This window comes from Mercurialis annua, linkage group LG1-X (assembly GCF_937616625.2).
Source record: "Mercurialis annua linkage group LG1-X, ddMerAnnu1.2, whole genome shotgun sequence".
Taxonomy (NCBI): Eukaryota; Viridiplantae; Streptophyta; class Magnoliopsida; order Malpighiales; family Euphorbiaceae; genus Mercurialis; species Mercurialis annua.
The window spans coordinates 59,666,644-59,738,732 of NC_065570.1; the positions used below are offsets into that span (position 1 = coordinate 59,666,644).

At 35.7% G+C, this 72,089-nt stretch overlaps 4 protein-coding genes across 31 annotated transcripts; 3 read left to right on the forward strand and 1 right to left on the reverse strand.

Annotated features, from left to right (window-relative positions):
- Window positions 1–6,527: 6,527 nt before the first annotated feature.
- On the forward strand, window positions 6,528–9,753 carry LOC126671497 (cyclin-D3-1-like). Its single transcript, XM_050365297.2, has 6 exons — window positions 6,528–7,276; window positions 7,897–7,983; window positions 8,069–8,167; window positions 8,261–8,462; window positions 8,561–8,685; window positions 9,067–9,753. Exons 1-6 carry the CDS (start codon window positions 6,950–6,952, stop codon window positions 9,295–9,297), a joined length of 1,071 nt encoding a protein of 356 aa, XP_050221254.1. The 5' UTR covers window positions 6,528–6,949; the 3' UTR covers window positions 9,298–9,753.
- Window positions 9,754–18,266: 8,513 nt separating this feature from the next.
- LOC126666144 (ribonuclease 1-like) lies at window positions 18,267–24,674 on the forward strand. Of its 28 annotated transcripts, none has more exons than XM_050359122.2 (12): window positions 18,267–18,463; window positions 18,731–18,908; window positions 19,753–19,948; window positions 20,024–21,227; window positions 21,316–21,494; window positions 22,498–22,584; window positions 22,664–22,753; window positions 22,846–22,911; window positions 23,141–23,388; window positions 23,479–23,553; window positions 23,846–23,951; window positions 24,363–24,674. In XM_050359122.2, exons 1-4 carry the CDS (start codon window positions 18,294–18,296, stop codon window positions 20,317–20,319), a joined length of 840 nt encoding a protein of 279 aa, XP_050215079.1. In that variant the 5' UTR covers window positions 18,267–18,293; the 3' UTR covers window positions 20,320–21,227; window positions 21,316–21,494; window positions 22,498–22,584; window positions 22,664–22,753; window positions 22,846–22,911; window positions 23,141–23,388; window positions 23,479–23,553; window positions 23,846–23,951; window positions 24,363–24,674. The 28 variants fall into 28 exon arrangements, with proteins under 28 accessions (XP_050215079.1, XP_050215081.1, XP_050215090.1 ...); XM_050359124.2 differs by having other exon boundaries at window positions 23,151–23,388; XM_050359133.2 differs by having other exon boundaries at window positions 23,333–23,388.
- Window positions 24,675–25,738: 1,064 nt separating this feature from the next.
- Window positions 25,739–26,896, reverse strand: LOC126674091 (F-box/kelch-repeat protein At3g06240-like). The gene has a single exon (XM_050368469.1). It carries the CDS (start codon window positions 26,894–26,896, stop codon window positions 25,739–25,741), a length of 1,158 nt encoding a protein of 385 aa, XP_050224426.1.
- Window positions 26,897–50,583: 23,687 nt separating this feature from the next.
- On the forward strand, window positions 50,584–53,523 carry LOC126674101 (uncharacterized). The gene is made up of 6 exons (XM_050368480.1): window positions 50,584–50,747; window positions 50,863–50,965; window positions 51,299–51,535; window positions 51,626–52,300; window positions 52,445–53,010; window positions 53,427–53,523. Exons 1-6 carry the CDS (start codon window positions 50,584–50,586, stop codon window positions 53,521–53,523), a joined length of 1,842 nt encoding a protein of 613 aa, XP_050224437.1.
- Window positions 53,524–72,089: the final 18,566 nt, after the last annotated feature.

Consider the following 72,089-nt stretch of genomic DNA (forward strand, 5'->3'; position numbering starts at 1 on the left):
CATCTTCTGTGATACATCTGATCTCTTGAAGATTAATAACAACATCGATATTGACGCAAAACATACCTGTTCTTTATGAAATCCGTCGTAAGATGCTGCCTATAATTGTTTCAGAGATCCAAGTCGTTTGCACCGCAAAAAACAATTTCATCTCCAAAGATGAAAAAAACTACTCTTAATTTCGAATAGATTAGATCTAATCTCAATTAAAATACTATGGTAGAAAATAATTTCTAGATCTAGACCAAAATTGGCCAAAAAAGAAACTTTATTCAAAAACTAAAGATAAAAACTATGAAAAAAACTAAATTTGAGAGATTGGTGGGGTGATTTTTGGCCAAAAATGGCCAAAAACTACCCCCCCAAATGAACAAGAAGAAGAAAACTTAATAGGGTTTGAGAGGTTTTTCAAAAGAGAGACGGCTTAAAATGAACAAAAAAAAGAAAACGTGTTTAAACGGGTTAGACGTGTATAACCCATTTAGACACGAAATTAACCGTGTCATAAACGGGTTGACCCGTTTATGACCCAAATCCATTAACATCCAACCCAAACCCATTTAATTTCGTGTCGTATCATTTAATCGTGCCGTGTCTAAAATTGCCAGGTCTACTTTCGCGTATAAGGTATTAGAATGATTTAATCCTTTCTTTTGCGGCTCAATTGTATTTGAAGCCTTTCTTTTTATTTTAACTTTTTTTTTATATTTACTTTTTAATTTTCCACTGTGCATTTTAAATTGCATTATCCTTTATCAAGGAAAATACAGTAGACAATCATGACGGTGATCTAGAACTCTGACCAATCTAATATCACCTATTTTATTAACGTAATTATTCCCAATGTGACATAATTAAGAGTTCCTTTGTACATTTTCATACATGTCTTTTTTATGGTAAAATATTTTAAGCATGCTTTGTTTGGAATTTCTTTGTATTTGACCATGTTAAGAACTATATTCAATTTATTTTCTCCAATTGCATTAATTTTTTTTCTTGATTAGAAAATTTGGCAATCGATCATAATATACAAGAGAAAATTAGGAAAAACACTCTATTTTTTAAAATAATAGTAAATTATACCTCAACAAGGAAAAGATAGAGAAAATACCTCACCTTTTTAACACTTTTATTTTTTTACTCTAAAGCCTTTTTTTATTATAATAATACTTATTTTCTATTATTTTTTTACTCTAAGCATTTTATTTTTACTCTCGCATATATCTCCCTTTTTTTTCCAGATTTTCTTTTTTCTCTCTCTCTCTCTCTCTCTCTCTCTCTCTCTCTCTCTCTCTCTCTCTCTCTCTTTTTCTCTTTCTTCTTCTCCATTTTTTCTTCTTCTCCAGTTTCTTCTTCTTCTTCTTCATTTTTTTTTCTTCTTCATCACGCGGCCGCTGTTCCTTTCAACGATCCGCCGTTGCTCCGCCTTCGCCCGCCTTCATTTCGTCTTCACTCCGCCGTTCTTACACATTTTAACGATTTTTTTCTTAACTCGTGGTGATTATTACGATTTATTTTAACTCTCAGATCTAAAAAAATTATTTTTAAATTTTTTAGTTTAAGATCTGAAAATCTGCATTAAAAACGATTTTATGATGAAAAAAACGATTTTCGGCAAAAAAAACGATTTTTTGCAGAAACAGCGCCTGATTATCATATTGTTATCACTATGACGTTATCATATCAATATCATAACACTGCAGAAAAAAACGATTTTCTGTCAAGAAAAATGCTTGATTATCATTTCGGTATCATTAACGTTAGCATAACTGTATCATAGCGTTATCATATCAATACCATAATATTATACGGTTATGATAATAATATGATAAGGTTATGATATAGTTATGATAAAGTACGTCATGATAATGTTATGATAATATTTTTTGATATTGTTATGATAACGTATATTGTGATAATGTTATTATAATAGTATGATAAGTTTATGATAAAAGGTTACGATATAGTTATGACAAAGTACGTCATGATAATGTTATGATAATATTTTATGATACTGTTATGATAAAGTATATTTTGATAAGGTTATGATAATAGTATGATAAAATATGATATATAAAGTACGTCATGATAATATTTTATGATATTGTTATAATAAAGTATATTATGATAACATTGTGATAATATCATGCTAGCGTTATTATAATAGTATGATAAGGTTATCATAATATTATCATATGATAATCTGCTACATACGGTACTAATAATGACATGATAATAAGATGACAATACAATATGATACATTGATAATCACATGATAAGGTGAAACTGTGATAATCATATGATAATGTAATACTGTGATAATCATATGATAATGTGATACTGTGATTTTGTCTAATATTATCCAGCAGTATCATCACATTATCATATATTAATCTGCTACATATGATACTGATAATGACATGATAATAAGATGATAATGCAATATGATACATTGATAATCACATGATAAGTTGAAGCTGTGATAATCATATGATAAGGTGATAATATTATGATACTATTATAAAATTGTAATCTAACTATGCATAAATTGCATAATATAAGTTTATGCAAAAATTATCATAAGGTTGCTAAAATTATAATAATATTATGATATAGTTATGATAATGATAATTTGTATAGTAAAATTATGATTACGATAAGGTTATGATAGTGATAATATTATAACAATATTATGATACTGTCATGATAATATAACAGCAGTTTTTTGAAAATGTTACGATAAGGGTATGTTAAACATATAAAAAAATTAAGATATGATTATTAAATAAAAAATATTTTTTATATTAAATATATTCTGATATTTTATAAAAAATTATTTTTTATTATTAATATTCTTTAAGTAATTTAAACAACTAAAAAATAATATTATATTATTTTTATTGAAAATATTATGATAATACTTTCATAAAGATATAATATTATTTTGAAAAGTCAAAAAGAAAAAGAAAGGAAAAAAAAGATATCAGATGCATGTAAGAAAAAAAGAAAGAAAAAAATGTCAAATACATGTTTATGATTATGGTAGCTTTTTATGTGTCAGGTGTGTGTTCCTTAAGCACGTGGAGAGAGAGAGAGAGTGAGAGAGAGAGAGAGGGAGAGAGATGTCAGTATGTGTCAATACATATGGAGTAAAATCATAAATTTTTACTACACGGAGAGTAAGAACACTATATTCATAAAAACATGATGTATTTTTATTAAGTTTTCCATGTTGAGGTAAACTTTATTAATATTTCTTTATTTTAGGTAAATCTATAAATCTCCCAATATACAATTCAAATTTTACATAATAAAAACATCCCTTTACTATAACAAGTAACCATTAAAATTGCTCTAAATTGAGTATATAGTTTATTTTTCAAAATAATTATCCATATATAAATGTCTTTCCTCTCCAAAAATCGCGGCGCAATTAAAATATAATAATATTAATTACTTATAAATGTTCGTGTTATTAATTTTAGGCTTAAATACATGAAAAATGATGAACTTTTGGGTGTTTTGGGTATATAACACAAACTTTTAATGGAGTGGGTTTCCATATAGTCGCGATTGTCAAACTGAGATCAATAAAATTGAGATTAACTACTAACTAACACTAAACTTAAGTAATCTAAGATAACCACCATAACACAAATTCACAATTCAAGCAATATACTGAATTCTACCACTTTATTACCAAAGGCTTTCAAAATCAGACACAGTAATGATATAATTTCAAACTCCAACACACAACATTGAAAACCTAATTTCAAACAAAAAAGATTCAACAACAACAGAACATACCCTTATGTAATAGTATCTCATAAATCTTCTACCAGAATTTTCATCTGCACAAGAGCCATAGCATTTCAGCCCTCCGTGCTAGCACGACGAAGCATAAGAGAACGCTTCATTTGTGCCTCTTGAAAACGGAGGCAAGTCCGACGGCTCGCAATACCAAACAATCTTTTTCGTTCCTCAGTAAACGTCGACATTGCAATAAACTAAACGGGAAACTGAGAACTGAGAAGCCCTAATTTGAGTTGAGGAAGAAGAGGGTGACCTAGATCGAGTATTAATGGAGGTTCGAAGAGAGGAACAAAAATGAGGAACAAAACGCACCGTTTTAAATTAAATAAAAAAAAGCGACACCGTTTTGCTGACTAATGAAATAGTGCACAACGTATCTGGTATGAGTTGGGATAGCGTGGCACATTCCGGTGCCACACAAGTTGGTTGAAGCCGGAATCTTGAACAATGTCATTATTGCAAAAAATAGATAGTTCGTGTATTAATACGTTAAAATTAAAAATTCGTGTTATATTATATACTCAAAACACGCGAAAGTTCATGGTTTTTCATGCATTTAAACCTTAATTTTAATAGTTAGCGCATGTATTGGTTTATTGAAATAATTACATGATATATATAAATATTTACAGAAGATTTAAAAATTATAATACCTACAATAAATTAAAATAAGTAAATCATATAAAATTTAATGATGGATTGGAATTTCTTATCTTTCTCCTATTATAGCAAAAAAAGTTATATCATAGAAGATATCAATGTTCAATTAAAAAAATCATAGTACTATTGATACACTTGATTGATATAATATCTTTTTAAGTATAATATATGTATTATATTATTTTGAAAAAAATTATGATTGAAAATGTGTTATTATGTAAGTAATTTATGCAGGAAAGTCATGAATCAAGAATCAAATGGAAATGCGAAAGAGCAAAAAAAAATATTGTTACCCTTGTTTATAAATGAATAGTTTTGTTATTCTTAAAGGCTTCAAATGAGACAAAGTTATCCATATGAATTGTAGTAGATATCCTAACCTTTTTAAAACATTAAAAATTACATCATTTAAAGTTCGTTAGCTCGACTTATGAAGTTTTGAAGATTGAAAAGCTGCAAGTTGCATTAGCTTTCTTACAGATTTAACCCTTCTCCATTGATTGGATATTTCGAAATAGTTAGAGACCTCTGATGAATTTATGTTCTTCATAAGAAATAAATTAGACATCTCAAACTTTTCAATGGATCAAGAATCAAGTCATATGTAGGTACGTGCAAGGAGTTTTGACTTCCCGAGATCGATGGTTGTGTAAAGATCCCGCTGAACGGTAAGAATGAGGAATCCGGCAGGATTGCTTTATGTAAGAAGTTCATGCCGAGTACTAGAAGTCTTGCCGAGTTTCAGGAACCAGGAAAAAATGGGGAACTCGGCAAGATGGTCTAACAAAGGATTTTTGCGATTTTCCTAATTCCGAAAGGATTTTTATTTCGACCAATACTCCAATTGACATGATTATTAGGACATTTTCTATACATAAACACAACTCAAGGCTGTGTAAAAGAATAGTTAGATCTAGTTTTTTATTTTTTAGCTCACAAACAATTTTTTAGGTCACTTTCTTCATAGTCGCTAGATCTAGTTTTTGAGATCTAAACTTTCGAAATGTTGAACTCAAGGTTTTGTATTCAGAGTAATTTCAAATTTTTATCTAAGTAGTTTTATTTCATTCAATCGGTTTAAGTATGTTTATTATTAATTATTGTTTAGTTAATTTGAGCACGTGTAGCTAAATTAGTTAACTTAAAATATTATAAGTTATATGGATGCTAGATTTAAAATCTGAACACCAGATGCATGGCTCTCTTTGTTAATGCAATGTCATTTATTGAGTATAATGCTAGTAATCAATGGCCGTAATTAATTGGCAAGTAATTGGATGAATTTAGATTGTATTATGAGGAGTGAACTTAAACAATTTAATCTTAAGAGATAATTAGGACATAATAACAAAACATTTTCATTTGCGTTATGTGGTTTATGTGGATAACTTCATCTTAATGCTTTATTTATAATTGTGGGTTATTTTTATTGTCCTCTAAGTCGTGACAGTTAGGACGATTTAGGATACTCGAGTTATAATTGATACGCTAGTTCGAGCTGGAAAGCAGGATTAGCGATTTTCGATATATCCTGCATTGGATGTAACAATTAAAAGTGGTTGATATGATTTAGATTTATAAGACATCGATAATTCATATTCCATACGAATGTATTGTCCTAAGTTATTTATCATTTTTATTTAGTTTTGATAAATATCCCTCCAATTCAAGTTTGTTAGTTCAAATAATAATTAATTAACTATTTTAATATTAGATTCAATTCCGTGAAAATTCGACCTTATTTTCCATTTTATTTGTCGATATCGATTTTTAGCATCTTTGTCGCACAGTACTCTGTACATCAAAACTTCCTAAATATTGCAGGAAAACTAAACTTGTCAACACTTTCCATAAACATATACTAGTATCAAACAGAAATTAAAAAGAAACGTAAATGTGAAAGTTGGTCCAAACAGTCCAAAACGGTCACGTATAAGGCGAAAAAACATTATTGGCGAACCAAAGTTTCCACGTATACAACACTGTCAATGGTTGTTTTTTAAGACACCAATTCGTTGTACAGACAGTCTCACTCACTCTCTTAACAAAACCCTGCAATTGCCCTTCTTCTTTATTTTTAATTAATGTATTTTCTCTTGAAAAACTATATAATATAAAAATTTCATTTTTGATTCTGATATCTATGCAAATACAGTACCAAATAACCATAACAATACAATACAATACTGGCCCCTCTCTCTCAGTATTGCCTTTAGCCCTAAAAAGAGGCCACTCATATCCTCCTCTTCATAAACCCACCTCTGCACCCTGCAGTCTTTTCAAACATACATTGGTTTAATCAGTCACCATATTGGTTTTTTGTTTCTTTTGCAGTTTCCCACATAAAAAAAAGATCCATTCTTGGTTAAATTTTGTTCTTTGACACTGAAAATCTCTTCTTTTTCTTGTTTGATCATCTATATATGAACACACATTAAACCCAGTACAGAAAGAAAGAAAATTTTGTTTGTTATTAATGGCGCCAAGTTTTGACTGTGCTGTTGCAAGTCTATTATGTGCAGAGGATAATATTAGTATTTTTAGTGAAAATGATAAAGGCAATGATTGCTGTTATGGTGTTCTTGGTGAGTTTGAGGATGCTACATGGAATCAATTGAGTAATCAAGATAGAGGCTTTGATGATGGGTTTTTGATGGGGATTCCAACACAGAGTGAAGAATGTTTGAATCTGATGGTTGAGAAAGAGTGTGAGCATTTGCCTAATCTGGATTACTTAAAGAAGCTGAGAAGTGGGGACTTAGATTTGGAGGCTAGAAGTCAGGCTGTTGATTGGATTGGAAAGGTGGGTTTTGCTTTTGTTTTGTTTGTTAGATGTTTTTAATCGCATAATATGAATCTTTTGTTAGTTTCCAGTGAATATTTGGCTGTTAAAGATATGATCTTTATTTGTTTTTCAATTTATTAACTTTGTTGTTTTTATTAGGTTATCTGATTCTTTTGTTTCCTCTGCTTGAATGAATTGGCTGCTCTTCAGATTTTAGTTCCAAATTTCTGAAGATGGATTTCGATTAATTTGAAACTTCTAGGCAATTATTGTTAGTGTTTGTCTTCTTAATTGATGTAAATGATGATTAGGCCTTGTTTTTTGTTCATTCTTTACCATCCAAAATTGCTTAATCTGAAATGGGTTTGGTGGGTTCCCTTCTGTTCTCCCTTTTTTGGGGCAAGTGCTGATTTGTTAATTGCATTTTTTGTATGCTTTGTGCATAACTTATCTTTGTTCCTTTTTCTCTTTCTCTTAATTAGTCCCTTTTTAGCACATTTTCACTTAATTAGTCTCATGTGTATATTTTTGTCTTGCTTTGATTCCCACTTTTAATTAATCTCATGCCTAATAATCATTACTAATACGAGTTGTTTAGTTGGTGTTCAGTAATGCTAATGGCTTTCTTGGTTCAACAGGTTCATGCCCAATTTGGTTTTGGACCACTTTGTGCATATTTATCATTAAATTACTTGGATAGATTTCTTGCCGCGTATGAATTACCTGTAAGTTGTCAATGATACAAACACACCATTCATTTTGATCCAATTCTTGCATAGCTTAAATGATCCTTTTGATGGCATTTTGTAGATGGGTAAAGCTTGGATGATGCAGCTATTAGCAGTAGCATGTTTATCTATTGCGGCCAAAATGGAAGAGACTTATGTTCCATTCTCTCTAGATTTACAGGTGAAGATCCATCAGCATTGTATAGTTTTGCATCAATTACATCCTAAATTTTCATCATCGTAAAAATATTTAAGTTTCTTGATCTTTAAACAGGCGGCGGAATCAAAGTTTATATTTGAAGCAAGAACTATACAAAGAATGGAGCTTCTTGTATTAAGCACATTAAGTTGGAGAATGCAAGCAATTACACCTTTCTCATTCATAGACTATTTCCTTAAGAAGATCTATAATGATGAAACCCCCACAAAATCTTTAATCTTGCAATCAATCGAGCTCATATTAAGCACAAGTAAAGGTCTGTTAAGTTTTTTACTTGCTCATCATCACATTGTGGCATTATTTTAGTTACAATGACTTATCTTTGCAGTCGTGATGATTGTGTGATGAATGCAGGGATTGACTTGTTGGACTTCAGGCCTTCAGAGATCGCAGCAGCAGTGGCCATAGCAGTTGTTGGGGAAATCAAAACAGTGGATGCTGAGCAAGCAATTTCTATTCTAGCTCAACATGTACAAAAGGTAAATTTGTGACTTAGTGGTCCAAAATCTAAAGTCTTAAAACCAATAAAGGAACATATAGATAATGATTTTGCTTTAGGTTTTGTTGTACCATTTTGAGTTTGATTCATTACTTTTGCACAAGTAACCAATTGAGTAATGTTAGTTGCTTGGTAGCTTAATGATCATCTCAATTAGTATATACATTGCGCAGAAACTTATTGAGTCTCATATATCAGCATTTCGTTTTTATTTTTAAAAATATGTCTTAAACTCTAAAAAAAATAGTGTTTTGTCGTTTCAGCATTTCCGTTTTCGTGAGCACCTGAAGTTTCATAATTACAGCCAAAAATGAAAGATGTTGGTATTGATGATTTCTGATTACAAATTTTATTTTTTCAGGAAAAAGTGATGAAATGTATTGAAGTAATTCAAGATTTAGCATTGATTGGTGAGCATAATAAGGGTGTAAATGAGACAATCCTATCTTTTCCACAAAGTCCAATTGGTGTTCTTGATGCTGCATGCTTGAGCTATAGAAGTGATGAATCAACTGGTGGGTCATGTGTAAATTCTTCACAAAATATTCCTGATGCCAAAAGAAGGAAGTTAAATAGACCATGGGAAGTTTAGTAGCAGCATATAATGCAACATCAAATTTTACAACACAACCTTATTATAAGTTTTTCATGAAAACATATCAAGCTTTATGAAAGTACTGCCAATGAAAATACATGGGAACTGAAGGCAGAAAAAGAAAGGGCATGAAAAGAGTGAAAATGCAGGATTGGATTAAGTTTAAGACAAATTAACAAGTTGCAGGACTCATAATGGTGGTGGCGGCGGCGGTGGGGGAAGGGGGAGTTTCATTACTTGCCATGAAAATAATAGTCAAAGCTGTTAAATTAATATTTGAGTTCTTTACAGCTACAGAACCGGTAATAGAGTTGAGGAAAAAATATTTGTTACAATTTTAATTTTTGGTGTGCCATATACTCTGTTTCTAGGGGTTTGAACATTTTTTAGTTGAAAGAAATATATAAAAAATATACAAGAGAAATGACTAAAAATTTAAAATATTTTATTCAATTGAACGTGCCTTTTTTGTTTGTTTGCACATATTTGCTTTATGGAGAATATAACAAAATATATCTAAATTATTTAATTGTTTATGATTGAAGTCATCAGTTAGTCAGGATTTGTTAGTTTGACCAAATTATCTAGATTAGACTCTGGAATCCACAGTTCTGGTTGTTAATTTCTTGTTATAATTTGGGCTTTTTACCCAATATACTAAAAATTGGCCCAAGTTTACTTTTATACAGTCTAAAGCCAAAGTTTACATTTCATAACATCCAAAATTAAAATTGTAACCTAATTTCTTTGAATTCTTACTTTTCTACTGTTTCTTCTTTTTCTCTTGAATTTTGGCGGCTCCTTCTTCTTCTCCATGAGTCCAGCAGAGTTTCTCCACGTTCTTATTCCTTCGCTTCCGCCGTTCCGCTTCCGCCATTCCGCCTCCGCCGTTCTGTTTTTGCTGTTCCATCTCCGTCGTTCCACCTTTGTCTCGCCGCGCCATCTTTCTTTTCTCTTTTTGATTTTAGATCTGAAATTTTTTGCTCTTGATTTTTTCATTTTCAGATCTGTAATTTGTTTATCTTTTACTGTTTATTCACCATTAAACATGTATAAAGAGTATTTCCAAAGAATTTAATACTTATTTCATGTTATGTAGAATAATTTTGTGATTTTATGTAATAAAATTCTGTTAACTCTACATTTTTTTGTGTTTTGTTATTTCTGCGTTTTTTTATTCTGCAGAACAATTTGTAGATGATGATTGATAGCTGAATTACTGTAATGTTACAGTGTTGTTGATTTTATGTTGACTTTATGTTGATATTATGTTGATATCGACTAATTTTTTTTATTTTAACATTGACAAACAAGATAATATTGTCTATGAAATAAATGTCTCCTGTAAGTTTGCGGAATAGATGTTTATTTGAAAAGCAGCAGGATGTAATGTGGAGTGCACATATTTGTTTAAATGATTGATCTCTTTGTGTTTTTTTCTCGATAAACGTTCTGAAATTTCCTACATAAACATATGCTATTGGTATTCAGCCATTTTTTTATAACTTTCATTTTCTAGAGTGTTATTTTATTAGAATGTACTAAATTCATTTCGGCATTTTTGAAATTTGGTTGATTTTTTTGCTCCTTATATTGTGTTCTACGTACAAACTTTATTACAAAATCAATGTTGAATTTTATTGATGTACAATTATTTAAACTATATTAATCAAAATCAACACAAAATCAACTCGATGTCAACCTAAAATCAACCTAAAATTAACATGCACATATCCCTAAAAAGATCAACACAAAATCAACATAAAATCAACATGTGAATACTATTTGTCATTAAAATTAATCAAATATCAACTCAAAATCAACACAAAATCAATATAAAATCAACATGTTTACATTATTTATTGTTGACATTTTTGTCAGCTTTAATATCAACACAATATCAACATAATATCAACAACATTTAATAAACTGGATAGTATTAATTTTGTAAATTTTTTTAACACTAATTTTTATTTTTAATATTTATTTACCTTTATTTTTGCTAATAATTAATTAAAATTTATTATTTATCATATATTTTATTTTTTATATATATCAATATAAAATCAACATTAAATTAATCAAAGATTAATAAATTATTTTTCCAATCTAAAATACCAACACAAAATCAACATAGTATCAACATATTTGTAATATTATAATGATTCAAAATCATTATTTATATTTTTTACCTATACCAAAATCAACACCATGTCAACACTATATCAACATAAGATCAACATTGTAACATTACAATAATTTAACATCATTATTATCTTCTTCACCGATGCTAAAATCAACAAAATATCAACCGAAAATCAACAACATATCAACATTGTAACATTACAATAATGCAACATCATTATATGTCTTCTTCCCCGATACTAACATATCATTATCTAGTCTCAATTTAATTTAATTTAATTTTTTAGTTTATTTCACAGACAATGTTATCTTAGTTGTCAATATAAAAATAAAAAAAATCAGTTGATATAAACATAAAGTCAACATAAAATCAACAGCACTGTAACATTATAATAATTCAGCAATCAATCATCATCAACAAATCGTTCTGCAGAATAAAAAAACGCAGAAACACAAGAAAAATGCAGAAATAACAGAATTTTATTCCATAAAATCACAAAATTATTCTGCATTACATGAAATGAGTATTAGATTCTTTAAAGATAATCTTTATACATGTTTAATGGTGAAAACAACAGTAAAAATAAACAAATTACAAATCTAAAAATGAAAAAAAAAATTAAAAACTTCAGATCTGAAATCAAAATGATAAAAGAAAGATGGTGGAACGACGGAGGCAAAACGACGGAGGTAAAACGGCAAAAATGGAACGGCGGAGGCGGATTGGTGCGAAGAACAAATCTGAAATTTGTGTGAAAGGTGAATTGAAAGAGAAAGGAGAGAGAAATTTGAGGAGAGAGAAAATAATTGTAATTATGAAAATTTGTGTTATTAGGGTTCTATTTATATGGATGGTATAAAAGTAATAATTTCTCCCTTGCATGGTAGTTTTAAAATGTCAAATATGTGTTGGTATAAAAGTAAATCACAGATGAATGTTGGTTATTTGAGTAAGAAGCCCTTATAATTTTTGTTCGGCCTACTCAGAATATTTTAACTGAACCGCTGTTAGGATTTCTGTTCGGTACAATTTGGTTTTATGGTCCGGTTTGGTTTTTGTAGTTTCTCTCCACCCGCACAAGCCAAACATAACAATGGCCATCTTCTTCTTTGATGTGACACTGAAGTTAACTTTGCTGTGTTGCATTATTAAAATCTGAGCTGCTAAACTGCAAATATATAATATGAAGCACAATTTTCTATGAAAATTGTAGTTTAATTTCAAAAGTTACTATAGTTAGACCATAATGACAATGATGATAATACTAATGTTTTGAAATCCCATCTCAATTCTATGTAGCAACAGATGAAAGAGAACAAAATCCACCGACTTGACGAAATGCATCTCCTTCCAGCCTCAAACTTGATTCACTGCTCCATTGAAAGTGATAATTTGTACGGAATTATATACTCCATCTATTAGAATGTCGCCGATTGCTTCCGTACTAGGGTTCCATAGAAGTAATTCACCACGTTCATCAGCAGTCCTAACCGTCGTAATAAAAACCTCCCCATCTTTTGGTTTATTTATAATTAATTGGGTCCATTTTTTCCTTATTTGCTAACATTGTTGGAAAATGATAAAGACCATACAAATTCTTTTATCAAAATGATCAATTTTCTTATTGAGTTTGATTTATTGCTATGAACTACTATATTATTTTATGCTTGATGATACAATCAACGGTACAGTGCTCGGTCACCGACTTGATCAACTGTTATAAACAAATTTTTAAAATATATAGTAGATGGATCACGCCAATAATAAAATATAAGTTATGCGATACATATTGATTTTCCAATTGAATATAAAATATTTAAAATTTGAATCGATGATTAAATGAAGATAAATAGATAATCCATATAAACATGTGGGAATGCATTATACTAAAAGCATTTCATTGGTTAGTAGTTAGTACAATTGCTACACAAATATATAGACGGCAAAAGTACATGATTAGAATCTTCTCAAATTATTGAATATTGATATGTTCAAACAATCTTTTTTTTTTCTCATAGGCTAAATCATGAGAAAGAAATGTGGATATATACAATGAAAAAAAACTACTCAACAATAATGAGTAAGTTAGTCTAAAATAAAATGATGAGTACTGCAGAAGCAGTCATCGACAAGGGCTTTTTTAGCCTCTAAATGGGCCACCCAGTTACAATTCCGACATACAAATTAAAACCTAATTTCTGAAAATCTAGAAACTAGATTAAGAATATCCGCTAAAATTACACCTGCATCTCTATCTTCACTAGAGGAGAAATTAATTGCATTAATAAGTACTTGACAATCTCCTTCAAAAATTAATTTTTGAAATTCTGTGTGTAATAATTCCTCTATGGATGTACGTAATCCCAGTGCTTCAACCACAAAAGGTACAACTACACCGAGAAAACATCGGCCTCCAGCAAAAATAAATACACCTGTAAAATCACGGACCACAAAACCAGTAGCCCCTATTTAAGAGCCCGAGTTTATAGCACCATCAAAGTTAACTTTATAATAACCCCTTGGTGGAGGTGCCCATGAAAGATTGTTAACATGTGCAGTTGAACAAACTGTCGGTGTATCCTTGAAAATCATTCGTTGTTGTGCTGCCACCTTATATTCTTGGAATAATTCATTAGTTTTCGCTATGGTTGCTGAAGTTGTCCATTGTTTTTGTTGAAAAACCAACTCATTACGTAATTTCCATATACACCATAATATGAAAAATACATAGACATGTATCTTCTGTATTCCTCCCTAACTGAAGCATACCATTCACCAAAACATTCCACCACTCTATCATAGAATTGTGAGGCAATAATTCAGATCGGAGGTTAAATTTTGATTCGAACCAAATCTGAAAATCAACCAAAAATTACAATTAAAAATTAATGAAATAATTATCATGTAAAAGGATAGTAAACATATAGATTTAGAGTATTATAGAACTGGTAGGTAGCTACAATTGAAAGTACGGTACATGGTATATTGGGTAGAAGGCTTACTTAATTATAAAATATAAAATTGAAGAAAGTGCACAATAGTAGTTAGTGTAAGATCAAATTTAGTCAAGATTTAGAGTGTCATTCAGAAAAACAGCATCAGTTTAGGAAATATTTAGAGTACGAAAGAAAGAGATTATATTTATTACAGTATAAAATAAATTGTATTGATTGATTAATATAATTTATACATTTCTAGTTTGAATCGTTTATTTTATAATAGAATAATTGATTGCACATGATTTAACTTGAGAAATTATTTTATTTTTTTTAATTTTTATTTGGTCCTCCATTTTATTTGCCCCACTCTAATTTTTTTTCCCGGAAAGATGAAATTCTTCATTGATGAATCGACTATTACAGTCTTGTATCACACAGAATTTTTTTATACAGTATTTTGAAAAAATCCATTAATGAAGTCTAATTTTACTTTTAATTACATCAAAATCTTTTAAAATTTTATTGAAAATATAGCAATATAAGTGAGAACTACCAATTAAACTAGAATATCTTTTAAAAAAATTATGAATTAAAATGAAATGGAAAGAGGACACGAACAATCCAATTCACAATTTGGTAAAGTTTGGTCACTTTACCCCTCATACTAGCCATCCAACTTAGAGGACACGAACAATCCAATTGCATGAACACAACTAATTAAAGAGGAATTTTCACGAAGCTTTTAAAGAGGATATTGCTTTTCTTGGGAAGCACAAAATTTAAAGAAAATGGTAAATCATTAAATACTTTACTCAAAAACGAATGGGAATGCATAAATGTGTAATGGAATTGAATCAATTTTTTGATGACCAAGTCCTCAGACAAATAATCGACCATCGTCCGCTAATTAGTGAATTGGGTTTGCTCAAAATCGTAGTGAGATTCTTTAATTGTCTGGATTGGGGTTACTGGTTTTTAAAATAAGAAAACTTATAATAATAGTGTATCAACTTTTCCAAATCTGTTTTTTTAATTTCTCAACTTTTACTTCTTTTAAGCTAATGTTTTGACTTTTCAATGTCTTTAACCCTTTTTAATCATTTTTGAGTGAGTCCACAAAATTATATGTGCTTTAAGTATGGTGTAGTACTTAATTAGGGTAGGATTTTTGCAATTCACCTATTAATGACTGCACTCCATTTTTAATTGTGAATGATCTTGATATTCTTCATTAACATTCTCTATTTTAAATCTTCCAATATTCCACAAACACCCCCAATTAATGCCAATTATTTATTTATTTTTAATACATTTTGTATTCTTTACAATACATTTTGTATTTTTTATAATATGTTATTGAACATTCTTTTTGTTGTAGTGGGAGTTTAGTCCAACAACCACCACAATTACTTTCCTGTCATTTGTGAAAGAGAAAAAAAAACTACTGCATGTTAATAAGTTGAACAACTCATAGCTCATCTGTGTTGTTTCATTGTTTGGTTAATTTTATTTATGTTTGTACTATGTTAGATCCATATTTATAAATGAAAGCTAGACCTACTAGCCATTTTTTCATTTTTCCAACATTAATACATAGACCTTCAATGAGCCCTGAAGAAGCAATATGTATCATCACCATAATAACTTTATGGACATTAATTATGTAAAAAAATTAAACTAAAGTGAATTGAACTAGTTATTTTTTAGTTTGATTGTTTTTGTAGTTTTATTCGCTACTAGTTTTTTTTTATGATCAAATCAAATCAAAATACAAATTGTAATATTAAACTAAATGGAACCAAAATTATAGATTCAGTTAGGTTTAATATTTACATTCTCCTAAAACGAGGAGTAGAGAAAAGTGGAGTATGTTTTGCAAAATTTCGTTTCTTTAAATACGTGTATTGTTTGGATTCTGATAGTTTCAGTTAATATCTAATTTCTGCCCCTTTCATCCTATAGCAATTGATGTTGATAAAAAGTGGACCCTATCCTATGCTTGTCTATCTCATTTTTTTTATTGAATTAATGCTATTTCATTCTATTAATTAAATATGCAGTTTTTCTTTTTTATTTCATATCACAAAAAAGATCATATGTCAAGAAAAATATATTCTTATAGCAATTTAGAGTTTTCTCCAAATCAAACCTTTTCATTATTTAGTGGCTTGTCATAATATAACATGTTTAATCTATAATAACATGATGGACTGATTCTATCTAAATTCTTTTTCGTATTATTGATTGAACAAATTTAAAGGTCAAAATGATGAGTATAAGACAATACAAAGTCAAAATTAGGAACAAAGTAACAATTCACCCCTCAATTTGGAACAAAATATCAAATGAGTCATTCTCGTTGCTTTTGGTACAAATAAATCCAAAACTTGTGTTTTCGTATCAAAAAACCCCTCCCCCACTCTCACCCAAGCAAGTGAACTACACTCTCCGTAAAAAAAATAAAAACATTTTAAAAAATCCTTAATATTTTATTTATCTCTTAATTGATCCTTGATAATTTTAACACACAGTTTTGTATAAATTTTGTACGATGGGCCCATATGTACATATTAAATATTTAAAATATAAACTACATAAAATTTAAATTATATAATATTAAAATAATAAAATATTTTAATGTAAGTGTGCTCGAGTGAATTTTTCATGTCATGAAAGTATAAAATTATTTCATCATTATTACGTATTAAATTCATTTTACTTCGTATATTACTCTTTGTAAATCTTACTTTTAAAATATATAATTTTGAATACAAATTTATCCATGTTTCGAGTCAGATGTTTGAAAATCGGATAAATTATTAGAGTCAATAATTTTTTTATAATATCTCACCATGATTCACTACAAAAACATAATGCATATATTTAATTATAAAGTATTAAATAACTATTGATAAATAATTGATATGTATATATCTTATTAAATTTTTCACTTCAATTGTTTTAAATTTTAATTTGTGTGTAATGATTTTTACAAAAAAATCTCTAAATAAGAAATTTGACACAAGTTGAATAGAAATTCATGGAACTTTTATATTAAATAAGAAGATTTTAATGAATATGTATGTATACAAACATAGGTATTATGTTAATAAAAAAAGGTGAGGTCCATTTACACTAGCGGATCCAGAAGTTCGATATGGTGGAGTTCATAAATATTAAAAATTTAGACTATAAAAAATATAAATTTTATCTAAACCATCTTAAATTCATAATTAATTATATAATTGTCTATTTTGAAAAAAAAATTGTAATTTTAATTTTTAAATATAATGCATTTGTACATATTTTTCATATTTTTGGCATTTTTTCCTCAATTTCTATTTGCCAATAATAAGTTTTTAAATTTTAGTTTTTTTAGAAATTAAGTTCTCTCATTATAAAAGGTATTAACCATATCGATTCAGATAGAAAATATTCTAATTTTGAAATTTAATGCCAAAAAATATATGACTATATTGTAATAAAATTAAAATTGAAATAAATAAAATATGTATCTCAGTCAACAAATGACGGTGAATTATATACACTTTATTTTTGGGACAAAAAATTTAATGCTTATAACATGTAAAATATAGAGATTTATTGTTGACAAATAAAAGTGTAGGAATTTAATTTTAAAAATGAACAAATAGAAGGACCCAAATATATGTTACATGCATTGACGTTGCAACTATTGAGTTAATTTGAATTTGTTTATTTTATTTTATTTTGTTTCACATATATACAATGTTATACATATGTAGGAATTTTTTTTCAAAGGAAGTCCTTTAAGGCATACATCCGCCACTGAGTGAGCACTAGTATAAATTGATCACTAATCCTTTTGTTTCAGAAACATTTTCATCTTATATCATTTCATATTCATAATCATAATCATAACCACAAATATGAACAGTGTCACCAACTTTCTGATCTTCTATATTTCATCTGCAATTATATCAACTACATATGCAGTTGCTGTTCTAGCACCCCTGCCGCAGTCGCAATTACCAGTACCACCACCGTTGCAGTTACAGTTTCCAGCACTATTACTGCAAAATGCTCCGCCTCCTCCATTGTCCGATTCAACTCAACTCTACATACATGCATGCACCGTTTATTTATTGATAATTCATGCACCAATTATTCTATCTATTATAAACCTTAATTCTTTTTAAAAGTTCATACAGAATCAGAAGTAAAACTGAATTAATTGAAATAATTAGCCGTATCCAAACTGCATTGATCAGATCAAAGAAATTTCGCTGGCTAATTAAGCTATATATTTATTTTGAAACACAAAAATGATTAAACTTTCATTATTAACTGTTTGTTTTCTTTGCAGCGACTACATGTATCTTGCGATGCAATGGCCACCGGCCACTTGCAACAGCAAACCCAACACTTGCTACAGGCCAATTATCGCTGATAAATTTACAATTCATGGACTTTGGCCGAATGTGAGAGGAGCTAAAACGCCCGGTCCCATAGGATGCGCAGGAGCTCCCTTTGATATTACCAAGGTATGCAAGCTTCATCTGTATGCCATTAATATTCTCTACTCATTTTTTGTGAAAAAGGATGTATTTTACTGTTCATTTGATCATAAGAGGCATTAGGTAATATTCTGCCTACTACGCTACTATGTGATCATTTAAGTTTAAAGAAAATATAGAATAGAACTTCTTCTTTTTTAAAATAGTTATCACTTGAAAAACTAAATTTAAAATAAATTTTATAAAAATTAAAATAGATAATTAATTAAAATTTTAAGACATATTAATAATTAAAAAATCAAACTAAAATTCTTTTAGTTTGTAAGTTTTGACTTTATTGTTTCTTTAATGGACTTTCTTTTATTTCATAAATATCTGGAAAAAGCTAATTTGAACTTCTTTAAAAATAGGATGTAAATTTTAAGAAAATTCAAAAAACAATTAACCAAAAATTATAAAAGGTGGGCTTTGTTTTTGGAGAACGATCCAAAAATCACAATCATATTATATAATTTGCTTTGACCTAGGCAGCATAGTGGTAACAAGGTTTTGCTGTGGACTTTGACCTGGGTTCGAACCTCAAATCCAACGATCTTTCGATATTTTACATCTTTTTTAGAAAAAAAATTGAAAAACAGCTATTGTTAGAGAACAAGGACTCAAACTCATGACCATTGCATAAGGAAATTTGCTTGATACCGCCGTGCTAATAGGGAATTTCTTTTAAATTATACTAAAAGTTTTATAAAGCTTTCAACTGAACCGATTTCTCACCCCATTTTAGTTCGGTTTTTCACATTGTAAAACCCCGATCGGATTGAAAATTACTCTATTATACTATACTTATTTTATAGTAATTTAAATTCCGCAGTTGAACAATGCTGCTTTCAAAAAAGAGCTATACAAATTGTGGCCGAGCGTGACTATAAAAGGTACTAATGAGTTTTTCTGGGAGCATGAGTGGAAGACACATGGAACTTGTTCTCCATTTGGTTTAGCAGATTATTTTGAGACAACTCTAAGAAGAGCTCAAGAAGTTGATCTGTTAAATATTTTGATATCAGCCGGTAAACATCACTTTTAACATTCAAATGCTATGTTTTTTACTATTACACTTTTTACAGTGTAATGTTTTTATACAGGTATCAAACCTGATGACAGTTTATATTTAATCGACGATATTAAAAAGGCGTTGAAAGCTCATAATATTGAAGCTGTCATTAGGTGCAAGAACATGAAAGGCAATGTTTTAGAGCTGCATGAGATAAGAATATGCGTAGACAAAAGCGGGAAGCACTTTGAAGCGTGCGACAAAAGTGAAGAAGGGTGTGGGAATAAAACGCCAAATAAAATAAAATTCGCATCTGCACAATCTGCAATTTCTACAACTCCTGCTCCGCCTCCACCTGTTTCCTCGAGAATAATAATAAGATATTAACCCTGTCAATAAAAAAAGAAAGACAAAATTACTTGGTTAAGTCCATGTCTCCATTGCTTACATTATTTTAATCCAATTTGTTTTAATGGAAAAACAACAGAGCAAGGAAATCTACAATTAGAATTACAGATTGCACCTTTTGTGCCCCAAGTTCTTGATGGTGGAAAAGAAACCTTGTACCACATGATTATTGATAAAGATAAAAAAGCAGAGCAAACCAATCGGATTAAAGTAGCTAACCACTCAACATGTAAATAATCAGCCAAGTACTCTATATCCAAAATTCTCTCCACCATCAACATAACAGTTACACTTCATTATCAAGAACCTGTTTAATTTATTGCTACCTGAACGAATGTCTGAAACACTATTAGTTTCTCTTGTGAACAAGTCTAACAGGGACATATAATTATGAGAGTCCATCAATTCAAATATTATTATACACTATTTGAATTGATGGACTCTCATCTCATATAATTCATTCAAAGTGACAATTTGTACGGAATCAAACAATCCAGCTATTGAACTGTCGGTGATTGCTTGGGCAACAAAATATTCCTGATGCCAAAAAGAAGGAAGTTAAATAGACCATGGGAAGTTTAGCATATAATGCAACGTCAATCCTACAACACAGAACCTTATTAGTATAATTTTTTCATGAAAAAAAAGGAAGCTTTTATGGAAGTACTGCCAATGGGATAACTGAAGGCAGAAAAAGAAAGGGCATGAAAATGCAGGATTGGATTAAGTTTAAGACAAATTAATAAGTTGGAGAACTCATAATGGCGGCGGGTTGCCATGAAAATAATAATCAAAGCTGTACACTACACCAACAAAGGATTTTAGCCAGAGACAACTGATTCTATCGATCTAATTGTTCTACAAAGCTATATTTTTGGTCATCCGAGGTAATTTCGATAAGTTATTTCTATTTTTTTTTTTATAAAATTATAGTTTTCAAATTTGTGTTTGAAGTTTTGTTCATTCGCCGGTAAGACAATTGCAATCACAATCAGATTCGAATTTACAACCACATTTGTCGCCTGTACTGCAATTAAAATTAGAAGCGCCGACAAAGATGCAGTTACAGTCACAGGCAATACCACCGCCGCCGCAGCAAATGCAAGTAGGGCCTCAGCATGTCGTGGTGCGCCGCCGCAGTCAATTCAGCTAACGTAAGGTTTTGATACATTGATTTTCTTTGCGGTTTTGATACATTGATTTTAATTTTGTAATCATTTGCAGTTCAGATTTTTAGGTTTTTTTCTCTGCTTATTTATTTTGTAACTCTCTATAGTTTAATTTTTGATCTCAAGCTGATATTATGAATGAATATTAAATTAGTTCAAGTTTAATCATCTGTTTGTTAATTGATCAGTTCTCTGGATTTTTTGTGATCATTTAATATGGTTTCTGATTTTAGTTAATCTTTTAAACAAGACCTTTAGCTCTCGCCATCATTGAAATCGGGAAGACGGTAAGCAACATCAATATGTGCCTGCTCTCCTCCGCTTAAAACCATGTTTTGCCGATTTGCCTTGGTTGCCTGACTATCCGTTTTCAGGTTGTTATGATCTTGCTCAACTTATCATTAGGTGTGGTGTTCTTTATTTCTCAAGACAAAAATGTTTAGGGTTGGGAGCTGGTTTAATAACTTCCATGTTTTTTTAGGGGAAATATAGATAAATTTGAGATGTGTAGCAAGTCAAGCTCGTGACTTTATGTATCAGTTATGTACTAGATCAAGTTTGGCAAGCCTCAGTCACACTCACACCTAGTCCTTTAGGGTTATCTCACATTCTGGCCAGTACATTAGTTTTAGGTTGCTTTAGATAAATGTTTTATATTAAGTTAATGTCATTAAAGCAACTGAAGGTTTTTGTATTTCTGCAATGAGCACAATTGTTGCTGCAGAGCTAAGATAATTACTAATAGTGTTGTTTGCTCAAAGAAACTGTTAATCTCACTAATCCTATTATTGTTATTAGTACTATTCTCACAAAATTATATTTAGGAAACATTATCATGACTACTATTTCCTAAAACACATGGGTGCTTTATGTGATTTAGGCTGTTCTTCCAATTCTTGAATTCAAATGTCAAATTTACATTTTTGGTGTACTACTATAATTTACTTTTAAATCTTAACCATGCTAGTATTTTCTGAATTTCCTGCAGGAGAGTTTGCCCTGTGCTAAACAAGGTCTTTACTGGATTCACTCATATTGTCGCTGTGAAAACTACGGAAACGTGTTCTGTTACGAGGTAATTCGTTGCATGCTGATATAAGTGGGTTTCCCTTAAATGTTATACAAGACTTTATTTGTTTGTTTTTATCTTATAGGCTATTAAAGAGTTAAATATCTAGACCAAGAACTGGAAGGAGCTACTAACTGATGAGCCATTCAGTAAGGAAGACTCGATAACAATTCAGGTATTGACTATTCTGAAACGCTCTCTATTTGGACATGTTGACTACACCAAAATGGACTTTTAGCAGCAAATATCTAAAGATGCTTTTCTGAGGACTCTTCTGAGGAGGTTGCTTATTCCTGATGTAAGGTCGATCTCTCTTTGACCTTGAAATTGTTTGTGAGTTCTCCTAAATTATAAAATTTAGTTGTTTTGTTTGTTTGAGGATATATTTAAGATGTTAATATGAGAACATAACCGAGCTAGGTTATCATTTATCAAAGATGTTTAGAACTTGCTACCTTAACACTTTTTTGAGTGCTAGTGCTCCCTTTAAACTTGCTACACCAAAGAAAAATGTAAAATAATTTCTTACCATAAACTTACTCATTATTGCTTCCTTGTCAAGTGTTGTGTAGGTTGAAGTTGCTTGATTGTTGGAAGCAGTTCTTACATGAGATTTCAAGTTTCTTCTACATCTTGTGTTTAGATTGATAATTGTTGATGTTCTAAATCTATATCCGACCTTTTACTCTTTTTTTTCTTATTCTTTTAAAAAAAAACGATTTCATTCTTATTCTCTCATACTGTCTTTTGCTAGGACGTGTCTACTTGAGAAGGTTTAGCTTCAGAAGGCGACCAGTATTATAGTTTAAGGTATTATGGTTCTTGTGGATTCATTATGATTATATTTATACTACATCTTTTAAATTGCATCTTTATCTCAATTTTTTTAAATTTGCGCAGCACAATAAATGTAAAGCAGGTATTAGAAACAAGACCTGATATCTGTTTGTTGGCCGAGTTTCTGCCAGAGGGAAGGTTAGTTGATGGTTGGCTGCAACATAACACAAAATACTATTATGCTTGTTATCAAATAATGTCAAAGCAAAGAGATAAAAACTAAAATTACATGGTTGACTTTAGTCTAATGGGGAGGGTGTTTTTTGGTCGGTTGGGACTTGAGTTTGAGTGCAAGTGCCAGTGCTCCCGTTGCTCAAGAAAAGAAAAACTGAAAGTAAATTTTAGTAATTATTTTCCATGGTTTTGATTTTTCTGGCTTTGCAGTTTTCTTGATGATAAGCATATATGATTATGATATTTGAACTTGCAGGTTTTCACTACTTCATTTCCTCTTGATAATGCTATTACTTCCGCATTACTCGTACAGATTGATAATGCTATTACTTTCACATTACAGCTATAAAAAATCATTTATGGTACGTATCTTTATCTCTATTTAATCTGTAGTTTTAGTGTTCAAATGTATATTTTGTTTGCTATTAAGGGGGTATAAGATAGCCATTTTGATGCTTAAAGTTCCTAACATGAAAAGAAGGCTGACATATGTTTGTTACTTATTTGTTACTGGTGTCACGGAGAAATTGATGTTTATTACTGTTTTTCCGGGTCTTGAACTGGTTTTATGAGCAAATATTACTGCTTTCAGCGACCGCCGTGCAAAATGATGTTTGATTCTGATGTTTGGTTTTTTCTTTAATGGTTTAATTTTAGCATTTGTCTCATATGATTTGATAAGTTAATGACTAGAGACCACAACTTCAACTGTAACAAACCTCTTAATTTTAGCATTTGTCTCTCATATGTTTGGTTGCTGATGCGAATCTCAGGTAAATACATGTGTTAAAGGTAATATGATGCAGAGCTTTTCGCTGTCACAGACACTCAAGTATTTCTATCTTTTGTTTCACCTTCATCAGTCATCCCATTAGAGGAGTGAGATTTCAACACATTCTCTTGAGATGATAGAGCAGTGGATCGAATCTCTCATGAGAAGAATCATTCTAGCTTAAAGACTTCTATTTTAGGTGATGGTGTGTGATGATGAATCTCTCTCATGAGATGATTATTTTGATCATTTTGTAAATGGTGAATGTAGTACTGTAACCTGTTTTGTTTTAATGAAGACAACTTTTTGTTTATATGCATGTTTTTATAGCTACCATTTTTAATAAATCGAATTTCATTTTGTTGTAATATGCAAATTAATACTTTTTAAGTTTATAGGGGCGATTATAACCGCCACTGCAAGCTGCCAATAGGTTTTTTTTCCCATAGACGGTTTTACCACCCCTAGAAACAACCTTTTTAGAGACAGTTTTAACCGCCTCTAGAGAATGCCTTTCTTAACACGGCACTTACAAAACCGTCTCTATAATATAAAGACGGCTAAAACAGCGACGCATGTGAGACGCTTTCAAAAACCAACTCTAACTTTTATAGGGGCAGTTAAAACCTGTTTGAGTTCTTTACAACTACAGAACCAGTAATAGAGTATAGGAAAAAGAATTTGTTGCAAGAATTTGTTGCAGTTTTTAATTTTTGGTGTGAAATATACTATTCACATTTATATAAGAGAAATGATTAAAAATTATAAATATTCTATTCCATTGAATACGCCTTTTCTGTTTGTTTGCACAGATATATTTGCTTTATGGACAATATAACAAAATATATCTGAATTATTTAATTGTTTATGATTGAAGTTATCAGTTAGTCTGAATTTGTTAGTTTGACCAAATTATCTAGATTAGATTCTGAGATCTACAGTTCTGGTTGTCTACTTAATACTTTGCTGTTACAATTTCTCTTTGGCCTACTCAGAATATGTTAGCCGAACCATTGTTAGGATTTCTGTTCAGTTCAGTTTGGTTTTATGGTCCGGTTTGGTTTTTGTACTTCCTCTCCACCCGCACAAGCCAAACATAACAATGACCATCTTCTTCTTCGAAGTGAAACTGAAGTTAACTCTGTCGTGCTGCATATTAAAATCTGAGCTGCTAAACTGTAGATATATAATATGAAGCACAATTTTCATAGAAAATTATAGTTTAATTTCAAAACTTACTAAAGTTAAACCATAGTGACAATGATGATAATACTAATGTTTTGAAATCCCATCTCAATTATATGTAACAACAGATGAAAATAAAGAAAAACTGAGAACAAAATCCACCAACTTGACGAAATGCATCTCCTTCCGGCCTCAAACTTGATTCACTGCTCCATTGAAAGTGACAATTTGAACGGAATCATATACTCCGTCTATTAGAATGTCGCTGATTGCTTCCGTACTAGGGTTCCATAGAAGTAATTCGCCACAGCCAGTAGCAATAAAAACCTCCCCATTTTTTAGCAGTCCTAATGGTCGCTCAACACAGGAAGAGAAGGATACAGTGAAGAGTTTAGACCATGACTGTACCACTCCATATTCAAACATTACCCACATATCCATGCCCTCTATAAAATGAGCAATATTAGGAGAAAGAAGCGCCGCAACATAATCATTAATAGTGAAAACAAAATGATATTTATAGTACACCATACTTAAAGCATCTGGTATGGGTGCTGTTTTGAATATCTCATCGCTCAAGTCGAAAGAAACAATTTGATTTCGAGAATTATTATCTAAATCTGTATCCCACCAATGAAATTCACCATTTGCTCCTGTAATATGACATTTCCCCGAACGATCCCATATGTCTACAACAGACACAACGTCATCATCCAGTTTAGTCCATGAATCATTGTTCATACTGTATATCTCAACAACTCTTTCGCGATGATCAGGGTAATCTACAGTAAAATACTTGAATATCTTACCGTCTCTGCTTCTTCTGTCAATTCCAAATTCAACTATATCCAATGAAATGTAATCGCAAGATTCTGGCCGAAGCCAAGCATCGGATTCTGGAATAATTTTATAATCAGAGGTTAATGGATTCCACAAAATCATATTACAATCAGAGTAATGATATTCAGACCGTAAGTTAAAAAAATCACGAAGACAAATCAAGCCATTGCAGCAAGGGCCGACAATTAATAAAGAGGGAAGATCTGTGGTGCTTTCTCTCATAATATCTTTAGGATATGTTATCTCTTCAATGGCAGACATTTTACCCGACCCAGAGAAAAAAGAGAAAACAAAATTCCTAGTCTTTTGATCGTAACGTTTGACAAGAACGGGCTGTTGAGAATAACGATCATCTTCTTCACCATCAAAAAGAAGTTTTTTATAAATAAATTTGGGGTCACAAAGAAGAACAGACCAAGATTTGCAAACGCACCTGAATCGGATGAAACATAGGATGGGTAATCTTAGCAGAATTTTGATCACCAAGTCCTCAGACAAATAATCGACCATCGTATGCTAAGTGAATCGGGTTTTGCTCAAAATCGTAGTGAGATTTTTTAATTGTCTGGATTGGGGTTAGGAACTGAAGAAAGAGTTGACATCACTGGTTTTTAAAATAAGAAAACTTATAACAATACTGTATCAACTTTTCCAAATATGCTTTCTTAATTTCTCAACTTTTACTTCTTTTAAGTTAATGTTTTGATTTTTCATATGTGAATCAAAAGAATGTCTTTAGCCCTTTTAGCCCTTTTTAATCATTTCTATGGACTCACGCAAAATTATTTAGGAGTCATTGATCTCTGTATATTTCAAATTTCATTCAATCGAAATTTAGCTTTTGATAAAACAAATGAAATTTAAATTGGTTATTTTTATTTCACGTAGAAAAATATATTATTTACACACTCTTCACTATTAGTGCTAATATATACAAATTATTAGACGGGTATAAAATAGAATAAAAATTATAATTATAATTATAATTATTTTAAATTTATTTTTATTTTTTATTGATGCGTGTAAGTAAATGCATGAGATGCAAATGGTAAGGGGTGATGATATGAAAGTATTGTCTTGTCTCTTTCATAGAAGGAAACTAATTATAAAAATAAAGAATTTTACTATTTCTTCTTAATTAAGAAAATTAAATTTTTCCATTTTGGAAATGCCTACCATTTAAACTTTTGTATTTATCACAATCTACCATTTAAACTTTGTGTTTTTTTATTAAATAAAAATGAAGCAAAAGATACAAAAAAAAATCATTATACTTTTTGATTTAGTGCAAGTATTACAATGTAGCAAAAAAGGACATTAACACTTTTTTTTGATAATTTAGGGACAGAGGAGTACTTGTGGGTAGGGGTGGGCATGGACCGGTTAACCAGTCCATGAAGGTAATTTGTAAACTGGTCCATTGTAATACGGTTTTTAAAATTAAAAACCTAAACCTAAAATTTTAAACGGTTAACCGGTAAATTGGTTAACCATAAAAAACGGTTCGGTTTTTCGGTTTTGCGGGTTTTAACCATATAACCATTAGAAAAATTAAAGACAAAAAAAGATATATTTTTAATTCTATTTGATTTTTTAGCAAACAAAAAAAAACTATAGAAATTCAAATTATATTAAAAAAATATAAATCTAAACTATCTTATAAATAGTTAAATCAATGCAAATATTTAAAAATATTATTATTTACAAATAATTTATGAGTAATATTAAAGTTAGGTTTGTATTTTTTGAATTGTTTGTAGTGTTGTTCACGTCCACTTTCTACTATTTATAGACTTAAATATTCCTATTTTTGTTAAGTAAATATTTTAATAAGGAAAACAAATTTCTTTTACAATATTTTCATATATAAAATCTCCTAAAATATATAAATATTCCTAAATAAAATATATGTCAATATATTTTTATATTTAGATTTTATTGTGTATATTATAAAATCAATATTATTTTACAGATTATAAAATATATCTTATTAATTATTAAAAATATATGAATATATATATATATAAACCGGTTAACCGGTTAACCACGGTTTTTAGAAATCCAAAACCTAAACCTAAACCATTAACCATGAAAACTAAAAATCCAAACCTAAACCTAAACCGTCGGACCGGTTAACCACATTTTCCGGTTCGGTTTTCCGGTTCCGGTTCGGTTAATCGGTTTGACCGATTTTTTTGCCCACCCCTACTTGTGGGAGGAATCGAACTCACGACCTAGCAGTTTTTCTGCTTAGCGCTTATACCATTTGAGTTAAAGCTTATTGGTATAGATAAATTTTTTTGGTGTTAACACTTGTAATCAATTTTCTTGGTATTAACACTTGTTCTCAAAAAAGGACATTAACACTTCTCAATTTTTTTGGTATAGATAAATTCCGACGCTAGCAGAGAGTTAATTCTTTTAGGTCTCTTTAGATAAATATTGTCTAATATATAAAAATTATTAGACAGCTGTAAAATAAAATATAAATTATAGTTATTTTAAACTTATTTTTATATGTTATTGATGTGTGTAAGTAAATGCATGAGATGCAAATGGTAAAGGGTGATGATATGAAAGTATTTTTCTCATAATTTTTTATACGAGGAAACTAATTATATAAATAGAAAACATTTATTACATAATTATTACGGTATTGCAATCATTTTAATGAGATGTGGTATTATGAGTGTCTTAGTCTACGGATGATGTGGTAGAGTCGATCTATCTAAAATTTCTCTAAGTGCTAATATATAAAAATACTTAGGCCTCGCTTGGTTCGTTTTATAGCAATTACCGGGAAGTTAACTTCCCGGAAAATATAGTTCCTGGGAAGTTAACTTCTCAGCAAGTTGATAAATATTGCTTGTTTTAATTTTTACTTTCCGGAAAGTACGAAACTAATTTTTAATTAAAAGACAAAAATATCCTATGATAATTTTTAGGGTTAATTCCTAAAAAAATCACGAACTTTACACAAAGTTTCATTTTAATCATAACTTTTAAAAGTTGCCATTTAAAGACACGAACTTTCATATTGTTTCAAATTTATCATTTCAGTGTATTTTTATTTACTAAATTTTTCGCTAAACTATTAATGAAAGACCCAAGTTATTAATCAACATCAAATCTTATTATCTTTCAGTTAGAGTATCTAGGATTAGGAATTTTTAGTCAGATAAAATACACCGAATTTTACTTTGGTGATAGATTTGAAATAAAATGAAAGTTTGTGCCTTTAAATGACAACTTTTAAAGGTCATGATTAAAATGAAACTTCGTGTAAAGTTCATGATTTTTTTAGGAATTAACTCTAATTTTTATATAAATTTAAAAAGAAAAAAAAGTTAAGGTTAAATTAGGAAAATACAACAAAAGTGCTAGGGAACTACTTCCTTGGGTTTTGCTAGGGAAGTTCTTTTCCTAATTAAAGGGAAGTCAAACATCCAACCCCGGGAAGTAGAATGTATAAATTGAACCAAGTAAAAATATTTGCTATTTCCCGGAAAGTATAACTTCCCTAGTCTAATTACCCCCAACCAAACGAAGCCTTAGGTGGCTATAAATTCGAATAAAAGTTATAATAATTTTAAACTTACTTTTATATTTTATTGGTGTGTGTAGTAAACGCATGAGATGCAACTGGTGAGGGGTGATGATATGAAAATATTGTCTTGTACTTTTTCTACTCTGATGTTGAAAATTTGTTAATTTTATCCTATTTTGTATTTTTTTCATTTTAATTGTATCCTAAAACATAAAATTGATTTTTATTTATTTGATAAAAGTTCAAAAGAATTCTTCAAAAATAGTCAATTTAATATAAAAAGTTAATCTAATGCAAAAAGGATCAATTTTAGAGAATTTTTACCAAATAAAAAAGGTCAATTTTATTCTTTAAGGTACAATTAAAATGAAAAAATATAAAATAGGATAAAATTGATTGATTTGGAACGTCAGGATAGGATTGAAAAGAGAATGAAAGGTCGGAATTTTTTTTAAGACATTAGACCTTATATAAATAGACAACTTTACAATTTCTTCTTAATTAAGAAAATTAAAGTTTTCCATTTTAGAAACGCCCACCATTTAAATTTTATATCTTTTATCAACTAAAAATACAGCAAAAAGTACAATAAAATTAGAATGGGGATTTTTACACTCTATAAATTAATAATTGCACTCCTCTTTCACCTTTTTAATTTATAAAGGCTAATAAATTGGAAAAAAACTTTGATCTTTGTTTTAGTTTTCAATTCCACCCAGACATAGCAATTTTTTTAATTATACCCTATTTTGCACTTCGTTTTCAATTGCACCCTGAATTAAAAATATTAAATAAATTTATTATTGTAAGAATTAAAATATAAAAAACAAATATATTTAAAGATTATTTCATACTTTTTTTCATTTGGCTAAATTCAAACAAATGCTTAAACTTAAATAAAGGTTAAATACATCCCAAAAATAAAAATAAATTAAATTTTTTTAGTTGCTGGAAAAGGAGGAGCTGCTCCTCCTCCGGCAGCTCCTCAGGCCAGGAGCATCTGCTCCTCCGGAGGAACAGAAAGTCCTCAACGGAGGAGCTTCTGCTCCTCCGTTGAAGGCTGCCGGAGAGGAGCAGCCTCCTCCGGAAATTTCATTTATTTTTTATTTTTTTAATTAGTTTAAATTTAATATTTTTTTATTTTACAGTGAAGATGGTTTTTTCGGTATAATTTATAATTAAAGAACTTTTAGATTTTTTAATAAAAATGAAGGATCCGTTTTGAATATTAACCAAATAAAAAGAATTCAATTTGATGCATTAGGGTGCAATTGAAAACCAAAAATCCGAAATAGGGTATAATTGAAAAAATTGCTATGTCGGGGTGAAATTGAAAACTAAAATAAAGGTCAGAGTTTTTTCAGCACATTAGCCATTTATAAATGACTTTATTGGCCTTAACAATCATGTACCCTTCATTTTTCTAAGTAGTCTAAAATTATTCACCTTATTTTTATAACTCTTTAAAATTAATTTTGTTTTTAATAACTTTATTTATTTATTTATTTTATTAATCTATCCATCTATTTTAAAATTTTATTAGATTTTTATACTTTATATGAAACTTCTATAATATATTTACTATGTATCATAAAATTTAATATTTTTAATATTTTTTTAAGAAAGACATATATTTATATTTATACTGCTATATATATATATATAAGATTAACCAATAAATTTCATATATATTTATATTTATTAAAATCCACAAGTCTAATTATTATGCCGTGGTCATAAATTTTAATAAAATTAAATAAATATGTATGACATTTTTTTTTATTAAATTCAGCATATAAAACAGACAATTGTACTAACATATCTATAAATTATTATAAATATATAAATTCTAAAACAAATTCTAAAAAAGTAAATTTATATATAAATCACAAATATTTATAAAATACCTAAATAATAAGAAAGTTTTAAATAACTCAGTAGACAATTAATTTATAAATATTTTAAATTTAATTTTCTCATATTAAAGTATAATGTATTTTTATGAACTTTTTGTTGTATTATAAAATTTCAAACAAAGAAGATTGCACTATAATGTGAAATTAAAAGATAAAGGGCTAATATTAAAAAAATTCACAAACTTTACACGTTTTCTCATTTTAATCACGCAGTTTAAATTTTTTCATTTTCATGCACGAACTACCACTTTTTCTCAAATTCATGCACGGTGCTGAGGTGTCACGGCTCCATTGGTGTAATTTGCCGAGGTAGAGGTCATTTTAAACCAATGAATGAGTGCCACCTCGACACCATATATGAATTTGAGAAAAAGTAGTAGTTCGTGCATGAAAATGAGAAAATTTAAACTTCGTGATTAAGATGAGAAAACGTGTAAAGTTCATGATTTTTTTTTGACATTAATCCAAAGATAAATGATCCTTTATGAAGGATAATATAGTCATTTATGGTTAAAAGTGGAGTGTGATTATAAATGGTGGAGTGCAAAAATCCCTACCCTGAAATTATTATATTACTATTTGATTTTGTACAAATATCATAGTATAGTAAAAATGACATATTAACCCTTGTATTCAATTTTTTTGGGTGCAAATAAGGACTTAACTATGTTATAGAGTCAAGCAAAAGGTACAAAAATATCATCATAATTATTAAAAAGAGCAAATGTAACTCTATAAAAAAAAAATATTAATTCTTTTATTTAATTTCTGGAAAATTATATCTTCGCCTTAATAAATGTATATATCTATTATAATTTTAGAAAATATTTTCAATCAATCATGTCTTATATAAATTTTTATTATTTAGAAATTCTTTAAATTTTTATATATATATATATATATATAATAATAATAATAATAATAATAAGGCCTAATGTCTTAAAAAACCCCGACCTTTTAGCCCGTTTTCAATCATACCCTGACGTTGAAAATTTGTCAATTTTACCCTATTTTGCATTTTTGTGTTTCAATTGTACCCTGAAAAATTAAATTAACGTTTTTTGCGTTTGGAAATTTGTTTAAAACATTCTCCATGTCTCGCATATATTAATTGTATATTTTTAAAATTTATTTAAATTTAGTTAAATTAATTAAAAATTTAAATTAGTGTTAATTTGATTATGGTTTTTAGTTAGTTTTTAAAAATAAAGGACTTATTTGTACTTTTTTGAATAAAAAAGAATTTAATTTCATGTTTAGACTTAATTAATTGAATGATTTCATCATTTAAGTAAAAAAATTAACAAAAATTAAAATATTGGAGTACAATTGAAAACGGAAAATTTAAAAGTGGGTAAAATTGACAAATTTCTAACGTCGGGGTGGAATTGAAAAAAAAATTAAAGGTGAGGGGTTTTTGAGTGATTAGGCCTAATAATAATAATATTAATATTAATAATAATAATAATAATAATAATAATAATAATAATAATAATAATAATAATAATAATAATAATAATAACAATAATAATTGATGGGGTCCGACTTCTCAACGGAATTAACCTGCAAAACAGATGGTTAGACTGCTGATCGAAAGGTGGTTGTCTAGTGAGCGCTTTAATGCTTAAGTCAGTATTGAGATTAAAGAAGTATATTTCGTAAATGATTGATCATATGCGTAGGAATAACTTGTATAGTTGGAATAGGAAAAAGATTCTTATTCAGCGGATGAATCCAAATAGAAACAAATTCCTATTTAGCAAAGTTCTATTCAGATATGACTCTCAAATAGGATAAGATTTCTAAATAGAAAAGCATCTCCGAGATTCGTGAGATCTGGATTTTTTAGAATCTTTGAAGTAGTTGAATCATACACTTAATCTCATATTTTTGGCAAAACGTGTTAGATCTGGGATCTACTAAATCCTACTATATTTAGTCATTATAGAAATTTGAACTCATCCTTTCATAATGCCTATGTCGGGCGAGTCCTCTGATACTCGGTTATAACTTGTTTAGGCGAGTCCAAAGGTTCTCCTTGGCAGGCATATCTAATGCAACTCAATTCATTATGTCATTTTGTATTTTGGTTTCCATCTATAATAATAACGCTTAAATGCTCAAAAAATCACCAAATTTAGCGTGTTTTTGGTATTTAACATAATCTTTTAATTTTGGCAAAAAAGTACATTTACTTTCAAAAATTTGCAATTGTAATACCCCAAAATATTTTAAGGTAATTAAGTCGTGCCACGTGTCAAGATTTCCGATAAATTAAATTAAGGAGAATTTAATTTAATTATATCGGGAATTTAGAATAATTTTTTTATTAAGTGGATTTACGTGATTTAAGGATATAACTTCGAAAATTAATATAAAATAAATTATAAATCCCGTAATGGATTTTATTTCGCCAAAGTCCGCGAAATAATTTATAGTATTTGTGGTAAAAGTTTCGAGTTAATCGGAGATCGTTTAAAGTTTGAACGCGGATAGGTTTTGGATTAAATTGAAACTTTTGAAAAGTTTCAAGGACCAAAGTGCAAATTGACCAATATATATATATATATATATATATATATATATATATATATATATATATATCACCTTCATCAGATGAAGGATCCAGACACTCCATTTCCTTCATTTCTTTCATTTCTCTCGTTCGTCGTTTCATCGTCGTTTCCGTCGCTCGATTCCGTTTCTCGTCCGTTTCCGACGTTCTATAACTCCAAACGATCGTATTTCGACGGGTAATCACGGTAAGCTTGACGTTTTACCGTTTCGTTGATTATATTTTGAGTTATATCGATTTAAAGTTTTAGGCCACAAAACGAATATATCGTTTTAATCGATATTAGGATTGAATTATAGTGTTTTGGAGTTAGATTAAGCGTTTGGGGTGTGTTTGAGCGTTTTTGGATCGAAAGCACGTCGGAAAAGCCGAAAAATTGGTTTCCGGGGCGAGGTGTGCGGCACGCCCGCATAGGCGGGCGATGCGCCCGCATATGCGGGGCGTGCGCCCGCATACTATGCGGGCGATGCGCCCGCATAGACGGGCGACGCGCCCGCATACGCGAGGCGTGTGTCCGCATAGGCGGGCGACGCGCCCGCATATGCGGGGCGTGCGTCCGCAGCCCGCGTGAGTCGGCGACTCGCCCGCACCGTAAACTCGCCGATCGACCTAGTTTCGAGAAATTTGATGTACGCGCATATCGAGACTTGAGATTTATTAATATTCAATTAATTATCGATTAATTTGAGACGTTAACCTAACGAGGTTAAACGAGAATTGTACTAGAAGTGATATTTTATCCATAAACGAGTCTGATACCGTTATTGGAATAATCACGTGAGAAGCACGGCGGTTAATAAAAGTTAAGTGTGTCGAGTCTCGAGTCTAGAGTCAATCTTAGAATAGGATTCTAATACAAGTCAAATGTTTTAAAATCTGTTTTAGATCCGGCGAGGCAAGAAGCAGCTGGACCAGTAGTTCGGGAAGCTTGACGTTCTAAAGCCCCGACGTATTTTTGGATAAGCGTTTTCAGTGAGTTTATCTGATTTGCTTTTAAAGTATTTATTTAACCAATTATTTTATATTGCTCATTAATTGAATCGCATGTTTTATATGTGAAACTTTTATACGAATTGCATATGCTGGATTTGAAACCAGTATTGATCCGATGGAACGTGCTACCTATTGGGCGACAATAGGACTGCGTGATCACCAGTTTTGATATAACTCAGCTGGGAGCTGATGATGAATATGAAATTTACGATTGGGTTATGATTTCGATACGCAGAGTGAACTCGGCTACGGTGTAGCCTGGAAGTCCCCGTATCTAGTGGCTGGGCCACCAGCGAGTTGGACTCGCAATTGATATTTATGATTGGGTTGATCGATTGATTATTAGTATGTTCGAGGATTAAGGTTTCAATCAGATCCTGTACTTGGCTGCATATGATTGATTACGATTTTATGTTTTATTTGAATACTTATTAGTAAATGTATGAACTCACTCAGTATATCCCAATATACTGACCCCTCACAGATTTCCTTTCAGGATAAAGACGCTTTGAAGCAACGGACTTCTATCCTACTCCCAGAAGTCTGTATTTTTGAGTATGTAAAGAAACAGTACTTTACTCCTAGAGTTGCAGTAGATAAGTATTTTGCAAGTCAGCTTGTATGTGTAGTTTTCTGTAAATATAACTTTAACGTTTTAAAGTTATAAGCGTTTTACGCTTGCTGCGTTATTTATATTGTGACTGCCAGAGGATATATGTGCCTGGCATGTGTGCTTCTGCATGATACGTGTTTATTTATGTCATGCATGACGTTTACGTTTCGCGAAAAAATTATTTTACGTTTTTAGGCTTGCTACGGGTTTCGGAGCAACCACTCCCATTCCCTAGCGCCGGTCTCGGCCCTGAGATTGGGTCGTGACAATGTTGGTATCAGAGCATGGTCCAGTTACCATTGCTTATGTCAGAAGAGTGATTGATTTTCCTAGGAATCTACTGCAGCACATAGGACTCGAGTCTTGTCTTTGTTACGTATTCATTTGATTTTCAAACTTTCAGCTTTCCCTCTAGGATGTGAGTCTGTCTTACGTGTGTTTGTATGTGGTGAGATGCGCGTTTAGTACGGTATACGTTTGCGATAATATGCGATTATGTGGCTAAGTAACGCTGTTTGTCTTGGTCAGGATGTCTGACCAAAGACAAGAAGTAGAGCGAGCTGCCGCTGCAGCACGAAATGTTATAGAAGGGGCGCATGACGTCCATCCAGAAGCTCAAGATGAGTCTTCTGTTCAGGGAGGAGGTGGTGGCCAAGAGGCCCAGGCGCAGGCACCTGGAGTGCAAGCGCAAGCCCAGCAACCTAATGTTGTGGGTTTTGATCTGAATCAGTTTCTTACGGGAATTGCGGCTATGCAAGCCAATCAGGCTGAGGTGCAGAATATGCATCGTGAGCAACTACAGCAGCAACAGTTACGTAATGTGGCTTTCACTGACCGAGATATCGTCTTGGCTTATATGCGTCTTAAGCCAACTAAGTTTGACAGTACAGGCGATGCTCTTGATTTCCTCGAAGAAGTAGAACGTAATGCTCGACGCCTGCAAGCTAATGAGAGACAGACCATCATTATGGTGGAAATGTCATTGAAAGGACCTGCGAAAGATTGGTTTCAGCAACATATTCAGCCAACCATGGACACTATGACCTGGGCTGAAATTGCAAACCACTTTAGGGAATACTTTTTACCATATGCGGTGACGGAGAATTATCGTAGTCAGTGGTTGACCCTGAGTAGAGGCAATCGGTCTGTGCAAGAGTATGTAACGGAGTTTACCAGGGTAAGTAGGTTTGCACCGGACCTGACTACAGACCCAGTTAGAGTGAACTTAAGGTTTGAAGAGGGTCTAGGAGCTGAATTTGTGAGTCTAACGTCTGATATCGGGAGAACCCTAGTACAACTGATTGATAGCGCTAGGCAAATGGAAGTTTCACTGATCCGTTTTGGAAGAATTCCTGACCCTTCCAATGTTGCACCTGTGAGAGATAATACGTTCCGCAGCGTACAGAGCGCACCTACCCAATCATATGCTAGGAGTTATTCTCGACCCCCATCACGTCAATAGAGAAATAAGAGAGCTCGGTATGGAACTAGAGTCAGTACTTCAGGCACCGGATTTAGTGCCAGATCGATGAGTGACATGGGAGGCGGAGTCCCTTTATGTCTGAACTGTAATAGGAGGCACTATGGCGCGTGTTTCACTGCTAATGGAGCATGTTTTAACTGTGGTCAACGAGGTCACTTTGCTAAAGACTGTCCGAGGCAGATGCCCCAGGGTTCGATGACTAAAGTAGTACAGCCTTCTTATCAGCAGCAGAGGACTGCACATCAGACAGCGTCAGGATATGATCAGACAGGGAGTACCTTCACTGGCCAGAGAGGTCGTGGTTACGCAAATCGAGGAGGCAGAAATGGCGGAGGACGCGGTACTGGTCAGACTTCGCAGGCTGGCGGAAGTCAAGCCAGGGTCTTTGCACTGAATCCTCAGGAGGCTCAGGCTTCCAATGCAGTGGTGCAAGGTACCTTTCCTATCGCTTCTCAAGACGCATTAATTTTATTTGATCCGGGCGCTACGCATTCGTTTGTTTCGCCTAGTTTTGCTAGTAAGTTAGGAGTGCAACCAGCGTACCTTAGGAACCCTTTATCCGTAGCTACCCCAGTTGGCGAAAGTGTGGAAGTTAGTATCGTTTATCCGTCCTGTCCTGTGAAAGTTCAAGGACGAGATTTGTTAGTTGACTTGATTTTACTCGAAGTATTAGCTTTTGATGTCATACTAGGAATGGATTGGCTAGCTCAGCACTACGCCAATGTAGATTGCCGGAAGAAGACGGTAACGTTTAACACGCCTGGAATTGAAGCGGTTTCAATTCAGGGTGATAAGACGGAATCTCCTACGAGTATTATCTCAGCTGTTAAAGCTTGTCGTATGTTGAAGAAAGGATGTCAAGGATTCTTAGCGATAGTACGAGACGTGGAGAAGAATAGTGTAAAATTAAGTGACGTGCCAGTTGTGTCGGAATATCCAGATGTTTTTCCAGAGGAATTACCTGGATTACCCCCAGATCGCGAAATTGAATTTTGTATCGAATTGGCTCCCGGCACGAAGCCGATATCGATACCACCTTATCGAATGGCGCCAGCAGAGCTCAAAGAACTTAAGGATCAGCTAGAAGAGTTATTTGATCGTGGTTTCATTAGACCAAGTGTATCCCCGTGGGGTGCACCAGTGCTATTCGTGAAAAAGAAGGATGGATCGCTTCGATTATGTATCGATTATCGACAGCTGAACAAGGTGACGATCAAGAATAAGTATCTGTTACCTAGAATCGATGATTTGTTCGACCAATTACAAGGAGCGAAGTTTTTCTCCAAGATTGATCTGAGATCAGGCTATCATCAATTGAGGATTCGTAACGACGACATTCAAAAGACCGCTTTTCGAACTCGATATGGACATTATGAGTTTCTCGTTATGTCATTTGGATTGACGAATGCCCCAGCAGCCTTCATGGATTTGATGAATAGAATATTCAAACCGTACTTGGATCAGTTCGTGATCGTGTTTATCGACGACATTTTGATTTATTCACGTTCAGAAGAAGAGCACGCTCAACATCTGCGGATAGTACTAAAGACGCTAAGAGAGCATCAGCTTTACGCCAAATTCTCTAAATGTGAATTTTGGCTAACGGAAGTGGCTTTCCTAGGTCATGTGGTTTCACAAAGCGGTATTAAGGTTGACCCAAAGAAGATCGAAGCTGTGATAGAATGGAAGCGGCCTGAATCAGTTACGGAAGTTCGAAGTTTCCTTGGTTTAGCGGGATACTATAGACGATTCGTACAAGATTTTTCAAAGATCGCCGTACCTTTGACAAAGTTAACTCAGAAGAACGCGAAGTTCAACTGGACGGACCAGTGTGAACTCAGTTTTCTGAAACTAAAAGAGTGTCTGACGACGGCACCAGTCTTAGCACTACCAGAAGGGACAGAAGAATTCACAGTTTACTGTGATGCCTCAAGAGTTGGACTGGGATGCGTCCTTATGCAACACGGTAAAGTGATTGCATACGCTTCGCGACAGCTTAAGAAGCACGAGACGAATTATCCGACGCATGATCTAGAATTAGCAGCAGTAATATTTGCGCTAAAGATTTGGAGACATTATTTATACGGCGCTACGTGCGAGATCTTTACAGATCATAAAAGCTTGAAGTACATTTTCGATCAACGAGAGTTGAATCTCAGACAACGAAGGTGGATGGAGTTATTAAAGGATTACGATTGCACGATACAATACCATCCAGGCAAGGCCAACGTAGTGGCAGATGCGTTAAGCAGGAAGTCGGCAGGAAGTCTCGCTCACGTTACAACAACATGGCGGAGACCATTGATCAACGAGATTCATACGATGTTTAGCCAAGGAGTGGAGTTCGAGATTTCATCTCTCGGAAACCTAATGGCTCAGTTAACGATACGATCGACGTTGATAGATCAGATTAAAGAGTTGCAAGCGGACGATCCTCAATTAAAGCATCTAATTGAGGAAGTTCAACAAGGAAAGAGTCAAGATTTCAGTATTGACAACGGAATACTGAAGTACGGCAATCGAATGTGCGTTCCAGACGTGGAAGGCTTGAGACAGAAGATCATGGAAGAGACTCATGGAACGATCTATAGCGTTCATCCTGGTTCCACAAAGATGTACCATGACATCAAATCAACGTATTGGTGGAGCGGAATGAAGAAAGATATCGCAGAGTTCGTGGCAAAATGCCCGACTTGTCAGCAAGTCAAGTTGGAGCATCAGCGACCATACGGTTTTCTTCAGCCCTTACCCATTCCAGAGTGGAAGTGGGAGCAAATTACGATGGATTTCGTAGTCGGACTACCTAAGACGTAGAAAGGATTTGACTCTATTTGGGTAATCGTGGATCGTTTGACGAAGTCAGCGCACTTCATTCCGATCAAGACGACGTATTCTGCAGCAAAGTTGGCAGAGATTTACATCGATAAGATCGTGAGCCTACACGGAGTTCCCGTGTCAATCGTTTCCGACAGAGGTTCCGTATTTACCTCTCATTTCTGGAAGAGCTTACAAGACGCGTTAGGAACACGATTGAATTTCAGCACTGCGTTTCATCCTCAGACAGACGGTCAGTCTGAGCGGACGATTCAAACGTTAGAAGATATGCTTCGACTTTGCGTATTAGACTTCGGAGGTAGTTGGGACATGTACCTACCTTTAGTCGAGTTTGCCTACAACAATAGCTATCATTCAAGCATCGAGATGGCTCCTTACGAAGCATTATACGGTCGCAAGTGTCGATCCCCTATCTGTTGGGACGAAGTCGGTGAACGAAAGCTCACTGGAGCAGAGATCATCCAGATTACGTCAGAAAAAGTACCATTGATAAAGCAGCGTTTGAATACTGCTTCCAGTCGACAGAAGAGTTATGCGGACCCCAAGAGGAAGGATATCGAATTGCATATTGGAGATTACGTGTTTCTCAAAGTGTCACCGATGAAAGGAGTTATTCGTTTTGGAAAGAAGGGCAAGTTGGCTCCGAGATATGTCGGACCATACCAGATCATAGAGCGCATAGGCTCAGTTGCCTACAAGCTGGATTTACCACCAGAGATGTCACAAGTTCATCCTGTCTTCCATATTTCCATGCTCCGGAAATATGTACCAGACCCTTCTCGAATAATTCAACCACAAGTGGTGGATGTCAGCAAGGAACTGACATACGAAGAGCGGCCAGTGCAGATTGTCGACACGCAGATACGAAAATTGCGAACGAAGAGAATTCCAATGGTGAAAGTTCTTTGGAGAAGTCAATCTGTAGAGGAGTGCACGTGGGAAACAGAAGAGAATATGAAGCAGAAATATCCATATCTGTTTACTCAAGGTACGTGGCTAAAGTTTAAATTCGAGGACGAATTTATTTTAAGGGGGGGTGAATGTAATACCCCAAAATATTTTAAGGTAATTAAGTCGTGCCACGTGTCAAGATTTCCGATAAATTAAATTAAGGAGAATTTAATTTAATTATATCGGGAATTTAGAATAATTTTTTATTAAGTGGATTTACGTGATTTAAGGATATAACTTCGAAAATTAATATAAAATAAATTATAAATCCCGTAATGGATTTTATTTCGCCAAAGTCCGCGAAATAATTTATAGTATTTGTGGTAAAAGTTTCGAGTTAATCGGAGATCGTTTAAAGTTTGAACGCGGATAGGTTTTGGATTAAATTGAAACTTTTGAAAAGTTTCAAGGACCAAAGTGCAAATTGACCAATATATATATATCACCTTCATCAGATGAAGGATCCAGACACTCCATTTCCTTCATTTCTTTCATTTCTCTCGTTCGTCGTTTCATCGTCGTTTCCGTCGCTCGATTCCGTTTCTCGTCCGTTTCCGACGTTCTATAACTCCAAACGATCGTATTTCGACGGGTAATCACGGTAAGCTTGACGTTTTACCGTTTCGTTGATTATATTTTGAGTTATATCGATTTAAAGTTTTAGGCCACAAAACGAATATATCGTTTTAATCGATATTAGGATTGAATTATAGTGTTTTGGAGTTAGATTAAGCGTTTGGGGTGTGTTTGAGCGTTTTTGGATCGAAAGCACGTCGGAAAAGCCGAAAAATTGGTTTCCGGGGCGAGGTGTGCGGCACGCCCGCATAGCGGGAAGTGCGCCCGCATAGGCGGGCGATGCGCCCGCATAGGCGGGGCGTGCGCCCGCATACTATGCGGGCGATGCGCCCGCATAGACGGGCGACGCGCCCGCATACGCGAGGCGTGCGTCCGCATAGGCGGGCGACGCGCCCGCAGCCCGCGTGAGTCGGCGACTCGCCCGCACCGTAAACTCGCCGATCGACCTAGTTTCGAGAAATTTGATGTACGCGCATATCGAGACTTGAGATTTATTAATATTCGATTAATTATCGATTAATTTGAGACGTTAACCTAACGAGGTTAAACGAGAATTGTACTAGAAGTGATATTTTATCCATAAACGAGTCTGATACCGTTATTGGAATAATCACGTGAGAAGCACGGCGGTTAATAAAAGTTAAGTGTGTCGAGTCTCGAGTCTAGAGTCAATCTTAGAATAGGATTCTAATACAAGTCAAATGTTTTAAAATCTGTTTTAGATCCGGCGAGGCAAGAAGCAGCTGGACCAGTAGTTCGGGAAGCTTGACGTTCTAAAGCCCCGACGTATTTTTGGATAAGCGTTTTCAGTGAGTTTATCTGATTTGCTTTTAAAGTATTTATTTAACCAATTATTTTATATTGCTCATTAATTGAATCGCATGTTTTATATGTGAAACTTTTATACGAATTGCATATGCTGGATTTGAAACCAGTATTGATCCGATGGAACGTGCTACCTATTGGGCGACAATAGGACTGCGTGATCACCAGTTTTGATATAACTCAGCTGGGAGCTGATGATGAATATGAAATTTACGATTGGGTTATGATTTCGATACGCAGAGTGAACTCGGCTACGGTGTAGCCTGGAAGTCCCCGTATCTAGTGGCTGGGCCACCAGCGAGTTGGACTCGCAATTGATATTTATGATTGGGTTGATCGATTGATTATTAGTATGTTCGAAGAAGCTAATTATAATTGAAAAACTGTCAAAGTTGTAAAGAAAGAAGTGTCTTTCTTGCTAATTTTGAAATGTTTAAATAAATAAAATTATGTCACTGTGGAGTCGGGCTATTACAATTCAGATATAGTATTTCAATTCCCATTTTATTTCTGAATATAAAAGAAGCACTGATTATATGCAAATCACTTATAACTCACAAAGTGCTTCAAGTCATGAAATAAAATTTCTAATAAATAAATCAAGCGATAAATGTGCTAATTTTATAATCAAAAAAGAAAAATATATTATTAATTTTCATATTACAATTCATAATCTATAAATATTGCAATAGATAAAGGTAGAACAACAAATACAAAACTATTAAAAAAATAAAATTCTTTTACCGACATATTAAATATACTAATTAACAATAAAATAATAATTATAATACTTAAAACTAATAACAATTTCATTTTGAATTGCTTTTAAAGAATATAAAAAAATGAAATAAATTGTGTAGTGGAAAGAAATAATAAAGTGAGTATATATAGTAAAAAATGTAACCGTTTATTACCGTTATATAGCTGTTTTCTTACCGTTATGTAGCAATTAATTATTTTGAATTTTGTTGAACTTGTTAGATAAAAAAACAATAAAAGTTAAATATATAAAAGTCCAAATATGAATATAAATATTAAATCATTTATGTTATTTAAATTAAAATTATTAAAACGATCTAAGTTAATAAACTACGTGATTATATAAAAAAATACCATTTTAAAAAAAAAATTAAAATAATGTCAGCCATAATAGATTTTATAAAATTGAATTGCCTTAGTGTAAAATTTACACCCAAATAATATTTTTTGATGAAAATAATTTATGAGCATAATCTTTTAGATTAGTAAGCATAATTTGTTTTTTTAATTGTATCAAATATGTATAAAAAAAAATAATAAAATTGTATCTATCATGTATCTATTTAAATATATATCATGTATAAATTTAGCAAAAATGTATCTATCATGTATCTATTTAAATATATTTAAAAATATATATATCGTGTATAAATTATGTATCAGTGATATATCTATTAAGTACATTTAAAAAATGTATCTATCATGTTTAATATTTTTTTTTTATAAATATCACGTATAAATTATGTATAAAAAATGTATCACATATGTATCTGAGATGCATTAAATATATATCGGAAATGTATCAAATATTTATCGAATATTTTTACTTCTAGCCGTATTTTTTCTTTCTCCCCCTTGGGCTTCCAGTCAAATTATGAAAACAAACCGATCAAATATATATAAAACAATAAATATGATAATACTAATTATAAGCTTTTTTAAATTTGAAAATGAACTAATCGAATTAGACAGTTAATTCAATTAATGTATCATATATGTATATATTATGTATAAATTGTGTATCAAATATGTATTTAAAATATATTCGAATTACAATTAAATATAGTCGATTAGAATTCAATAAAATATGTTTCAGAGATGTATCCATTTTTTAAAATATAATAACAAACCGATCGAATTAGTTGGTTGATTTAATTAAATCAATAAAAAATAAAAAAAACGTATGAACGATCTTAGACCAGAGATGTATCAAATATGTATCGGAGATGTATCAAATATGTATCGGAGATGTATCGAATATGTATCGGAGATGTATCGAAACGCAGAGTGGGGGCTGAGCGAAGAGGAACAGCGCCAGAAATAAGGGAACATAGTGGAGAAGTGAATCGCCGGTGGAGTTTAATTTTTTTTTTTAAACTACTGCTACTGTCAGGAAGAGAAGAGAGTGCTGCGTTTTATTTAGGTTAAATATTAGCTACATCCGTAGCTAATATTTAACCTAAATAAAACGCAAGTTTCATTTAATGAGTTAGCGACGGAATAAACAATTCTGTCACTAATTGATGGCATGAAACTCTGTGTTTCGATCAGTTCATTATTTGGCAACAGAATTGTTGCCCGTCGCTAATTTTGGCACAAAAAAACACCGCCAAGTCTTCCCGCCAACCAATTAGCGGCGGAATATATCATCAGTCGCTAAAGTTGGCACCAAAAATCAGCGACAAGCCTTCCCGCCAAGCTCCCGCCAAATTTGCGACGCAATAGCGACGTATTGTCTGTCGCTATGTAGTTTCAGCGACGGATTGTGTTTCCGTCTCAAAATCCGCCGCAAAATAGATCAATTAGCGACGGATATATGATCTGTCGCCAACATCTGTCGCTAATTGCGTGTTTTCTAGTAGTGAATTGGTAATTTTATTATCATATATACCCATTAAGTTGTCATACAAAATTTTCAGGACTGCCATGCCATATTCATAGTAGAATTGTGGAACAATAATTGTGTCAAGGTAAATCAAGTTCATGAGCTAGAGCCTAGCACGAGCTTAAAAATCTATCGCCGAATGGACTAAAGCAGGGTGACAGCCAGTAATTGTGTAACATTGGTTCTGATTTTTGAAAATCTATTACTAACTATGAGCATGCATGCAAATCTCCTAAATGATGTGGTTTAGAGGAAATGTAAAATATGCATTTAAGCACTTAGAGGGGAAAAGAAAAGGCTTAATGCCTTAAAAAAATCTCGACCTTTCATCTCCTTCTCAATCCTACCCTGACGTTGAAAAAATGTCAATTTTACTCCAATTTGCATTTTTTTTTTCATTTCAATTGTATCCTGAAGTATAAAATTGACCTTTATTTATTTGACAAAAGTTCAATAATTTTTTTTTAAAATGGTCAATTTAATATAAAAAGTTAATCTAATGTAAAAAGGGTCAATTTAGAGAATTTTTGTCAAATAAAAAAAAGTCAATTTTATATTTTAGGGTACCATTGAAATGAAAAAATGCAAAATAGAGTAAAATTGATAGATTTACAACGTAATGGTAAGATTGAAAAGGGAATAAAAGGTCAGTGTTTTTTAAGACATTAAGCCAAAAGAAAATAATCGACTGAATATATAATGAGGTGTGGTGTAGTAACAGTGTTGACGAATAGATGAGGGGAATCTAATCTATATCACGGCTAAGAGCTGGTTTGACAGCAATCTATGATTTGAGTACTATTAATTGCGAAACTAGTACTTTTATTTTTCTTTTCTTCTTCTTTTCTGCTACTACTTCTCCAACTTTACAGCCTTGACCCCACGCGCATACCCTTCCTCTACCTTTTACTAATCTATTCACTCGTCTTTTTTTCTTAGCTCAGTACCTATTTTTTTTTTTTTTGCCACTTTTGTCTTATCTATTTCTCATCCTTTCACCCTCTTCCATTTTTTTTTATTTTTTGACATTGTGTTTCACCTACCATTCTCTATTTAATCTATGGCCAAACTATTTATTTGATTTTTTTAAACATCAATCTTTATCTAGTCCTTGTATTAATTGATTTTGAACTTTTTAATCCCTTTTTGATAGTAAAAAAGGGTGTGTTACCTTATTATAAAACGAGTGTGAAATTGAATTTAAACATCTACCAAATTCAACATGTTGATAAAATAGACCACGTAATTAATAAGCAATTAAGGATTGGATAAATAGAAATTAAAAAACATATTGACCTTTTTATGTAAAAATTGGTAATTACTTAATCCACGTTCATAGCTTATGTCTATAAAGAATTATAAAAATTAAATAAACAAAAATTTAAAAGTAGATGGTTTTTTGATAGGCTAAGCATTAATGTAATTATAGTTTTAGTACATACACGTGTACAACTATGCTAGCATTTAAATTTTATTTGGCGTTTTCATAAATTTAAAAGAACGTTAAAATGGTAATACTTGGCTAACTAAAAAATCATGTAAACTTATAATTTAGCATTATATATTATGTTTAACATTATTCAATCAATCAACGTGTATTGTGTCATCATAAAATAAAATAATAAATAAAAGATTATTGATAACGTAGCACATCTAGTAGGGGCGAAGCAACCTCGCCAGGAACGAACATCGCTAAGTCAAGCATTTTACCGACCTGGTAACAATTCCCGACCTTCTTGAAATCATAGAACGCAGGACTTGGGGGGTCACCGGATCGATGGGAATTCAAACATCATCCGAGACAATCATGTCTGATAAGGTCGGACCAAGAATCGTACCCGAGCTCCGAAGTATGTCCAATTCAGACCTAAGCCGAGCTCCGAGCTCCTGAGCCCGAAAGACTGGACCATCTGGTCCGAGCTCTGAGCTGCTCTCAGATACAGGAACCATGATAACTTGACTCCCAAGATATCCGGGCTCCGAGGTCCTGCCCGAGAGCGCTCACTCGTGTACCAGATCCTGGGACCACAGAAGATCTTCTGACAGGTACGTGAGGAATGTTCCCTCTGACACACCTAACAACCCGTGCCACCCGCAGGGATATTCTACCACGTCAGCATAACTGATTCTTGGGACCACTGGGCTCACAGCCTGCCAGCAAGGCAGGTTTGTCCTTAAACCCTAACTATAAATAGAGGGTTTAAGGACAAACCCTAGGTAATTTCTTTTTCTCTACTCTAAGCACTCTCTTTTCTCTTCTTCTTCTTCCTTTACCTCAAATCTTACTTGAGCGTCGGAGTGAACGTCCGGTGACCCCCACCGGAGTTCTTTCTGACCTCTGTCTGTTTGTGGTGTGCAGGTCGTTATAGCTCGGATCCTGTTTGGTGATTTATCACTTGGCGCCGTCTGTGGGAATCCGTTTTGTATTCCCCTGTTCTACTCTGGTTCTCTTGACGTTGCTGATCAGATCTTGACAAGAAACAATGGCTGATGATCCTGTTTTGGACAGGGTAGATCCTCTGGGAACTACGGTTACCGATACTAACTTGGTTGGTGGAGTCTCTGCTAGTGGTCGGACCTCTGTGATCACTGGCTTAACTCCTCCGGCGAATGCTCAGGTGGGAGGATCCAGGGCCTCCGGCAGTGGAGCTGGATTTGTGCCTTTATATGGGTTGGAAAATTATCCAAGGGCGAACCCTTTTGCTTCAGATGCAAGTCACACCCACTTATCAACCCAGGAACCACCGTGCCTCAGAGTTTCCTCCACAATACCTTGTCTCCCACTCAACTCAACTTCCCGGTAGACGCTACACTGGTGGCTACGGGAACAGGAACAACTTCTGGGCAAGATATACCTCCGGCGGTCTTACAAGCTCAAGAATATTTAGAATACATGGCTCGCCAGCTGCACCAGGCCCAGCAGATGCACTTTGCAGTCATGTCCCAGTATTACCCAAGTTACAATCCCTCGGCCACCCCCGTGGCCCCCCCACCCCAAGCTGCTGAGTTTCAGGATGGTCGTCCTCCGAGAGAGGAAGGTCGGAGCGATCACCCACGACCCAGACCTAGAGGTCCCACAGAGCATCAAGCACCCAGAGGCGAAGATCATCGTGACACTAATTTGCCGAGAGACGAAGGTCGGCATGATCGCCCTCTGCCGAGAGACGAAGGTCGGCATGATCGCCCTTTTCCGAGAGACGAAGGTCGGAATGATCCTCCTCCTCCTCGAAGGGAGGGGGTGCAAGACGAGAATCTACCACCGGGGACACAGCGCGGTGACGCTGGTTTGGGGAGGGGAGACCCAGACCCGGAGGCAGATCCTCTGCGGACCGCGAGGGCAGGAGTCCCACCGGTCAGGAGAAACGGGGCAGAGAGTGTTCACAGCTCGGGTGCAGCATCTCAGCATCAGAAAACTTTGCATGACGAGGTTACTCGCCTGGTCCAGGCCGAGCTGGATAGGCACAAAGGGCACAAGGCAGAGTCTCGACCTTTTACTACCTGTGGCATTGCTAGCCCTTTGTCAAAGGCTATATGGGATGACCCATTTCCAGATAAGTTTAAATATCCGCCCATTGACAGATATAACGGTAAATCCGACCCGATGACTCATTTAAGTTGCTTTCAGGTTGCCATGGGAGTTCAAAGTGTCTCGGACGCCACAGTGTGCAAAGTGTTCCCCTCGACGTTGAGTGATGCGGCGCAAAAGTGGTACCAGAACCTCAAGGAGGGCTCTATTACTAGTTTCAGGGAGCTTGCTATGGCTTTCAAAACTCATTTTGCCCCGAGCATCGAACGAAAGAAAAGATCCAGTGATTTGAAGAAGTGCTTTCAAAAACCGGGAGAAAGTTTAAAAGCTTACATTGCTCGGTTCAATGCCGAGGCGATCATGATAGAAGATTTGAATGATGATACCGCCATCGATGCTATGAAAGATAACACCAGCATGCAAGTCTTCCGAGACAGCCTGATCACCAACCCGGTTGACACTTACACCGAGTTGATGGACAGGGCTTGGAATTATATCAATCTTGACGAGGAAAGGCAGAGGAAGTCTTATGGGACGGCTAGCCCGGTTCCCAGTAAAACACAGAACACTCAGGGATCTAACCGTAACCAAGATCGGTACCGACCTCTGAACGAGACTTCGGGGTACAGAGGTAACAAGCCATTCAATGCTCAGACCAGTCCGCCAAGCACGGGGCCTGGACCTAAGCCAAGTTTCAGTATTGGAGGAGGAACGGAAGGATATGTGGATCGAGCAGGAGTACCGAGACAATACGTGCCACTTAACACGCCAAGGGAGCAGATTCTATCCTGGATCAAGCACAACAACGAAGAGATTCGTTATCCACCAAGGCTAGTGAAAGATGGAGACCGATCCAAGTTCTGTGATTTTCATGATGGTTATGGCCACGAAACGGAGGAATGTGGACGTTTGCGAAGCGAGATAGACAAATTAGTCTGCCAGGGGCGATTACAACATTTTGTTGTGGCCAAGGAGGGCCAAGACCGAGGAAATACGAGGGTCAACTCGGTCAGGTCGGAGCCCGGGGGGAGTAGGGAAGCCCAATCCCCATCAAAGAAAACACAAGTCACGGGAGTAATCAACACTATCTCAGGAGGAACCTCAGAATCCGAGTATGGTCGCAAACGCAGAAAGAAAAAGCAAAAGATGGTCATGTCAGTATCTACCGGGTCGCCATGGCCTAACATTGTTTTCGGGCCAGAGGATGCGAAAGGAGTAGATTTTCCTCATGAAGACGCTTTGATTGTATCGGCCATCATTGGTTCAAAATGGGTAAAACGATTGCTGGTGGACGATGGAAGCTCGGTTAACTTGTTGACTCTATCAGTCTTTTTGACAATGGGAGGATCCAAGACTGACCTCAAGCCTGTGAACATTCCTCTCCTGGGGCTGGGGGGAGCTCCGGTCACCCCAGAGGGCATGGTCGAGCTAGACTTAGAGCTCGGCATCGAAATACCTCAGGAGGACGGAACAGAGGGAATCCTGGCGGAACCAACACGGAAGGTACGTTCACTGTTCATGATAGTTGACATGCCTCTTGCTTATAATAATGGTATTCTTGGTAGACCTATGTTGTATAGCACAGGTGCAGTGACTAGTATTCGTTACTTGATGATGAAAATCCCAGTAAAAAACGAGGTCATAACTATCAGGGGAAACCAAACCCTATCTAGGCAATGTTACATGGCCACTATGGGCAGCACGGTGGAAACGATGAACATCGATACACCCGAGCTGCTCATCAGAGAGAAAAAAGCTCAGAAACCCCGAGAAAACTTAGAAACGATTGAACTTACAGAGGGATCCGAGATGTATGTAAAGCTGGGCGTAGACTGGCCAGACGAGCACCGGGAAGCTATCATAGCTCGGATAAAACAGTATGTGGAAGAGTTTACCAACAAGCCAGAGGATATTGGGGGGGGTAGACCCTAAGATCATCTCGCACAAGTTAAACGTGGATGCAAAATGCAAGCCTGTCAAGCAAAAGAAAAGAACTTTCTCTCTAGAGAAACAGATTGCTATCCGAGACGAAGTGGAGAAGCTCTTGAAAGCCGGGTTCATCAGGAAAGTAGACTACTCTGAATGGCTGGCCAATGTAGTCTTGATCAAAAAGTCCAACGGTAGATGGAGGCTTTGTATAGATTTCACTGATCTAAACAATGCCTGCCCAAAGGACAGTTTTCCTCTGCCAAACATTGACCAACTGGTGGACGCGACGTGCGGATTTGCGGTCTATGCCTTCTTAGATGCTTCGCAGGGATATCACCAGATCCCGATGAGTAAAGATGACGAAGAAAAAACAGCTTTCACAACGGATCTGGGGACCTATTGCTACAAGAAGATGCCTTTTGGTTTGAAAAATGCTGGAGCAACCTATCAAAGACTCATGAATCATGTTTTTAAAGATCAACTGGGCAAAAATGTCGAGGTTTATGTGGATGACATAGTAGTAAAATCTAAGGGGATCGAGGATCACGCACAGGATTTGGCAGAAACTTTTGAAAAGCTGAAGGGTTTTAACCTCAAGCTGAATCCAGAAAAGTGTGTTTTCGCAGTCCGCTCGGGGAAATTTCTAGGGCACCTCATCTCGGAGAAAGGCATTGAGGCCAACCCGGAGAAAATCGAGGCAGTGATGAGCATGAAAGCACCCAGCTCGGTGAAGGAGGTACAAAAGTTGAACGGGAGAGTAACGGCGTTGGGCAGATTCATGAGTTGCTCGGCCAAACGATGTTTGCCATTTTTCAAAATCCTGAAGAATACAAAGAATTTCAAGTGGACAAAGGAGTGTAACGCAGCTTTTGAAGAGCTGAAGGTTTACCTCAGCACACCCCCGGTGCTAGGTAGACCTGAGCCCGGAGAAATCTTATACTTATATCTCTCGGTGAATGACGAGACAGCAGCAGCAGTCCTTGTGAAGGAGGATAAGGGTCTGCAAACCCCAGTTTACTATCTCAGTAGAGTCTTGAAAGGCCTGGAGGTCAGATACCCAAAAATTGAGAAATTTGCTTTGGCATTGAAGGTGGCGGCGGAAAAACTAAGGAGATATTTCGAGGCTCACATCATTGTAGTACGTACGAACCAACCTTTGAGAAAGGCGCTGCAGAGGCCAGAGATGTCGGGACGGCTGGTCAGCTGGTCGGTCCAGCTGGGAGGATATGACATCCGGTATGAACCAAGACCGGCTCTGAAAGCACAAGTATTGGCAGATTTTATAGCTGAGACCACAGCAAGCGACCAACCTGAGGAACCTGACGAACAACTTCTACGGTGGGTATTAGAAGTCGACGGGGCATCAAATCTGGATGGATCTGGAGCGGGCGTAGTCTTGAAAGGCCCTCACGGAGTCACACTCCGAAGCTCGGTAAAATTCGATTTCCCGGCATCCAACAATGCCGCGGAGTATGAGGCTCTGTTGATCGGATTGAGAATGGTAAACGTGGTCAAGGCCGAGCACGTAACGATAAAGAGTGATTCTCAGTTAGTCGTTTGCCAAATCTTGGGTACTTTTGAAGCTCGGGATTCGGAAATGAGGAGATACGTGGACAGAGTCAAGTTCTTCTTGAACAAGATTCAGGAGCTCGGAGGAAAATGGGTGATAGAGCAAGTTCCTCGCTTGGAAAACCAAGAGGCCGATGTATTAGCCAAAGCAGCAACAGTGAACGAAAAAATACCGGGGGCTCATTTCTCTGTTCAAAAGCATTCCAGTATCGACAACCATGAAACCATTTTTCTAACTCAGCCGTTGGAAAATTGGATGCAAGGTATAGCCCACTACCTGATGGATGGAACTCTGCCAGAAAATAGAGATAAAGCCTACAAAATCTTGCGACAAGCTCCGTACTACGCGTTCCTCGACGGAGTCTTGTACAGAAAGTCATTCACCCACCCGTGGTCGAGATGCTTGACGGCAGAAGAAGGGGAGTATGTGTTGAGAGAAATACATGAAGGTATTTGTGGGGCACACATAGCTCCTCGCATGTTAGCAAAGAAAGCAGTGTTGCAGGGCTACTACTGGCCCTTGATGGTCAGACAGGCAGAGGAGATAGTAAAGAAGTGTGAAAACTGTCAGAGGCACCAGAACATCCGACACGCTCCTACTACAGAGCAGTGCCCTATTACTAGTCCTTGGCCATTTGCAACGTGGGGAATTGACATCCTGGGGCCTTTCACGCCAACCACGGGGCAGAAAAAGTTCTTGATAGTGGCAGTAGATCACTTTACTAAGTGGCTCGAGGTAGAGGCAGTGAGCACCATCACAGAAGCTCGGATCCGGGATTTCTTCTGGAGGCAAATCGTGTGTCGTTTCGGTATACCCAGAGCGTTGGTAACTGATAACGGAAAGCAGTTCAACTGCCGAGCCTTCAAGGAATTTTGCAACGACTTGCACATTGACTTACGTTTCACTTCAGTAGTTCACCCACAGAGCAATGGGATGACCGAAGTAACCAACCGGACGATCCTAAAAGGGCTCAAGGCCAGGCTGGGGGAGTTCGATAGACAGTGGCTGGAAGAGCTACCGAAGGTCATATGGGCTTACAGAACCACGCCAAGGGCAGGCACAGGAGACACCCCGTTTTCTCTAACATATGGGTGCGAGGCGATGATACCGGTGGAAATCGGGATGCCAACTCTAAGGGTCCAGTTCTTCGATGAGGCTAAGAACGTGGAAGAACAGAAATTATGCTTAGACCTACTGGAAGAGCGAAGAGAGCAGGCAGCGCTAAGAATCGAAGCATACAAGCAAAGAATGGCTAAGTATCATAACAAGAGAGTTAAACCCTTGAGTTTCCAAGTTGGCGATCTGGTCCTACGACGGGCAGACATTATGTAATACCCCGTAAGTTCAGGTGCCGTTTAGTGCAACGTGTCCGGCAGAGAAGGACCGGAGTTGCAAAGATAAAGATATGGGATATTAAAGAAAAGGATAATATGGAGTAAGACGTATATGTTTGAGGATTAGAATAAGAAAATAAGGAAAAATAACAAGAAAAGTTACAAACTAGAGTTCAGGGACTAAAGTGGTAATTTAACCAGTTAAGTCCGAAATTGGAATTATTTCGCCAAGGTTCGCGAAATGTTTTATAGTATTGGTGGTAAAAGTTTCAGGTCAATCGGAGACCTTTTAAAATTTGGACGCGGATTCATTTTGGGCTAAATTGTCAATTTTGAAGAATTCAAGGATCAAAGTACAAATTAGCCAATTTAGCCTCGAGAATAGTAATTGGAAGATTATCGACGAGAATAATTATATTTGGAGTAGTATTGTTTATTAGATATAAATAATACGTATACAAATTGGTTAAAAGGTAAATTGATTAAGCGAAGGACTAAATTGAACAAAAGAAAAGTTCAAAGGATAAATTGTAATAAAGGAAGAAAAGAAAGATCAAAGCTAACCTTTAGCCATGTTATATATATATAAGAAAATGATTATGATTAAGGATCAGAAGAAGGATCCAGAAATCATTCGTTCTTACCGATCAAAACATCGTCACTCCGCCGTTTCTCCGTCCGGCGTCCGTTTCGGACGATTTTCGCGTCGATCTCTTTGGAATTCAAGCCTCTACCTATCCCAAGCATCAAAACAAGGTTAGTTACACGTTTTTACCACGAAAAATGAAGAATATGGGGCTGTTTTTCCGTGTATATCGTAATTATATGGAATTCGACGTTTTGAGGCGTTTATGGTTGATTCCGGAGTGATTAAAGTGTTTATAACATGTTTAAATGAATTGGATATGAATTGGTATAAGTTTTGGGGTATTTGGAGCTTCGGAAATGGTCCAGAAGCATCAAAAAACGCTGCCCCCAAAGTGCGCACGACGTGCTGCACTTCAGCACGTCGTGCTGGTGCGCGACGTGCACCAGAAGGGTGCACGACGTGCACCACAAGGGTGCACGACGTGCACCAGTGAAGGGCACGTCGTGCCCTTCATGAAAAATGAAGGGCACGAGGTGCCAAGCTAGCACGACGTGCCCTACTTCGATCGTGACCTCCGGGGGACTTCCGGGAGCGAAAATTGGCCTCTGATGGCATGATATGGGCGTAGAACTCTGACAAATGTCTTAAAATGAATATTAATAAGACATTATAGCAATGAACATTAACATGATGAGTAATAGAGATATGAATAGAGATCTATAGAGAAAGATACGTTTAGAACACGACGATTATATTTCGTGCTTTTGTCGTGTTAGGTACCTAGTGCAGTTTTTAAGAACAAGATTCTCTAAGTATATATTTTAACGATAGAATCCTGTGATAGATGTGACGGACTATCGATCTACGAGTATGACGAACCAAGAAGCTCGACGAGGATTGACGGACCAGTCTCCTAGAGCTTACGTTTGGATATAAGGAATAGCGATCGTTGTGAGTTAAACTTTACTTTGAGTATTATTACGCAATAGATAGTTTTTATATTATAAATATAATATTAAACTACATCGCATGCTATAGTATTTTATCGATAGAAATGAATTTGTGCATCGTATTATCGAATATATATAGATTGTGAAAACTAGTATATGATCCGGGGGAAACAAGCTACCTATTGGGTGTCAATAGGCTGTGTGATCACCAGCGTCCGGGTAAGTCATAGATAGAGATTTCATGGGTCGTATATCATACTTGTTTGTGCATGCGATACAGAGCCTATCTGGTTGAACTATCCCGGGGCCTGTATCTGCGAGTCGGCTGGTTGAACTATCCCGGACTCATATCGATCGATCGTTAGATGTTGTGATAATGTTCATTATGCATACTAAGGTATTAGGGTTTCGATCGGATCAAATGCTTGAAGTATAATATGTTTGTATATATGTGTTTGTTTTAAATGCGATGTTATTTTCTATAATACCCTAGTAATGTGTTTTCTCACTCAGTATTTCCCCAAATACTGACCCCTCACATTGATGTTTTCAGGTGTTTAGAGTCGGATCAGACAGACCGTCTTTGGTGTGCTGAGTACGAGTCCCCTTGGTGCTGCAGTAGTATACGTATGACGAGTCTTAGCATAGAATAGTCAGGTCTTATAGGTTGTGTACATATTTAATGTTTGTTTGATGTGACGTCTTTTGGTTGTCAGTTTTGTATTGATCGATAGACGGGCTAGTACGTACAAGTTACGGAAGTGAGATGCCCACTATGGTTGTATCGATGATGTGATATATATGATGTACGTTATGATTGTAAACGTGTCTTCTTATTACATGTTTATAGGATAGTTGTGTTTGCGTTTCCGCGAAAAAGTTAGAGTGGTTTTAGGCTTGCTACGGGTTTCGGAGCTACCACTCCCATTCCCTAGCGCCGGTCTCGGCTCAATAATTTGGGTCGTGACAAAGTTGGTATCAGAGCAGTTGGTCCAGTTACCTCTGCTAATATATGATTTGAGTGCAGTTAGTCCATGATACCACTGCGAGTCTGTGATTGATGTTTGTTTGTTCCTAGGTATTAGGTCATTAGACTAAGCTAGGAACTACTGCAGCTATAGAATTGAGCCATGTCTGATCTAAGTCGTTTGTATTATTTGTTTTAGGATCGAATTGATTGATCGTACATTTTGATTGATTGAGAATTTTTGTAGGTTTCATTATGATAAGTATGATCGATGGATTGTGAAATTCTTGTTTGTTTCATTATGACAAGTATGATCGATGGATTGTGAAACCTTTGTTTGTTTCTTTGCGAAATACGTATATGACGTATAGATGGTATCGAAATCGAATTATCGAAATCGATCGAAGGGTTAAGATGTGCATGAAGAAAAAGTATGAAGTTACAGAGGTGGAAGAACTTATCGTGAACAGAGTTTAAAGGTCTAGAGAACTTACAAAACTCGAAGTTTAAAACTTTTTGAAAGATGTTTGTGCAAACGATTTTGAAAACATAGTTGTGCCTAGACCCGCGATAGTCATCGATAAGTGCCACGACATTGATAGAAGTGCATCACTACATATATCTGTACATACATCAATAGGACATGCATCATATGCATTATGTTCAGACAAAGAGGTGAGATGTGGCAACTCTTTGGGGATGAGAGACGTCATCACCCTAGTGCGCAATTTTGTTAAAATGAAAATGAAGTTTGATTTAAAGTTCAAGATGAATTGTTTTATCGAAAGAGTTTTGAAAGAGTTTTGTTTTCATGTAAGTATACCTAGACCAGAACTCTGTAACGGAAGTGAAGTGCTCGCGAGCAAGCTGCGATCAAGACCAAGAAGCGAATGAATACGTATAGTTGCGAAAACATAGACGTTATGCTTCTAGGATATGAACTTAGTTTCGAAACAACGTGCTAGAATATAGCTAAGACCGTGAATACGTTGGACAGTGATATGTATCCGATTAGTGGTAAGTTAGAAAGTAAGTATCTCTTTGACGGGATGTCAAAGATCTTAAACAAGGATATAAGAGAAGAAGTGGATATGAAAGATGAAGTTTATATACGAGAAGTGAATAATAGATGTGCGTGAATAACGGAATGAAAATGATTGAACGGTGAACTAGGACGTTCATACTGTATGATATAAGTATGAAAATGGGATAGTCGAGTATAGGAATCAACTTATAGTTATGCTTTGAAGATAGAAGATTACCCTTATGATAAGATGATGTGAATATTGCGTGATATTAGAAAATCGTCAATGATGGAATGACGATACGATTATACATTTTGGAGCTAAAGATGTTAACGATTTAAGATAAATTAAAAGGTTGTATGAAAATTCGAGGACGAATTTTTATAAGGGGGGAAGAATGTAATACCCCGTAAGTTCAGGTGCCGTTTAGTGCAACGTGTCCGGCAGAGAAGGACCGGAGTTGCAAAGATAAAGATATGGGATATTAAAGAAAAGGATAATATGGAGTAAGACGTATATGTTTGAGGATTAGAATAAGAAAATAAGGAAAAATAACAAGAAAAGTTACAAACTAGAGTTCAGGGACTAAAGTGGTAATTTAACCAGTTAAGTCCGAAATTGGAATTATTTCGCCAAGGTTCGCGAAATGTTTTATAGTATTGGTGGTAAAAGTTTCAGGTCAATCGGAGACCTTTTAAAATTTGGACGCGGATTCATTTTGGGCTAAATTGTCAATTTTGAAGAATTCAAGGATCAAAGTACAAATTAGCCAATTTAGCCTCGAGAATAGTAATTGGAAGATTATCGACGAGAATAATTATATTTGGAGTAGTATTGTTTATTAGATATAAATAATACGTATACAAATTGGTTAAAAGGTAAATTGATTAAGCGAAGGACTAAATTGAACAAAAGAAAAGTTCAAAGGATAAATTGTAATAAAGGAAGAAAAGAAAGATCAAAGCTAACCTTTAGCCATGTTATATATATATAAGAAAATGATTATGATTAAGGATCAGAAGAAGGATCCAGAAATCATTCGTTCTTACCGATCAAAACATCGTCACTCCGCCGTTTCTCCGTCCGGCGTCCGTTTCGGACGATTTTCGCGTCGATCTCTTCGGAATTCAAGCCTCTACCTATCCCAAGCATCAAAACAAGGTTAGTTACACGTTTTTACCACGAAAAATGAAGAATATGGGGCTGTTTTTCCGTGTATATCGTAATTATATGGAATTCGACGTTTTGAGGCGTTTATGGTTGATTCCGGAGTGATTAAAGTGTTTATAACATGTTTAAATGAATTGGATATGAATTGGTATAAGTTTTGGGGTATTTGGAGCTTCGGAAATGGTCCAGAAGCATCAAAAAACGCTGCCCCCAAAGTGCGCACGACGTGCTGCACTTCAGCACGTCGTGCTGGTGCGCGACGTGCACCAGAAGGGTGCACGACGTGCACCACAAGGGTGCACGACGTGCACCAGTGAAGGGCACGTCGTGCCCTTCATGAAAAATGAAGGGCACGAGGTGCCAAGCTAGCACGACGTGCCCTACTTCGATCGTGACCTCCGGGGGACTTCCGGGAGCGAAAATTGGCCTCTGATGGCATGATATGGGCGTAGAACTCTGACAAATGTCTTAAAATGAATATTAATAAGACATTATAGCAATGAACATTAACATGATGAGTAATAGAGATATGAATAGAGATCTATAGAGAAAGATACGTTTAGAACACGACGATTATATTTCGTGCTTTTGTCGTGTTAGGTACCTAGTGCAGTTTTTAAGAACAAGATTCTCTAAGTATATATTTTAACGATAGAATCCTGTGATAGATGTGACGGACTATCGATCTACGAGTATGACGAACCAAGAAGCTCGACGAGGATTGACGGACCAGTCTCCTGGAGCTTACGTTTGGATATAAGGAATAGCGATCGTTGTGAGTTAAACTTTACTTTGAGTATTATTACGCAATAGATAGTTTTTATATTATAAATATAATATTAAACTACATCGCATGCTATAGTATTTTATCGATAGAAATGAATTTGTGCATCGTATTATCGAATATATATAGATTGTGAAAACTAGTATATGATCCGGGGGAAACAAGCTACCTATTGGGTGTCAATAGGCTGTGTGATCACCAGCGTCCGGGTAAGTCATAGATAGAGATTTCATGGGTCGTATATCATACTTGTTTGTGCATGCGATACAGAGCCTATCTGGTTGAACTATCCCGGGGCCTGTATCTGCGAGTCGGCTGGTTGAACTATCCCGGACTCATATCGATCGATCGTTAGATGTTGTGATAATGTTCATTATGCATACTAAGGTATTAGGGTTTCGATCGGATCAAATGCTTGAAGTATAATATGTTTGTATATATGTGTTTGTTTTAAATGCGATGTTATTTTCTATAATACCCTAGTAATGTGTTTTCTCACTCAGTATTTCCCCAAATACTGACCCCTCACATTGATGTTTTCAGGTGTTTAGAGTCGGATCAGACAGACCGTCTTTGGTGTGCTGAGTACGAGTCCCCTTGGTGCTGCAGTAGTATACGTATGACGAGTCTTAGCATAGAATAGTCAGGTCTTATAGGTTGTGTACATATTTAATGTTTGTTTGATGTGACGTCTTTTGGTTGTCAGTTTTGTATTGATCGATAGACGGGCTAGTACGTACAAGTTACGGAAGTGAGATGCCCACTATGGTTGTATCGATGATGTGATATATATGATGTACGTTATGATTGTAAACGTGTCTTCTTATTACATGTTTATAGGATAGTTGTGTTTGCGTTTCCGCGAAAAAGTTAGAGTGGTTTTAGGCTTGCTACGGGTTTCGGAGCTACCACTCCCATTCCCTAGCGCCGGTCTCGGCTCAATAATTTGGGTCGTGACACATTACTAAGGGAAATGCTGGAGTGGGAAAACTCGAACCTAACTGGGAAGGCCCCTATCAAGTCACTGAGGTCGGACGAGCAGGAGCTTATAAAATAGCACACATGTCGGGCAGAGTGCTTCCGAGAACTTGGAACTCCCAGGTTCTTCGGAAATACTATCAATAGTTACTTGTTTTACTTTTTCGAGGTACCTAGGGGTTTTTTCACTTATGTTTGAGTTAGGCCTTTGTAAAACTCAAACATAAGTTTTTCCCCTCAATGAATAAAAAAGATTAAAAAGAATTTATGTCTTTTCCAAAACCCGAGCACTCTACTCGGTAAAAAATCCACGGGCTATGTGCCATCCACGGGCTATGTGCCATCCACGGGCTATGCGCCATCTACGGGCTATGTGCCACCAGCGGGCTATGTGCCATCCACGGGCTATGTGCCATCCACGGGCTATGTGCCATCCACGGGCTATGTGCCATCCACGGGCTATGTGCCATCTACGGGCTATGTGCCACCAGCGGGCTATGTGCCATCTACGGGCTATGTGCCACCAGCGGGCTATGTGCCACCAGCGGGCTATGTGCCATCTACGGGCTATGTGCCACCAACGGGCTATGTGCCATCTACGGGCTAGGTGCCACCAGCGAGCTATATGCCACAAACGGGCTAGATACCACCAACGTACTACGAGCAATTCTCGACCCCGAGCAACAACAACTCCGGGTTGTCCCAAGACAATAGGCTATCCACGCCGAGCAACTTGCTTAAACTTGGTCTATGAACAACTAAGAACCAACATATGAAAACAAGAGGATAGAAAAAGTCCACACTACTGGAGCCAGCTCGGAAACTAGTTTGAATTAAGTATGCAAACGTGTTGTCACATACTTAACCAAAATTTTCAAAAATAGAAAACAAAAACATCATTCAAAGAAATAACACGAGTATAACAAAGAGAACATAGGCAAGTAAAAAACAAGATGTATATAAAGGCCAAAGTGATCAAACTTTGCAAAAATATTCAAAGTATAACAAAGGAGCTCGGAGCTCGACATTACAAAATAAAGGAAATCTCATTCAAGAAAACAAGTATATACAAAAGAAAGTATTCAATCTTATAAAGAGAGCTCAAAGCTCAATATTCAGGAGTTACAAAAACTGTTCAAAAATTACAAGGCAAAAAAAGAAAAAACTATCTAAGGAGGGTTGGAGCCCGGTTCCTGGTCATCAGCAAGGTAGTCTTCGATGTCGGCGGGCACATCATAGTCTTCTGGCAGCTCCTTGGCTCGCCGACCCAGCTCCTCGATGTCCAGAACAAAGTCTGAAACATCCACATCGGCTCCGAAACGACCTCGGACATACTCGCCCGCTTGAACCTCGCTGACATAGAGGATGCGGCGGAAGTCGTCATAAATCTTCTCTTCCCGGCCTGTGACTTCCTTCACCTCGGCCTCCGCTTTCTCAGCCCGCTGGGTGATCTCAGCAATCTGCTTCTTCTGGTCGGCCACGGTCTCCCGAAGACCCTTAGAAGCCAGATCGTTCTGAGTCGTCAAGTCGGCCAGCTGCTTGGTGAAATCGTCCCGGGCCAGGACTCTGTCATTCTCGAGTTGAGTCACCTCAGCTCGCAGCTTCTCCAGCACACCGAGGTCCTCAGCCCGGCGATCCTCGGAGCTCTTCAACTGAGACTCCAGCGTAGCAACCAGGGCAGCCCCCTCAGAAGCTTTCTTCTCTGCCTCGGAAGCCCTCCTCTCGGCTTCCCGGGCCCTCTTCTTCTCGGTCAGAAGAAGGTCCTTGGCCAGTGTCAGGTCGATCTCCACCTTGCTCTGGTTTTGATCGGCCATGTAGGCCATCTGCGAGGCCTGCAATAAACAAAAAACACAAATCAAAATAAAAACAAAGACAAAACAAGTAAAAGGATGAGAATAGAAGATATTTACCTGGAGGCAAAAGGAGGAAACCACAGCCCACAAATTCTCAGGCTGGTGGGACTTGTAGTGCTCTCGGTCAGCAGGAAGAGTGGTCACACGAGCAACGTCGCCCGCAATGACCAGGTCATGCAGGGTAGCTGGTCGACCATCGTTGTGCCTGCTGACCCACTCGGCGAAGCTGGCTCGAGTGATGGTCTGAGGACCCGGAGCAGTGGTGCTCGACCCCGACGAGATGTCTGGAAGATCAGGCATCCGAGTTGGAGGAGCCCTAGAACTTTGCCCAGCGGGCGCAGGAGTTGCCCCCTGGGGATCAGCCGAGCCCCGGATGGGACCATCCACCGTCTCGGTGGAGTCCAGGTTCACGAACGGGATATTCCCGACCGGTTCGGCACCCACCGGCACCTCGATCCCCTCCGGTAAACGAACTCGGAGGGGGATAGCATCAGCACCCCGCAGGGGTTCTTCAGGAACACCCGTGGTAGCAGGTGCCTTGGCAGCAGGTGACTTTGGCACCTCGGTAGCTCGGGGAACCGGAGCAGGAGCCGGGGCTACATTTCGGCTCGCCGGCCTCTTTCTTTTCCTCCCGGCTAGCTTGCTCAGATCTAGGCTGTTCACTGCAACAAAAATGTACACAACGAAGTCAGTACTCACACAAGTAACAAAATTCAAGGTAAAAAAAAAAAAAAAAAAAAAAACAAAACAACAAGACAAGCTGGGCACGTAAAAAAAAAAAAAAAAAAAAAAAAAAAAACAAGACTAAGCAAACAAGACTACAGAGCAAGTCACAAACCCCCATCACCGGGCGCTGAACTCTTCCAATAGTCAAAAGCAAGCTTCGGGCACAAGTCATCAGCTTGTGCTTTTTTCCCCGGGGGGGCATCATCCCGAAGGGCCGCGATGTCGTTATCCTCCAGAGGTCCCGGGATGTGGAACCACTTCTCCGGCTTGTAGCATTTGGTTACCCACGAGGTACCCATCCCATCAAAGGCCGAAGGATGGTGTAATACCCCGTAAGTTCAGGTGCCGTTTAGTGCAACGTGTCCGGCAGAGAAGGACCGGAGTTGCAAAGATAAAGATATGGGATATTAAAGAAAAGGATAATATGGAGTAAGACGTATATGTTTGAGGATTAGAATAAGAAAATAAGGAAAAATATCAAGAAAAGTTACAAACTAGAGTTCAGGGACTAAAGTGGTAATTTAACCAGTTAAGTCCGAAATTGGAATTATTTCGCCAAGGTTCGCGAAATGTTTTATAGTATTGGTGGTAAAAGTTTCAGGTCAATCGGAGACCTTTTAAAATTTGGACGCGGATTCATTTTGGGCTAAATTGTCAATTTTGAAGAATTCAAGGATCAAAGTACAAATTAGCCAATTTAGCCTCGAGAATAGTAATTGGAAGATTATCGACGAGAATAATTATATTTGGAGTAGTATTGTTTATTAGATATAAATAATACGTATACAAATTGGTTAAAAGGTAAATTGATTAAGCGAAGGACTAAATTGAACAAAAGAAAAGTTCAAAGGATAAATTGTAATAAAGGAAGAAAAGAAAGATCAAAGCTAACCTTTAGCCATGTTATATATATATAAGAAAATGATTATGATTAAGGATCAGAAGAAGGATCCAGAAATCATTCGTTCTTACCGATCAAAACATCGTCACTCCGCCGTTTCTCCGTCCGGCGTCCGTTTCGGACGATTTTCGCGTCGATCTCTTCGGAATTCAAGCCTCTACCTATCCCAAGCATCAAAACAAGGTTAGTTACACGTTTTTACCACGAAAAATGAAGAATATGGGGCTGTTTTTCCGTGTATATCGTAATTATATGGAATTCGACGTTTTGAGGCGTTTATGGTTGATTCCGGAGTGATTAAAGTGTTTATAACATGTTTAAATGAATTGGATATGAATTGGTATAAGTTTTGGGGTATTTGGAGCTTCGGAAATGGTCCAGAAGCATCAAAAAACGCTGCCCCCAAAGTGCGCACGACGTGCTGCACTTCAGCACGTCGTGCTGGTGCGCGACGTGCACCAGAAGGGTGCACGACGTGCACCACAAGGGTGCACGACGTGCACCAGTGAAGGGCACGTCGTGCCCTTCATGAAAAATGAAGGGCACGAGGTGCCAAGCTAGCACGACGTGCCCTACTTCGATCGTGACCTCCGGGGGACTTCCGGGAGCGAAAATTGGCCTCTGATGGCATGATATGGGCGTAGAACTCTGACAAATGTCTTAAAATGAATATTAATAAGACATTATAGCAATGAACATTAACATGATGAGTAATAGAGATATGAATAGAGAAAGATACGTTTAGAACACGACGATTATATTTCGTGCTTTTGTCGTGTTAGGTACCTAGTGCAGTTTTTAAGAACAAGATTCTCTAAGTATATATTTTAACGATAGAATCCTGTGATAGATGTGACGGACTATCGATCTACGAGTATGACGAACCAAGAAGCTCGACGAGGATTGACGGACCAGTCTCCTGGAGCTTACGTTTGGATATAAGGAATAGCGATCGTTGTGAGTTAAACTTTACTTTGAGTATTATTACGCAATAGATAGTTTTTATATTATAAATATAATATTAAACTACATCGCATGCTATAGTATTTTATCGATAGAAATGAATTTGTGCATCGTATTATCGAATATATATAGATTGTGAAAACTAGTATATGATCCGGGGGAAACAAGCTACCTATTGGGTGTCAATAGGCTGTGTGATCACCAGCGTCCGGGTAAGTCATAGATAGAGATTTCATGGGTCGTATATCATACTTGTTTGTGCATGCGATACAGAGCCTATCTGGTTGAACTATCCCGGGGCCTGTATCTGCGAGTCGGCTGGTTGAACTATCCCGGACTCATATCGATCGATCGTTAGATGTTGTGATAATGTTCAATATGCATACTAAGATATTAGGGTTTCGATCGGATCAAATGCTTGAAGTATAATATGTTTGTATATATGTGTTTTGTTTTAAATGCGATGTTATTTTCTATAATACCCTAGTAATGTGTTATCTCACTCAGTATTTCCCCAAATACTGACCCCTCACATTGATGTTTTCCAGGTGTATAGAGTCGGATCAGACAGACCGTCTTTGGTGTGCTGGGTACAAGACCCCTTGGTGCTGCAGTAGTATACGTGTGACGAGTCTTAGCCTAGTATAGTTAGGTCTTATAGGTTGTGTACGTGTTTAATGTTTGTTTGATGTGACATCTTTTGGTTGTCAGTTTTTGTATTGATCGATAGATGGGCTAGTACGTACCAGTTACGGAAGTGAAATGCCCACTATGATTGTATCGATGATGTGTTTATATATGATGTTATGTTATGATTGTAAACGTGTCTTTCTTATTACACGTTTATAGAATAGTTGTGTTTGCGTTTCCGCGAAAAAGTTAGAGTGGTTTTAGGCTTGCTACGGGTTTCGGAGCTACCACTCCCATTCCCTAGCGCCGGTCTCGGCTCAATAATTTGGGTCGTGACAAAGTTGGTATCAGAGCAGTTGGTCCAGTTACCTCTGCTAATATATGATTTGAGTGCAGTTAGTCCATGATACCACTGCGAGTCTGTGATTGATGTTTGTTTGTTCCTAGGTATTAGGTCATTAGACTAAGCTAGGAACTACTGCAGCTATAGAATTGAGCCATGTCTGATCTAAGTCGTTTGTATTATTTGTTTTAGGATCGAATTGATTGATCGTACATTTTGATTGATTGAGAATTTTTGTAGGTTTCATTATGATAAGTATGATCGAAGCTAGGAACTACTGCAGCTATAGAATTGAGCCATGTCTGATCTAAGTCGTTTGTATTATTTGTTTTAGGATCGAATTGATTGATCGTACATTTTGATTGATTGAGAATTTTTGTAGGTTTCATTATGATAAGTATGATCGATGGATCGTGAAATTCTTGTTTGTTTCATTATGACAAGTATGATCGATGGATTGTGAAACCTTTGTTTGTTTCTTTGCGAAATACGTATATGACGTATAGATGGTATCGAAATCGAATTATCGAAATCGATCGAAGGGTTAAGATGTGCATGAAGAAAAAGTATGAAGTTACAGAAGTGGAAGAACCTACCGTGTACAGAGTTTAAATGTCTAGAGAACTTACAAAACTCGAAGTTTAAAACTTTTTGAAAGTTGTTTGTTTAAACAATTTGGAAAACATAATTGTGCCTAGACCCGCGACAGTCATCGATAAGTGCCACGACATTGATAGAAGTGCATCACTACATATATCTGTACATACATCGATAGGACATGCATCATATGCATTATGTTCGGACGAAAAGGTGAGATGTGGCAACTCTTTGGGGATGAGAGACGTCATCACCCTAGTGCACAATTTTGTTAAAATGAAAATGAAATTTGATTTAAAGTTCAAGATGAATCGTTTTATCGAAAGAGTTTTGAAAGAGTTTTGTTTTCATGTAAGTATACCTAGACCAGAACTCTGTAACGGAAGTGAAGTGCTCGCGAGCAAGCTGCGATCAAGACCAAGAGGCGAATGAATACGTATAGTTGCGAAAACATAGACGTTATGCTTCTAGGATATGAACTTAGTTTCAAGTTAACGAGCTAGTATATAGTTAAGATCGTGAATACGTTGAACAGTGATATGTACCCGATTAGTGATGTGTTAGAAAGTAAGTATCTCTTTGACGGGATGTCAAAGATCTTAAACAAGGATATAAGAGAAGAAGTGGATATGAAGGATGAAGTTTGTATAAGAGAAGTGAATGATAGATGTACGTGAATAGCGGAATGAAAATGATTGGACGGTGAACTAGGACGTTCATATTGTATGATATAAGTATGAAAATGGGATAGTCGAGTATAGGAATCAACTTATAGTTATGCTTTGAAGATAGAAGATTACCCTTATGATAAGATGATGTGAATATTGCGTGATATTAGAAAATCGTCAATGATGGAATGACGATACGATTATACATTTTGGAGCTAAAGATGTTAACGATTTAAGATAAATTAAAAGGTTGTATGAAAATTCGAGGACGAATTTTTATAAGGGGGGAAGAATGTAATACCCCGTAAGTTCAGGTGCCGTTTAGTGCAACGTGTCCGGCAGAGAAGGACCGGAGTTGCAAAGATAAAGATATGGGATATTAAAGAAAAGGATAATATGGAGTAAGACGTATATGTTTGAGGATTAGAATAAGAAAATAAGGAAAAATATCAAGAAAAGTTACAAACTAGAGTTCAGGGACTAAAGTGGTAATTTAACCAGTTAAGTCCGAAATTGGAATTATTTCGCCAAGGTTCGCGAAATGTTTTATAGTATTGGTGGTAAAAGTTTCAGGTCAATCGGAGACCTTTTAAAATTTGGACGCGGATTCATTTTGGGCTAAATTGTCAATTTTGAAGAATTCAAGGATCAAAGTACAAATTAGCCAATTTAGCCTCGAGAATAGTAATTGGAAGATTATCGACGAGAATAATTATATTTGGAGTAGTATTGTTTATTAGATATAAATAATACGTATACAAATTGGTTAAAAGGTAAATTGATTAAGCGAAGGACTAAATTGAACAAAAGAAAAGTTCAAAGGATAAATTGTAATAAAGGAAGAAAAGAAAGATCAAAGCTAACCTTTAGCCATGTTATATATATATAAGAAAATGATTATGATTAAGGATCAGAAGAAGGATCCAGAAATCATTCGTTCTTACCGATCAAAACATCGTCACTCCGCCGTTTCTCCGTCCGGCGTCCGTTTCGGACGATTTTCGCGTCGATCTCTTCGGAATTCAAGCCTCTACCTATCCCAAGCATCAAAACAAGGTTAGTTACACGTTTTTACCACGAAAAATGAAGAATATGGGGCTGTTTTTCCGTGTATATCGTAATTATATGGAATTCGACGTTTTGAGGCGTTTATGGTTGATTCCGGAGTGATTAAAGTGTTTATAACATGTTTAAATGAATTGGATATGAATTGGTATAAGTTTTGGGGTATTTGGAGCTTCGGAAATGGTCCAGAAGCATCAAAAAACGCTGCCCCCAAAGTGCGCACGACGTGCTGCACTTCAGCACGTCGTGCTGGTGCGCGACGTGCACCAGAAGGGTGCACGACGTGCACCACAAGGGTGCACGACGTGCACCAGTGAAGGGCACGTCGTGCCCTTCATGAAAAATGAAGGGCACGAGGTGCCAAGCTAGCACGACGTGCCCTACTTCGATCGTGACCTCCGGGGGACTTCCGGGAGCGAAAATTGGCCTCTGATGGCATGATATGGGCGTAGAACTCTGACAAATGTCTTAAAATGAATATTAATAAGACATTATAGCAATGAACATTAACATGATGAGTAATAGAGATATGAATAGAGAAAGATACGTTTAGAACACGACGATTATATTTCGTGCTTTTGTCGTGTTAGGTACCTAGTGCAGTTTTTAAGAACAAGATTCTCTAAGTATATATTTTAACGATAGAATCCTGTGATAGATGTGACGGACTATCGATCTACGAGTATGACGAACCAAGAAGCTCGACGAGGATTGACGGACCAGTCTCCTGGAGCTTACGTTTGGATATAAGGAATAGCGATCGTTGTGAGTTAAACTTTACTTTGAGTATTATTACGCAATAGATAGTTTTTATATTATAAATATAATATTAAACTACATCGCATGCTATAGTATTTTATCGATAGAAATGAATTTGTGCATCGTATTATCGAATATATATAGATTGTGAAAACTAGTATATGATCCGGGGGAAACAAGCTACCTATTGGGTGTCAATAGGCTGTGTGATCACCAGCGTCCGGGTAAGTCATAGATAGAGATTTCATGGGTCGTATATCATACTTGTTTGTGCATGCGATACAGAGCCTATCTGGTTGAACTATCCCGGGGCCTGTATCTGCGAGTCGGCTGGTTGAACTATCCCGGACTCATATCGATCGATCGTTAGATGTTGTGATAATGTTCAATATGCATACTAAGATATTAGGGTTTCGATCGGATCAAATGCTTGAAGTATAATATGTTTGTATATATGTGTTTTGTTTTAAATGCGATGTTATTTTCTATAATACCCTAGTAATGTGTTATCTCACTCAGTATTTCCCCAAATACTGACCCCTCACATTGATGTTTTCCAGGTGTATAGAGTCGGATCAGACAGACCGTCTTTGGTGTGCTGGGTACAAGACCCCTTGGTGCTGCAGTAGTATACGTGTGACGAGTCTTAGCCTAGTATAGTTAGGTCTTATAGGTTGTGTACGTGTTTAATGTTTGTTTGATGTGACATCTTTTGGTTGTCAGTTTTTGTATTGATCGATAGATGGGCTAGTACGTACCAGTTACGGAAGTGAAATGCCCACTATGATTGTATCGATGATGTGTTTATATATGATGTTATGTTATGATTGTAAACGTGTCTTTCTTATTACACGTTTATAGAATAGTTGTGTTTGCGTTTCCGCGAAAAAGTTAGAGTGGTTTTAGGCTTGCTACGGGTTTCGGAGCTACCACTCCCATTCCCTAGCGCCGGTCTCGGCTCAATAATTTGGGTCGTGACAGATGGGAAATTTGAAAATAATCTTCTTTGAAATCCCGGAGTGAATCAATCACTCCAGAGACCAACCCCCCGGGAACAGCCTTCCTTTCGCTCCGGAACCGCAGGTATGCAAAATGGTTCCGGTCTTTGAGGGACATAAGGTACAGGCAGCAGAACAACCTCATGCTAGGCACCACCCCGGTCTTCTCGCAGAGCTTCAAGAAGCAAGAGAAGTGTCGAACCCCATTAGGGTGAATCTGCGACAAGGGCACCTCGAAGTAACGGCTCAACTCCTTGTAGTGCTCGAGCAGGGGAAACCGGATCCCAGACTGCAAATGCTCCAGGGTCAGCATGATGGTGTTCGCAGGAGGCACGTCGTTCAGCTTTTGCCCCTCGGGCACCAAAGACAGCTCGTATTCGACAGGAATACTGAACGTTTCCCGTACTGCTCTCAGAAAACCCCGGGTGCACCGAGAGGCCTTGATATCACGGTCATCATTTTTCTCGCTGGCCTCGGGAGCTTTTCTCTTCTTTTTCCCTTTCTCGACCGGTAAAGGTTGAGAGGTCCCAGTCTCTTCCACATCCGGGGTGTTACCTCGGAGAGGGCGAACGACTACGAACTCCGTAGACGGCTCGTCTGTGCCCACACCGTGATCATCATAACCCCTCCCCTCTTCATGATCTAAGGTTTCACCCGACATACCTATAGACACAGAAACCAGCTCGGATGAGACAAGTTTCAAATAGAAAAACTAGATAAACTTATAGCAGAATCGAAATTATGGATCAAAGACAGAGCTCCTAAGGGGTGAAACCATCAGAACATGAAGAACATCACGATGAATTTCCAGAATTTCTGGAAACTCATCGCTCAAAGCAAAACATAAACTCAAACACAACAAGGCATTTCAATTTCTGGAAATCAACAACAAAAGATCTAGCAAATCACAGTACTGAAACACATAAAACAAGGCAAACACGAACGAGTTTCATCCATCTTTGAAAATCAACAGACTACAAAACGCAAGGGGAGTTCATTCTCTCTATGATTCAGAAATCCAAAATCAGAATTACAAAGGCAGAAATCAAAAATCAAGCACACAACCAGAAGCCTATCACTAAGAACACAGAAATTCAAACACGTATTCAAAACTGAAGGAAACAAAGAACTAAAGCAAAAACTCAGAAATACTCACTTGTATATAGCACAGATGATCCTTGGAGAAAACAACAGAGCACAGTAAATCCTTCGCAAGAAGAAACGAACACAGCAGCGAACAACTTCAATTAACAGAACCAGCAAAATCTCCCCAACGATGCGAAGAACAAACAAAAAGGTCTTCAAACTCAGAGAAACAGAGAAATTCAGAAGGCGATGAACTGAGAAATTATAAGTTTTTAATTGTCTAACTCAGAGAAACAGAGAAATGAAAAAGTCTCTAAAGGTTTGAAAAATGAAATTTATACCTGAAAAGAGAGGGAAACTGAAAGGACACGCCTTTAATTTTTCTCTCTCTTTCCACTCATAACGTCTCCTAGAAAATTGCACTAGCAATAACTGCTAAACACGTGGCTGAGACGTGCGCTGAAGCACAACCGCCATTTAAGACACCCACCCAAACAGCTGTCATGCACGCCAACTCGAAAGGACAGGTCTTTTCACATAGCCGTTTCAGCTCACCCATCTCCCTGACAAGCGGCTCGGTGTCAGAGATCACTCAAAAACAAAGTAAGCACCCCCAGAATCACGTGACCTAATAACCCGGATAAACTCACCATCTCGGACATAAATATCCGACGCACTGGGGGGGGACTAGTGATAACGTAGCACATCTAGTAGGGGCGAAGCAACCTCGCCAGGAACGAACATCGCTAAGTCAAGCATTTTACCGACCTGGTAACAATTCCCGACCTTCTTGAAATCATAGAACGCAGGACTTGGGGGGTCACCGGATCGATGGGAATTCAAACATCATCCGAGACAATCATGTCTGATAAGGTCGGACCAAGAATCGTACCCGAGCTCCGAAGTATGTCCAATTCAGACCTAAGCCGAGCTCCGAGCTCCTGAGCCCGAAAGACTGGACCATCTGGTCCGAGCTCTGAGCTGCTCTCAGATACAGGAACCATGATAACTTGACTCCCAAGATATCCGGTGTAATATCCCGTATTTTTAAATTATATATTTTAAAAACAAAAACTATAATTTTTGCATTTCGTCAAGTTTTAACTAATTTATTATTATTGTATATTTTTATTTAATTTTATTTTAGTCGCTCGTTGATTCGATCGTGGTCTGATTCGTGTTTAGTGTGTATTAGTTTAGTGTGTATTATTAATTTTTAATAAAAAAAAAAACAAAAGAAAAGCATTGTTAAGTGTTGTATGAAAACCCATGAAATGGGCCATTCTTTGTGTCCCACGTTGGTGATCTATTGGGTTAAATAGCCATATTATCCA

What these genes read in the sequence shown, in the direction of transcription:
- LOC126671497 (XM_050365297.2), top strand. Translation starts at nt 6,950, where the DNA reads ATGGCGCCAAGTTTTGACTGTGCTGTTGCAAGTCTATTATGTGCAGAG. An exon ending in CATTCTCTCTAGATTTACAG is followed by an intron (nt 8,168 to 8,260) that starts GTGAAGATCCAT and finishes ATCTTTAAACAG; the next exon opens with GCGGCGGAATCAAAGTTTAT. An exon ending in TAGCTCAACATGTACAAAAG is followed by an intron (nt 8,686 to 9,066) that starts GTAAATTTGTGA and finishes TTATTTTTTCAG; the next exon opens with GAAAAAGTGATGAAATGTAT.
- LOC126666144 (XM_050359112.2), top strand. Translation starts at nt 18,294, where the DNA reads ATGAACAGTGTCACCAACTTTCTGATCTTCTATATTTCATCTGCAATT. An exon ending in CTCCCTTTGATATTACCAAG is followed by an intron (nt 18,909 to 19,752) that starts GTATGCAAGCTT and finishes TAAATTCCGCAG; the next exon opens with TTGAACAATGCTGCTTTCAA. An exon ending in AAATATTTTGATATCAGCCG is followed by an intron (nt 19,949 to 20,023) that starts GTAAACATCACT and finishes GTTTTTATACAG; the next exon opens with GTATCAAACCTGATGACAGT.
- LOC126674091 (XM_050368469.1), bottom strand. Translation starts at nt 26,896, where the DNA reads ATGGTCGATTATTTGTCTGAGGACTTGGTGATCAAAATTCTGCTAAGA.
- LOC126674101 (XM_050368480.1), top strand. Translation starts at nt 50,584, where the DNA reads ATGAACATCGATACACCCGAGCTGCTCATCAGAGAGAAAAAAGCTCAG. An exon ending in ACTCTGAATGGCTGGCCAAT is followed by an intron (nt 50,966 to 51,298) that starts GTAGTCTTGATC and finishes AAAAATGTCGAG; the next exon opens with GTTTATGTGGATGACATAGT. An exon ending in CACCCAGCTCGGTGAAGGAG is followed by an intron (nt 51,536 to 51,625) that starts GTACAAAAGTTG and finishes AAAATCCTGAAG; the next exon opens with AATACAAAGAATTTCAAGTG.